Raw genomic sequence first — 71,619 nt, forward strand, 5'->3', positions numbered from 1 at the left:
GGAGGAGGGGGATACTCTGGGGGAGGCGTTGGAGACAATGCTGGTGATACCTGTGGGGGTGGGGGAGGCTCCTACAATGTTGGAATTAATCGGCAAGATGAATGTTGCTATAACACAGCTGGTCACGGCCAGGTGACCATTTCATCATTATAGAACAGATACAGTTCACTTCACTAAACTAAGAGAAAATGAAGAAATGAGTAGATGGAGAACGGACAATCATAATCCTTTGCAGCTCCTCTTCGGAATATCTAGCGGTGTTCCCTTCCATCCCAGTGAGAAAATAAAAAAAGGACGGCTTTGAAGGGGAACGTGACATCCCGGAGAACAACTGCAAAGAACACAAGACCGCCATTATATTGCTGTCTGTCAGCTTTATGTACATCACGAGGCTCGAGGACCAGTGGTCTCCCTCTGTAGACTTTTATTTTCTCTTTATCAAAAATATCAGCAGCAGTAGAAAAATTAAACCCTGGGAAGAAGTTGCATAATGTAGCAATGATTGCATTCTTTCGCGCGACTTTTTGCGATAAAGATTTGCATAAGCACTTGTTAAGGGCAAGCTGTTCGCCATGAGGACATTGTGTGTGGACATTTTTTTACAAATATGTATTTAGTAGCTATAGTTGTGACATACAGCTGGTGGTAAATTTTTTTTCTTTCAATTGAAACGGAATGAAATTAACGGTAAAATGGTCAAAATTTAACCGCTAGGCGTATTCACCATGTTGAGACATTCGCACAGAACGATTTTGTTACAGTTTAGTTGCTAAAGAGCTGTTTGTTTGGCCTATGACCTTCTTTACAAATTTTTCAGTTGGATTCTCAAATGCTTTAGCCACCACTTATCAGAAACAGTGCGGATTCGCCTAGTCTATAAATATTTGGAAGACAGAGCTAATTTCTCCTGAAGAAGATCTTGAAAAGGAGGTCAAGTATGAAGAGAGTATCATGGATTAGCGGCAATGCCGATCTACAAAGTACACAGCGGTCACACGTTTGGGCATGTGCCAACGTTTCAATGAATAAGAGCCGTGCTTTCAGGCGGTCAGAACGATGTTGTCTCACGCGATTAAAAAACAACCACACAACTAGTAAGTCGCAGTGTTGAAAAGTAAGTAACATTTTTGACAAAACTCAAATAAAATGGTAAATCGATAGGGTACTTCCCCTCGCAGAAATGTCTTGTTCAAAAAGTCTCGAGTTTTCCTTTTCCTTCCTTTTATTTCCTTCGACAGATTTCTATGAACGTTTCAGTTGACTTTTATCTATTTTTTTACATCGAAGTTTAACACGGGAAATTGGCGCTCATACGACCAGAATTGATCCCCTCACGCATGCCCAACCTTTGACTGCTGTGTTTTTTGTAGCGTGACATTACTTACATTCATTAGATTAAGTACATGCATTTTTGTATCCTTTAACCGAAGGTTTTTTAAAATTTAAGTACATCTGTAACTACATTCTTGTGTGACCAGTTTCTCACTGATAGACTGATTGCGAGATCATTCATTAACAACTGCGTCGCCGGCCAGAATTAGTTGTCTCGTGCCCGATGCGTTTTTGTGTTGCGTGACATTATCTGCATTCATTAATGAAATAAAAAACGCGCCGAGTGCATTGTTGAGTTATAATAGCACGCGGGAATTTTTAAGAACACGAGAGAAGTGAAGAGAAGCGCTGGCCGAAGGTGAGTGCTTCTAGCACTTCTCGAGTGTTCTTAATAATTTCCAAGTGCTTATAGAAATCAACAACGTTCGAGGAACAAGTTTTTTTATTTCTGTTATCAAATGTATTGTGAATTGCGCGGGCTCGTGCCGATGACGTAAGTTGCGTGTATTATATCTCAACAGTACACTCGTGTGACGTAAGGCGCGTGCTTTATAGAAATACAATGAGCTCGCAATGACCAATCACAGCGCGCGCATTTCTCTGAAAATTTTATAATTTTATCTATTGAGTTTTCTGTATTATCATCCCCTTTTAACCGAAGATATTTTGATTAAGAATATCTGTGAATACATTCAAGTGTAACCAGTTTCTCCAATATATATAACGGGAGGTTGAAATAGAAGAAAACCGTCGTCAGGTTAAATCAGAATTCCGGAGGGGTGGCAACGTCTTCAGTGCTAGCACTCAACAAGAACACCACCACTCTTCGCGAGGGAGTAGAAACGCGAGACTTCTCGCTTGTCTGTGAAGCAAAAAATTTTTAGTAGTCGCTTATCAGTCTCTTTGAGTAAAATGTACAGGTAATTAGTATGACTGTAGTTGTAACTAATTCGATTACGTAATAGAGCAAAAATTTCAAATGAGTGTCGGAAGAATCTGAGACTGCTTTGGTCTTGTTTCATTTCATGATGTGATTGGTCCAGAAAACACGCGCCACTTTCTCAACCAATCAGATTTAAAACTAGAACCAACCTCGATTTGGTCGCCCGCGTTTTCCCGCGCTTCTCACAGTTTGATTGTTTTAATTTCGAGTTCTCATCGGCTCTCTATGATATTTTGCTTGCTATGAGTGGCTGTTGTGAAAAAGTGCTTTGTTTCTTATTGCCATGTCGTAGGTGATACAGGAAACTTAGTTCAAAGTTTTCAGTAAAAAAAGTTCTCCCGTGTAACACTTGTTAATGTCTTGACTGTGTGGGTAGCCAGGTTACAATTAAATTTAGATTATACGGTTAAGAATATATGAAAGTCATATTCATCACTTCACGGGTTTATTCAGAACCACTATCATGACCAGCTCCCAGTTGGCTTGTTAGCTCAGTTGGTAGAGCGCTGCACCGGTATCGCAGAGGTCATGGGTTCAAATCCCGTACAGGACTGAAATTTTTTTCAGGCCTTATTTTCACTACTGCCTAAGTAGTGCACATCACTGCGAGGATCACTTTCATTCATGTCTTTATCCGCAGTTCAAATATATGACTTTCATATATTCTTAACCGTATATTCATCACTTCACGGGTTTATTCAGAACCACTATCATGACCAGCTCCCAGTTGGCTTGTTAGCTCAGTTGGTAGAGCGCTGCACCGGTATCGCAGAGGTCATGGGTTCAAATCCCGTACAGGACTGAAATTTTTTTCAGGCCTTATTTTCACTACTGCCTAAGTAGTGCACATCACTGCGAGGATCACTTTCATTCATGTCTTTATCCGCAGTTCAAATATATGACTTTCATATATTCTTAACCGTATATTCATCACTTCACGGGTTTATTCAGAACCACTATCATGACCAGCTCCCAGTTGGCTTGTTAGCTCAGTTGGTAGAGCGCTGCACCGGTATCGCAGAGGTCATGGGTTCAAATCCCGTACAGGACTGAAATTTTTTTTCAGGCCTTATTTTCACTACTGCCTAAGTAGTGCACATCACTGCGAGGATCACTTTCATTCATGTTCATAAATTAAGATTATTCCTTATGTCCTCAACTTCGATGAATATAAATAATGGCGATAAGTTTCTAAAGAAACTTTGATGCTGCGTCGGTGGGTGGTGTTGCATAATAATTTGGTTTTCAAAATTACTCAGTTGATTTTGGAAATTGGTAAAGGGCCGATATATTTTATCTCATCAGATGATAAAACCAATTGATATTGAATGAAAATGAATTTCGGGCCAATAACTTGATGATTTCCAAGTTTCAAGTGAATACAAACAAATGAGTAAGAAGGAAAAAGAAAAGAATTAAACAGGAAGACGATTAAAAAAAACAAACAAACAAACGAGACAAAATAAAGCATAAAAACAAAACCAAAAACAGAAACAAAACAAAATAAAACAAAACAACAACGCTAATTTAAAATGACAGATTCCAGTGAGGGGACTCCCTTGAATCTGTCATTACAAAATGAGGGAACTCCCTTGAGTAATTTAGAGCAAAAAATGTGGCCGGTCCATCTCTCCCATACCACCCCTCTGAGAAAAAGGTTGGAAGAATTAACGGATATAATCGACTATTTTGGGGGCTGGACTATCTGAGAATAATCTCTTGGTTTCACCTGTTGCTGGCAGGAATAGGAGGGGGAGAGTTCAAGGGGCTCTAAATAGTTGTTATTTACAAATGGAGTATAAGCAGGCTGAGTAGCCTGAGTAGGCATTATGAGACGCTCAAATATCTGACCCTACCCCTCATAAATTAACAAGGTCAGCGGTTGATTTGGGCAAACATCGGAGTACATGACATACATACAGAAAGTACTGTTTCTACGCTTCGATCTCGAAGTCTTGATCGATCGATTAAAATGCCCCTCACAATTAAGATAAAACTCCTCCGTGCTTTGTCTGTGATCCAATGCTGGTTATCTTTGTGGCTGATAGTGCTCGGAATCGTGGAAATTGTGCGAGTAAAATGGAGATTCAGTGGGCTTGGAATGCCCATTTGGACTGGAGTGTTGGTATGCAAACAAATTCGTTTTTTATTGCCTGGCTCACGATATCTTGGCGAATTGTCCTCAAAAGAAACGTTGTGAGGTTTTTCCTGTAATCAAATATTTGAGTTTGTGTTTATTTGATTCCATATAGTATGTTATTGAAGCATAAATTAGATTCCTTTTATATCTTCGAACCTTCCTGAAAGAAAGCGAGATACGATCGATCGATTAAAGATATTTTGACAGGACTACTCGGGGGTGTATAGATATGGGAGATCGTGGAAGAAATACATTTAGATGAACAGTATGTATCCTGAATGAGATTATTATATTTAAACCCAAGTTTCTTTCATAAGAGACCATAACTTTGATGACAGACGACACATAGATTTTAGATATGTTTCTGTGGGTAATTTGGACTTCATGGACGCCAAAATTCACTGAATGTGATCATAGTTTGTCCCTTCTTTTGTGAAATGAGCTTTAATCACCCCCATTGCCTCTCAGTGTAGTGTATGGATGATACAATGGGATCATAGATCCAATAATGCAACATGGATTTTGAATGTACATGTATTTGTCACATAGCCAACCACCCCTGTGTGGGGTAAGTGGGGTAGCTATGGTGGTGCTTGTAAAGGATAAGGTATCCAAGGTGATTCCTCTGAAAAAAAAGTTTTTGACCATTTTTTTTTTAACTTTTCTTACATTTTCTGTTTTAAAAGATTAAATAAAAAAGATAGGTCACTCACCTGCTTGTTTAACCCTGTAACTCCTATGATCTCATTATTAATTCTCCTACTGTCTGCCATACAGTTCTTGATGTTCGTTTGGAGAATTTGGTATTGAATCAGCTTTTAATCCCCTAACTGATATTTTTCTTTATTCTTGTCACTTGTGTGCTTAATATTGTATTGATATTGTAAGGAGAAATTCTGTCTTGGTCACTCATAGGAGTTGAAGGATTAAGAGACAATAATTATGATGCCGGCCTAACTTGTACTGCATTAATCCCATGCATCATTTCATTGATTCATAGTACATTTTGCTGTAGCTAGAGGCTAGGGATTTAAAAGTTACACTTAAGAAAAAAAAAACTTGATGGGTAGAAAGTCTTAAGTGTGCAAAACAATGTCAAATATAATTTTTGGAGAAATCACGCAATTTTAAATGTTCATTGACCTAAAACATTCCTTAAATTGTGGCTTTCAAGGTCAAAATTTGCATCCATGAGTGACAAGCTTCATGCATGCTTTTAGCTTTATCTTTTTTCCCTGTGATTAATGTTTAAAAATTTCTTCAATTTAAGGGTATAATATTCCACCACAATTCTACATTAAAAAGTATAGCTCACTGTGCTTGTTGAAGAGCTACATGTGAAGACCATTGGATGTCTTTACCTGGTTTCACTCATTGAAAACAATACAGTGTTCTTGAAATGCATGGGTGCTTATTCACCTGATAACATGATTTTTATGCACAGTACAAGATGCACAGTGCAATACTGAGGAATCACCTCAAGATTAAGTAGAAGTCAATGTTTTAATATCGCCAGTGAGTAAACAATGGTGTAATTAACTCAGCTAGTGTTAACCCTCTGACCCCCAAGAGAGACCAGCATCTAATTTCTCCTTACAATATCACCCCTGAATCACACATTAAGGTTATGAGAATAAAGGAAATGATCACCAACTAAAGAAGTTCTTGAATGCTAAGAAAGTTTTCCTTGTCAGCACCCTAGAGAACAGTTAAGAAAAAATACATACTGATGTCAGGGTGTAAAGGATTAAAAGTTGAAAATATTTGTTTCCTGCTGATTTTCTGTTTTTGCACTGAAAAAGAGCTGTTACAATGTGATAATTTGTTCCTAACAGTTTATTTCTAATCATCTGCCATAATTTTGAGCAGTTCCATTTTACAGTTTTTGGACAAGATTCAAATTTCTGAATTCTGCACCTCCTATGTTTTCATCTGCAGGTTGCTCTTACTGGTTCATTTGGTGTTTTGATAACTTTTAAATTTCTGCAAAAGTCACAGGGAGTGGTAACTATTCCTCAATATTTAGTAAGTTTAAACTTGATTGTTCATTTTAAACCTGATTTATGCTATTTAATGTGGTTTGACTATACATGTAAGTGTAGAATTCTTCAAAATCTATTTAGACTGCAAACAAGTCTTAAACATTCAATTGGTATTTCATGTTTGCCAGGTACAGTGGTTACAGTTTTGTACCTTGACATTCTTTTACTTTACGATCATTTTTTACTTGATGTACATGTATTCAATATATTGTGGTTGCCAATGGACCTCCTATACATTTTAGTAGTACATGTAAGGTTCATTTTATTCTTTGCCCATGCCATTTATAATGGTAATAGGACTGAGTGGAGGCCAGTTCAGTCTGTAATTATACAAGTGATTACAAAATCGGATTACTGCACAATGGGAGTCCAATTTGTTAATCACAAGTATGATTACAGACAGAAGTGGGTGAAAGAAACTATGGGTACTGGTTAAAGGTTTTCATAAAAGAAAAAACAACTTACACTGAAAAATCCATGACAACAGCACCTGTATGCACATGACATTTACTGCTCACTTACACAAGCATGATATGTTAACTGTCATATTACACCATCCAATTACAAGCATGATACATGCACCATCCTGTTAGTGCTCAAATTGCACTGGTAATAACCAGTCATGTTCAATAATTTTGTTAGAGTTTTGATGAAACTGGTTACTTTAAGATTTATTAACTTTTAGTGAGTGAGAACTTGGTTTTTTATAATTGACCTGTTGTATTCTTTCAATGTGGTTACCATGATAGACTTCTTCAACACTTGGTAACTGTTAATGCTAGTTTCAAATGTTCATTTTGTACTTTGTGCATGCCATCTAAATGGTTACCCAGAGATTCCTTAAACCTTTAACTCCCCAAGATCTGATTGTTAATTCTCCCTTCTAACTGCAACACATTTCCTTGTAAACGAGTTACAAGAATTTAGTGTTGGATCAGGATAACAATTTGTACCTGATAAGTTTGAATATTCTCATTACCTGTTTGCTGGATAATTTTTAGATATTGCAGGGAGAGGTTACATGTTCATCACTTCTGGGAGTTAGAGGGTTAATATCAAGTGTAAACTTAGTTGGTTATTTTGTACTTTGATCAGGGCTGGGTTGTTCAAAGCTTGGTCAAGATACATGTAACTAAAGGTTCTTGTGAAATCTGATTTCAGATCTGAAAGCTTGAAAAGAAACTTTAGTATAATTGTTTTTGTCAAGAACTTGATTATTGGATGCTCTTAAGAAAAAAGAGAAAAAAAAAACTAAAAAAAATGCTGCAAAGGAATTTGGAAAAAAGAAACCCAGATTAAAAGTTAACCTTGGGTTAGCAGTAATGGGTCCTAAAATGTTTGCTACTCTGTAGTGGTTGCCATGGAATTCCTAAATATTTAGAGAGTGTAAACACACAGTACTCAAGTTGTTAAACTTCTACAAACTCCATTTTTATATTTTAAGGCAATGACATTGATGGGTTTCTCCCTGGTGTGTGGTATTCTCTCAAGCATGATCATGTTTAATTATGGGCTGGAATTGGCTGTGGCAGGCCAAAGGTCATTTCTATATTATACCTCTGGCAACCGTGATTTTGATGACAACTCTTTCACTGCTGCTAAAGCACCTCTTGCTGTTGATGCTCGTTACAATGAGGAGCATGCCCTTGTGGGCTCCATCTTTGCATTCACTTTGCTGGAAATGATTGCAGCTTTATGGTCTGCTGCCCTCTGCTTTGTCAATGATCAAAAGCCAATGGACAAGAATGATGATGTAAGTTTCACATTTGAGAGCTCATTGACAAAGATTTTGATACATAGTTAGTATATCAAGTTAAGAGATGATCAATAAGGACAACAAACAACAAAATTTATTTACCTCTGAGTCAGCAATTAAGATGCATATCGCACTATCCCTACCTGCAAAATAGCAAAGCTATTGAAGGCGAGAGGGAAATAAACATTAAAATAAAATCTTCAAGAACAAGTTGAACTGAACTGAAAGGATCCATGCAAGTGAATGGAAATTTTTGGTATATGCAAAAAAGAATCTAGGATAAAATCAGGCTTTGATGAGTTTTGAATCTTTGCCGTCCAGCTTATACATGTATTTGAGTACTACCACAACTGAGCTGTTATTAGCCAATTTTGAGAGGGTTCTCAATCTTCTTCCCTGTGGAGGAATCTGATGGAATTTATTTCATTCAAATTGTTATCAGATAGGTACTGAGTGGGAAAATATTCTAGAGATGCCTCTTGGGGAAAGAAGAACCTTCTTGAAATTTGCCTCTCTTCCATCATGTGGCTTTGTAGCTCAATCATTAAATAGTATCTGGGGGTATGGGTTTGGATCCCACCAAAACCAGAATTTTTTCAGGGTTTTTTTCTCTGCAAGTGCTAAAATTGCAACTCACCTGTGATACTCATTTTTGACTTCATGGAATTGCAATTTAATGACATTCATTATGAAACTGCATAATTATTAATCTAATCAGTCATTATACAGGATGGTCAAGACCAATATTTAATTGCCAATACATCAAACATAAATGAAACATCTAAAATAATCACAGTCCTGTAATTAGGAGTTACAGAAGTGTCATGCATTATCTGAGAGTGGTTGTAAGAAATTAATCACTCATCAAAAATGTGCAACTCATCAATTGACTAGTCATTTTTTCAAGGCTATTGTTACAATGTATTTTGATATGTTATATTATATTTGTAATAATACTGTAATAACAAATATAATAATATGTCAATACACCCCTGTCCATTGAGACATTGAAATAATAACTATAATAATAATAATAATAGTAATATTATTATTATTATTATTATTATTATTATTATTACAGTAATGTATGTTGAGAAGCAATCCAAGTTTTTAACTTTAATATTAATTCTGATTATGACCTCCTTTCACCTGTAGTATGAAGTTGATCCCTTGATGGAGGGCGTTGGACAAAGCCAACAAGCGAGTGGTGCATCATGCTAATTGTGTACATGCAGTTACTTGTATTAATTAATAGATTCCATGTTGCTGTGCACCTTTTCAGTTATAGAGTATAGATGATGTCAAAATGTGGTTAGAATAAAAATTTCGTACAAGTGGTGCACTGAAGTGTGTCACTGATATTCTTACCATGTTTCACTTCATCTGTGATCTGTGGCAACTTGAATATGGTAAAATACCAAAATGCTTTTAATGGTGATGTCATCTATGCATCTGTCTTCCAATATATCTTGAGAACCAATCAAAGTGAAGGTATGATTTGGCATATATAACGATAAGTAGATAACAATTATAGTAATATTGTGACCCATGGGTTTCACAATAAGCACTGTCTCTCATGATAGGAACCTTAAGCAGTTAGGACGGCAAATTGCCAAGGGGACGTATATATTCAAAATTGAATTTATATTTTTAGTTAGAATTTCGCCGTCGTAGTTTGCTAAACGTCCCTGATATGTTGAAATCAACAGCTATATCACAAAAAAAATTGTTCTGAAGTGCTTCATGTTGTTTACAAAACAACCCTTGTTACCAGAGTTTATCATTGTAGAATTTCTCGAAATGTAACGCTAGCAGTAGAGTATGTCACGAAATGCAACGCATGTGTTCTGAAGTGCTTCATGTTGTTCAAAAACAACCCTTGTTACTAGAGTTTACATTGTAGAATTTCTCGAAATGTAACGCTAGCAGTAGAGTATGTCACGAAATGTAACGCATGTGTAATGTCACCGGATCTCGTGATTATCACGTGACGCGTGCTGAATTGTAACCTGTAAAGAAACCTGGTGGTTTTTCGGATGCGTAGTTTTCTTTGATGTTTTGATCTATTCAGTGGAACGTTTTCGACGTAAATTGTGTTAAAGAGTTAAAAATTTGTGTTTGCGCATTATTTTAAAATTATCGTAATTAGACTTATGACGAGGCATCATCTAGATTCTGCTTGGTTTGCTGCTGGGCACAAACCATCGCTTGCTTCTTACACTACAGTGTTCAGTTTCCGGCCTTTCTGAGATCGAGGTTATTTTAATATCTTACCAGTGCACTTGAAAAAATAATTGCCCTCTCCAAGTTTTATATTTTCTTTTTTTAAGTAAAGCTGCTTTTTACAAAACTTGAATATTTTCTTGTGTGTAGCTATCAACATAAAAGAAAGTTCGTTAAAGAAATCAATATGACAGTCTCTAGATGCATCAATAATTTATTCCTTTTCTTTTCCTGATTCGAATAGACATCTGCATGATTCCTTGGGTGTGCAAAACAATTTTGGACCTTTAGCAAACCACGACGGCGGCGGCAACGAGAACGAGGCTAAACAAAGGATCTAATGAGCAGAACATTAGCTCAGCACGTGCGTTTTTAAACTGTGTTCATTTCCTTGCCGTCCTTTGCAAAATGATAACGTGAACTCGTCAACATCTGCGTGGTCTGAGAAAGGAAACCCCGACGATAAATTAGTCAAGTTTCTATATTGAACTCAACGTTTCTCTCATACATTATTCTATGGTTAACTTGCGGAACCGTAAGAGATCGTAAACACATCCAGCCATTCGCGAAGTTCCAACTAAAAATATATATTCATTGGCGTTGCTGTCCTAACTGCTAAAGGTCCCTAATTCGTTATACGGGGAAGGGGGGAGGTGGCTATGGAAGATTGCACAAGGCTCAATACTTAAAGTAGACGTATAACTTATGGCTGGAAACTGGATAAGATACTGTAACACTGTGTGATAAGACGGTTCAAATAATGGCAATTCCTTAACGAAATGGAATTTTAAAACTGTTTATTGTCGGGAAAGGGGGGAGGGGTGAAGGGGGTGTCACCATACCCGTACGGGCCACCATCCAATCTTATGAGAAAGCTACCCTCTCTTATATGACGCCCAAGCATTTTACTTCGAGTTATTTGGGAAAACATTTTCTAAAAATAAGCCTCCCACCTACCCTAATACATAAACAAAAACATTAACAAAGTAAGTACCTACTGCGTTGTTAATTCGAGCTAGTTGTGTTTTGTACAAAATATATTTGTTTGTAAACTTTTATATATATATATTGTTTGTGCGCAATTTGCAGTTTTTTTAACTAGTTATTTGCTAACTGTATTTAATACTCACTGTAACTGGCCAGAAATGAGATATTAAAAGAGTAAGTTACATTTTGATCTTCGAAAAGTTTCCAAGAATCGAAGCGAGAAGCGAGGTTCAATCGTAAAATTTTCAGAATTTTCAACACAAAGCTACAGTAGCCAGTTTCCTTTCCGTGAATTTCATCAGTGTATTACGCAGGTCTCGCACATGCAAGAAATTCGTACGGTTTTCACCGCGAAGCAGGAAAGTTAGAATTTCTTTGAGTAAAGCTTTGGTTTCGAAATATTTCTTTGTCAATTTGCCTTCCCTTTTATTCACGGTTTTTGGGTTAATCTGACTCAATTGTATTAGAACTCGTTTCTCATGCACAAATTTTGTCCGCTCTGTTATAAAAGAATTAGTGCACGCTTTTAGCTGTGCGAATGTCGAGTTATTGACGCACTTGAGAAGCTTGGAGAGCACTAAAGAGGCTAGAGTTGCTCTCGGCTTCGTCTCAGGCAATTGTTATGCTACTTTCGTGATCTCCAAACTTTCCGCGTGCATCAATATGCACACGCTAAGCATTTCACTTTCACTACACCTGTCCTTTTGGCAGAATAAACGTTTATGATATGTTTTTTTTCAATCATCTTCCTTTGGTTTTTAATGATTTCAAATTGTGGGAAAACTTTGCCAGAACCACATGACGGAACACGGTAATGTGCTTCGATTTGGTTCATTGATTTGCATTACGTAAAATTTCCGTTCTTAATTCCAGAAGTCTATTATTTTGACTATCAAATCATTCATCTTACTGGATACCTCTAGAAGTTTCAAATGACGGTTTAACTTCTTTAGGCAGAGTGAATGGAAGGACACAAAACACGTAAATCATTTTTTCAGCTAATAAGACTACGGAGTTGTTTTGACTCCACGCATAGTCTTCTAGGCTCCACGACAAAGCATAAATGAAAGACTAACATTTGACTCTTACTGAGAATTAATAATTGAGTCACCCTCAGGAAAGTTCTTTATTGAAACAATAACAGGAAAATTGAATTGATACGAGGATTACACACCTTCTAGAGTAAATCCAGGTTTTTCTATTCTATTTTTTCATCGTTTTTGTTCTGTTTTTAGCCTTGTTTTGAGGAAATTTCTTAGGGTTAGGCTAGCCCAAAATGTCAAAGAACAGGGGATACATTACCAAACAATTTTAAACCCAAGTGACTTTTGAAGTTAATAAACCGTGACACAAAGAAACTTCTTGAGGAATTTTTTTTTTAAGTGTAGCCTTTCTCTGATTAAGAATCAACCACGATAAAAGCCAATCAGAAAAAAAAAATTATCACGAGAAGCAGTAAAACCAGGCACACTGCTTGAAGCGCGGGAAAACGCGCGTGACCAAGTCGTCTTCGGTTTAAGTTTAGTTTCTGACGGTTGATGGTTTGTATCCCACGCTATTGACAGTTGTGGTCTATCTTTTATTTCTATTTTTTTTTATTAAGCTCCTGCTTCCTTGAGTCTCATCTTACAAAACATTTTCTACACTTTCATCTCCTCCCTGTAGAGATGAATTAAGTGCAGCTGGCGATACGATAAGTTTATTTAATATACACGGTCCAATTAAGATACCAAACTATCTAACTAAATAAAACAACAAAAATTAAAAAAATTCCTCGAAAATAAAAACAGCTTTTCATGGAGGCCGTGTCTCAAAATTTATTTAAACTTACTTCTGATCAGATAAGACCTGTCAATAGCGTGGGATACAAAGCATCGACCGACAGTTACCAATCAGAAACCAAACTTAAACCGAACACGACTAAGTCATGCGCGTTTTCCTGCGCTTCAAACGGTGAAAATAAAAACTGCTTTTCATGGAGACCGTGTCTGAAAATTTAGTTAAACTTGCTTCTGATAAGATCGCTCCTCTTGACACCTCGTCGAAAAAACCTCTCCTTTGTTTTTTGCTTGGGCAAGGTATTGGGATAAATGTTTCAGAATAAATTGCGTCTCCACAAGCCAAAAAATAATAGTGACAAAACCGCCTTAAAGGACTGTGATCGGAAGTTTTGTTCTTTCACACTTTGTAAAAATCGTCGCACTCTGCAACACCTGTCGTATTTTATGATCACACTTGTCGCACATTGCAATAACAGACCATATGGTATAATATAAGCCGAAAAATCTTGAAGAGTTGATTGGTTGACAGCGTCACCAAAATGGATGATATGACAAGGTTACCATGACAACACTGCACACAATGGGTTTTTTTTTTTGCAAAGTACGACAAGTGTTTAACAAAATATGACAAGTCTCTTTACAAAGTATGACGTGCTATTGCAAAGTATGACAAGCATTATAACAAAGTATATGACGTGTTATTACAAAATACGACAAGTGTTATTATAAGGTATGACAAGTGCGCGTCAGCTAACTTTTTTATAAAGTGTGTTGGTCCGTCATATGCGAGAGCTTTTTTAATCAAAAAGTGCGATAAGTGTTTTTACAAAGTGGGATAATTATAACAAAGTGCGAGAAAGGAATTTTTAATTTTCATTAGAAGTTACAAGTTGATTTCAAATAGTTCACAGACATTTCTTGCCCTTGTATGGTAGATTTTAATAAGCACACTTGCATGTACGTGTGACCGAATCCTTCCCTCTTACGAAGGTATATATATATATATATGAAGTTAAAGGTACCGCTTTCATCGAGGAGCTTCATCTGTTTGAAAGAGAGATGATGATTATTTCCATTCGTGCTGATGAACAGATGAGATACTCGCACTTGCTTCCGGTTGGCAGGACGCTGATTTGAATAAGGCAAATATTTTTATAAATAAGGCTCATAAATTAGTTTTTAAAAGGAAAAAAACAAAACAGCGCTTTGCACCTGGTGAAAATAACCTCAATGCCATTGTTCCGTTCATTTAGAAAAAAAAAACTAGTTACTCACGTAAGGAAAGAGCAATCGAGTTTTGAGCTGTCTATAACATTCAATCTCCTGCCAAAGAGAACAACGTTCGTTAAAAATTTGCGGGTGCCATACATGTGCTGCCACCAAGTCTCGAGCCATCATTGGATTACCGACATTTTCTTATGGTAACGCGATAAATTGGGCGATGAGTAAGCTCCAATCCGGCAAAATGTTCACAGACCGGTCTCTACGTCTTTCGCTGAGTAAGTAAAAGCTTTATCACATCTCTTGGTTACGCGAGAAGTGAACGATGAAATAGGGATCTGAGATATTTCAGATAGACGCAAACATCATGAATCCCTTTAGCCAAAACTGAGAAGCATAAAGCCAATTGGCCCTCATGTAGCTCTCTGAAAATTTTCATGATTACTTTCACTACGAAAGCGATGAAAATAATTGAATTGGAGTTTCCAGCCTTTCGCAATGTTTATTCTAAATTCTGATAAGAGGAAAAATAAAATTGGAAAACGATTAGCCAGGAAACAATTGTTCGCATGCAGTTTAAATGATATATTAAGTAAAGCTTTTAATTCATTACTGCTTTGTCTTGACGAGGAACACATGCAAAAGGAAGACACTATTACATTCCGTACAGAAGCGAGCCTGTTAGCAATTCGGAATCTAAAACGCCATTATCTGCCGTTTATCGAGACGAATGTTAATCAGCAGTAGTGGAGAAATTTTACTTCAAGTTTCTTTGCTAAAATTTAGGTCTGAAGCTGAGTGAATGTGCAACGGAAAAGTTTAATACTCCGGTTAGAATAGTAAGTCATAAAATAAATCATCAAAAAATCGAGGGCGAAAATGTTCAAATTGATGATATTCATTGTTTTTGCAATAATGCTGTGTAACTTTAATTGAATTCGAACTATGAACAGCATTTTTCTGCTTTTTGGAAGCGAATTTTGTAATGCATTTTTTGACTGGCATTCTCTAGACCCTATAGGAGTACACATTTTCTTCATATCATTTGCCGTCTACTTTTCCTATCTACTTATTGATGGCTCAGAACAAATTTGCGAAGGCAAAGTCCTCATATAATCAACCTAACTTTAGAGCGTAATATTAAGATTACGATATTTTTCACGCTTAATTTGAAAAATTAAAATATTTCAGGTGTAAAAATACACCGCTCTCGACTAGGAAAAAATGTAGCTTCAAATTTCTGCTGTAAATCTTTTCTTCTGACATGCGAACTTGCGCCTCGCTATAAAATAATAATAATTATAACAATAATAATAATAGTGAAACACCGATTTTATTTTCGAAATACTGTGGCATGATTTTTTCAGATTTACAGAAAAACTGGTGGTTAGAGCATGCCTAAATTTCTTATATGTAATCCCCCACGGGACTTTAGGGAATAAGGTGAGCGTACACACACTAAATCAAAAGAACTAGGTTTAACACGTGAGCTGCGTGTTAGTTACTTGCCTCGTTAACTTCGCAGCCATTGTCTTGCTTCGCATGGTAGAAACAAAGGAACGTGTTAAGATCTTGCCCGAAACTTCGAACAATACGACGCGCCACTTAAAGTTGAAGTTGCTTTCGATTTGTACATAGAGCGATAAGAATTTATAGTTTACAAGGTAAGAATTAAGTTTAAAAAAAGGAATTCATGTCTTCAAACTGAGCTCCTATAGACCTTGTAAAACACGTCGTGCTCATTGAATTCCGTGTGAAAATCCTGAGGGAAAGATTTGCCGTCAATATTACTCTTTTTCTTACAACTTTCGGATAGGACATAAGATCTTCTTTATTTTTGCTTATATTCTGTTAGTAATATACTTCGCAAAAAAACCATTCTCACAATTAAGAAGATGATAAACATAAGTAACAAAGTGAGTTGGGGTGTACAAGATAAGCTGGCGTGGTAAGGAAACAGTGGAACTTAGCTCGCTAAAAAGAAAAAAATCTAGCGTGTTCTAGAAACAAAGCTCTACCGTGCTAGCAAGATATGAACAATGGCTACGAACACGCTTTCCAAGATCAATTGTTTTTATGCGCATAACTGCACGGTAAGCGTGTCATGCCATTGGCGTGCGAGCGTGTTAGAACGTGCCGTGTACTTACGTTCACCTTATTCCCTGAAACCACGTGGACGGTCACATATTAAAATGCTTATGGGTAGGATAGCAAAAGCTAGGCTTATAAGACCTAAAAAATCTTAAGTCGTTCAACTTTTATCGTCTCTAGGTTAGGTAACATGGGACGTGTTCACGTGACATCATCAACTGTCTTATACACACAATCTGCAATAACTGCTAAATTCAGTTAAATAAAAGAAAAATGCTGTCAGTTTAGAGCTAACTGGTATTCCTTCAGCAGCAGCTCGGAAAAGAGAAAGAAAATGGTTAAACCCTTAACTCTCTCTCTGTTTTCTTTTTAGATATCATTGAATTAACACACGTTCCTAACCTATTTTCCCCTCCATCCAGTTTTCTCGCCTTATATCTCTTTTCGAGACATGCTTCTTCTAATAGTCTTATTTTGTTTGGAATAATAGTATTCTAGTTGTAAGCAATGTATATTTTTGTTTTCTCTTATGCAGTTACCCTTACTTTGATGATGCAACTGCAAGGACCAGGTGAAGCAATGTAGATCCAATTTTATTATACACATACTGATGAAATACCAGTATTTTCCTTTCACTAAAAAATCATATCTTCATCGCGTGCAGTGAAGATACTATTTTTATCTTTCATGTTTGAGGATATTGGTGTCGCCATGGTTACAAACATGATCAGCCAATTACAAGAGAGCTTCTAGCTCAGGCGCGCGGCCGGTTCTTTTGAAATTTCATTAGTATAAATTAAATAAACAGATCATTACATGGCCGCTTGAGGATACGAGTTTTATCTTCGTTTTTATCTTCTCACACTCATTCGTGAGAGATACTTTCGGCACGAGAAGATAAAATTCGTATCCCCACGCGGCCATTTAATATCCTCTATTTATCATATATGCACAAGTAGGAATGATTTCTGACTGATTTCTTCAATACCGAAAATTCATGCACAGATTATTATAAGGGATGCTTTTACGTGGAAAGACGTCGTAGATTCATCTGGCAACCTTTATAATGGTATCTCGTGTATATCATTCAAAGACCATTATCTGTAACATTTCTTAAATGTATACTGACATGACACAGTAGGTAAAATCAGAGCACTTTCAAGAAGGGAAAATGCCAAAATAGAGAGAGATGTATTGCATGATATGGATCGATCAAATACTCTATAGATATTAGGAAAAAATATCAAGTTCTATGACACGTGTTCTCGCTAGTTTAGAATCACCTTTGACTATGATCATCATCATTATTACTTTCATCATTAGTATCATTATCGTTATTATTACGATAATTAAGACTATCATTGTCATTAGCAACATCTTTGTCAATGTTATTGTTTATATCATTTTCATTGATATTATTATCATTATTACGCTCATTTGTAGTATGCCCAAATCCTTCTTTTGAAAACCGTTTGTACACATTTTTGGAGAAGGGAGGAACATGGAACAAGAGCAGAGACCATTGTCGAAGCCAAGGAGGAGACCTGGTTTCCATAGAGACAGAAGATGAACGGAATTTTATCAAGAAAGAGATTCAGAAGTCCAGTGATACATTTTATCATATTGGCTTAGAAAAAAAAGCTGGCAATTGGACTTGGGTGAATGGAAGACAACTAAATTTCCAGCAATGGATAAAAAACTTGTCTAACCCTGATGGAGAGGTAGCTTCCATTTCTTGGAAGTCTAATGATGGATTTATGCAAGTCAAATCTGGAGCTAGGGATGCAGATTCTCCTTACATTTGTGAGTTTCATAAAGGTAATTCAAAACTACAACTGTCTTAAAGAGAGTAATTAAGGTACAGGGAATTCCTGAAACGCTAAGACGTTATCACTATGGATCCTGCAGGTTTCACTAATATTAGAAAAGAAGTGGCTTTGTGCTAGAAGCTTTAATGTAAGGCCAATGTGATTGACAATGGGCCCTTCCCTATTACGCTGGCATTTTCTTTGGCCTACTTTGGCTCAAGGAACTATTCGTATGGCACTTTTCCACAAAAAGAAATTGTAGCAAAACGTAACATTTTCCGCCAATTTTATCAACATTTTTGTTGTCAAAAGAATGAATTTCCTTGCTGTTTGTGTTCTTTGTGTTTGTGTGCTCCTTTAAAGAACTTCAGGAAACTGAACTTCTCCAAGCTCTCCACATATATGCTGTCTCTCCATTATAGTTGCGCCTTCGAACGCCTTGCAGGTCAGCGGTTAGTTTGCCTAGGTTGTAGCCAGCCCTTGCTAAAAATCAAACCAAGATGGCTTCAGCAGGCGTTCAGCTTTCTTGGGAGAGTAAAATGCCAGTTTTAACAGCTGCGAACATAATCGGAAAAGGGTTAAAATGATCAGACGAAACGATGAGTAGAAATGCTACTCACTTATGGTATTGTAAGTGAAGTGTAATCATGGTTATGTTAGTGTTATATCAATAAGTTTTGATTTTGCGACATCATTGAAAGCAATGATAATTTAAATAGATTTGGCTATGCAAATAATGTTACTATACAGTATTATTATTGATAGATTATTGTACCTTCACATAAAAACTAGCCGTTTGTTTGTAGCGTTTCCTTTACATTTGATAACAAAATAGGTAAACTTATGTACAGACGCCTTTATCTAAAAGCTTCAGGAAATTCACGCTAATTGACTAAAGGTCTATACCATAACTCTTGATCGATTTAAGTTGCCACTTTATTTTGATCATCTATGAAACTATGAAGCTTCTTACAATCAAGGTGAATTTTTGCTTCCAGTATTATGAATGAAGTTTGGTCGAGAAAAAAATACATCTTAGCCCACCAAATACTCCATTTTAGCCCATAGTGCCCGGAAAAGAGTTAATAACTGTCATAATATACAGGTCTTAGGTTTACCCTCGGGTAAAAACGATTGCAGGTTTATAAGTGATAGTTTGCTCGCCTGCTATCTGTATCAGTAACAGGAGTAACAGTAATTGAAAATACTTCCAGTCATGGGCTTTGCTTTAATCGAAGGTATTATGTTTCTTTTAGAGATTTGGATGGTCGGTCAACATCTATTCCTAAACTTATTTTGTGTTGTAGCTGTTTTATGCGTTCTTTACAACAGAATGTCCTATTTATGCTAAAAAATTCTTTTTTCCCCCCTAAATTTATCAATATCAGTGGTAACATCATCACTTTCACCGTTACCTGCTGCACCCTCTGCACCATTGATGTCGACATGGACACAATCGGCTCTATCACCGCAAGTGTCGTCATCATCGTCACCGAAAAAGTCGCCTTTGGAGTTTTCGTCGCCGTCGCACTCACCCTCACTCACGTCCTCGCCTTCATCCACACCTTCGTCCTCGTTTTTACTCTCTAAATCACCTTGTGCTTCGTTATCACCGTCGTTGTCGCCATCGCCATTGCCATTACCGTCCCCTCCGACTTCAACATCGCCGTTGCCGTCGCCGTCGACGTCGACGTATACGTCGGGAACAATTCAGAAGCTGGTGCGTACTCCATTCAATCAAAGCCCCTGTGCTTGTCTTTGGCCCATAAGTGTAACTGTTACTTTCTCCTTTTTAGGTAAGGGAATATGTTTTTAAACTTGCCAGAATAGATGTCACCAGAAACAATTCTATACAGGTATTTTAGTCTTTTTGGAATTTTCATTAGAGACTCAGATCTATTCTTTGACTTGCACTAATGCCAAGTAATTATCGTCTTATTATTACCTTACCAAAAAGTATTTCATATAACTACAGGAGGCCATAGGAGTTTTCGAGGACTTCTTCACAGGTATTAAAAACATCACGAAACCTGCTATCATTGAAGAGGCTGAAACAAGAAGGAAATCAATTTTCAAGGTGGCAGTCAACTTCGAGAGATATGCTCTCAGTTACAGCAAGCACCACCTGATTAGGATGAGGTCTTTAGAAGTGATCAAAAGCCGCAAAATGGGTGAGTCGGAACACAACCATCTTTTCAGATCAGGGGTGATATAGCACTTGTCTATCTACTGAGTGGGTGAGTGGTTCACAAAATGGATAACTGCTTAGATGATGTGACAGTTTATACACGTGATCTGTTGAGAAACGTCACTATTGGATCAAATTGGTCAATCTATTCCCCGACTTGGACTTTTTGTTTTTCAATTACGATGGTAGAGGAAGGCATTTGAATAAATAAACGCCTCTTAAAACTCTTCTCGTCGATGTTTTTATGATCGTAAAGAACCGTAACTTTTGAGAGGTAAAGAAAAGAAATGCCTTTGTGCGTTCACATGTTATTGTTTAGATCAATATCAGCTGAACCATCTATTATTCTTTCTCCGTCAGTACTGGTTTTTAAAAAAGCCCACCGACAAAGTTCCAATGACTTTTATTTCGGAGAACAAGAATTGCAAGCGAGCATGAAAGTTTCCTCAGCAAATTTTGCGAACAATGGTTTGTGTTGACTACTTTTTTTAACCCTTAATTTGCAATGTAGCTTTGTTTTCCTTCCAAATAGCAATTGGTTTGTCAAGTTGTAAAGAGATCGATATCCTTTTCCTTTTTTTTTCCTTTAGTGTCGCTGGTTGTTGGGATTGTGTACACGGATCTCCATGAAGTACTACTCACAGATCAACCCATCAGGGATAAAACAGGAAAAGAAAGGTGGCGTTATCTCTCTGATTTTTTCAACCAAATACAGCTCTAGTTGCATATAAAAAAGAGAAAATTGCGGGCTCAGCAAAAGTGATGTTGAAAAAATGTCAAAACCCAGCTGGTGTTCTGCTTGTCAATCACCATCAGCCAATCGTCTATGAAGTAACTGCGAATTTGTCATTGATTTGAAAAGGGTCTTAGCTTGCCTTATTCCCAATGATAACCATACTTTCGACCTTTTCTGTTTTCATTAATATTTAATTTTCTTTGTAGGCATTTGGACTCCAGGATAATAGCTGTAGCTATGGATCCAAAACCGGAAACATTGCAAGAAAATGTCATCCTCAAGTTCAGAAACCTCAGGGTAATAGAGATAGTAAAATTAAGACTAGTTAATCTGCGTTGAGTCTATTCTAAAGATTTAAAATGTATTTTTCAAGGCTGATGAAGGAGAGAAGAAATGCGTGTTTTGGAGTGGTTTCAGTAAAAGGTAAGGAAATGGAATATATCTTTTTTCCCCGGCAGTAAATTGTTTCTTGGCGGCAAATCAGGTAGACAGGTTAAGGAGTATTTTGGGTAAATATCAACAATCGAAATCATAAGTCAACAAAAGCGTTTAGGTTCTGAACTCGGTAGGAGAAGGAAATAATTGTTTCTTTTTGTTCCGCTTTTCTTTAATATTTCTTGCATGATTAGGTACCCTTTGTATTTTTTCTGTTTTCTCTTTTTTGCAGCTCAGACGGATATTCAGAGAGAGGATGTCACGTTGTAAAATCGAAAAAACATTTACCAGACACAGTTTGCAGCTGCAATCATTTGACCCATTTTGCCGTTTTAGTCGATTACAACGGTAGCCCTAAGGTAATCGTACCTTTGACATTTTTAATACAATCCCTTTGATTTTGGTAACATTCTTTTTTATTATAATGAAATTTGTGTCACAGCTCACCGAGAAGGACACAACCATACTGGAAATTATCACTTACGTAGGATTAAGCCTTTCCACGACGGGGATACTTTTGACAATTATAGCCTATTATTTCCTCACGTGAGTACTGTAGGTGGACTATTTAAGGATTAATCAAAACTCTAAGAAAATTCTCACGTAATTGGCTATCACCAGCCCAATTTCAGCACTAATAGGACAGTGTGTGCGTCATGCTTGAAATTGGAAGGTATAATAGGATAGTTAAAGGGACAGCTAAGACCCCATGGCTGTGTGAGTGCACAGAATACGTCATGTGAGCGCGTTGTTGTCTCGCATTTTGACAAGTTAACTGTACCTTTTTTTTATGAAAACGTATAACCAATGTCTAGTTTTTTTTTCTAAAAAATTTTGAACCTTGAAGAATTGTCGTAGCAATCCCTATGATAATGATTATATTTGCTATGGATAAGGAAGAATAAAATAAAGATAAAATTTTTCCTCTTCAGTAGCAGTAGTAATTTAATTGCCTCATCTGTTACGACATGAAATAAGTGTTATACGTTATCATAGAATTATTCGTTTTGTTTTGTTTGTTTGTTTGTTTTTATTTTGGTTTTTGTACTAGTGATGTTGATCGACCTCTGTCTCAAATACGTTTGAATCTCTCTGTGGCCATCGGAGCTGGACAAATAATCTTTCTCGCCGGGATAAACTCCACGAGAGACACGGTGAGTCATTTATAAATCCCTCATTTGAAAAAAAATTATTTTAAAGCTCATTAAATTTTGTAAATAGGAGAGTACAAAAAAAACCTAATTTTTTCTCTCGCAGACTGCTTGTGTCGCAGTAGCAGCTCTGACGCAGTATTTCCTAATGGCTGCTTTCTGTTGGATGCTGATCGAGGCAATTTATCTCTATCTGCTTGTTGTGAAAGTTTACAACATCACCGAAAAGATACACATGTTTCACGTCATCTCATGGGGTACGTTGCTTTCTCTGTTGTGAGTTATTGGTACCTTTCTCATTTTGAATCGCTTCTGATTGGATATGTAATTCCGTAAGTTATGTGGACTTCCTCCTATTTATACTCAGGTTTACCCATCATCATGGTCGGTATTTCATTAAGCATCGCTGCTGGAAAAGAGGAAATTCAAAGCTATACCAGTGATAAATAGTAAGAAATTCCCTTTCTACTAGTCTCTTATCCTTCTCCGTCTTTTCCGTCTTTCACATAAACTCATTTTTTTTCGTGTGTGTTTTGACTAATGTTTCGCTTCTAAGGTGTTTTGACACGGGGAGGTTGAAGGAGCTATTTCGTTCAAAATCCATTTTTTTTTTGTCCTCATCTCATTTCAAGCTGCTGGCTGTCCTCCGCTGACAACCTGATCTGGATATTCATCGCATTTGTGGCGTTCATTGAAGGTGTAAGTCGACCAATGATAGATTCTTCATTATTTCTTTAATGTACTAGGAAGAACGCATTTCTATTCTCGACGACCATACTCAAAGTTTGCAATATTTCTAATACTAATCACTCACACGATTTTTATAGTATTTCTGATGTTAGCTGTAGCTGTCTAGTCTCTCTTGGAGAATCGGAGCACGTAACTCGAAGACTCGGATTGGGGATTCACAATTTTCCTTTTTACGACGCTTCTGGCAAGACAGATAATTTTTTTTTCTATTTAACGATATCTTATGATTAAAAGTACCAATTGTTTGTTTCAGCTCAACATTTTGATACTGGTCCGAGTCATAAAGGAGATGACCACACTTGTACAACCTGTAGAAGAAGCCAACCATATTCAGCAAATACGGTAGGATCTAAACTTTAACATTTGACCAAACGATTGTAATGAGTGCGATTAGGTAAAAACAAACACACGAAAACGAATTGTTATAGGAGCGAGCTCTGAGGTATCTGGCCAATTCAGTTGGTTCCCTACTAGTTAATCATAAACAACAAGGCGTTACGACTTCAACTGAAAGATCAACCACGAACGTCTTATTCCACAAGTCACGTATTGTCATTAATCTTCAGACTTGGCGTAAGAACATGCCTAGTGATGTTTCCACTGCTGGGCGTTACGTGGCTATTTGGTCTTTTTTTACCATTACACAAAGCTTTCGCCTACATTTTCACCATCTTCAATTCTACTCAGGTGAGCTTATGAGTAAAACTGTCAATTATCAGTTGTCTGTATGAATACATTAATGTTCATACTACTTATAAGCCAAAACCAGATCCTCTCATATCCATCATATTATATTTTCGTGAAAAAAACCTTGGAAACAAAGAGCATTCAATTAGCCAATCAATAGGAAAAAATTATCCTTTGGTTTATGAGACATGCAACATGCTTTAATAAATTTTTTTCACCCTTTTTAATACGTTTTGTAAGAACACTATACGTGATGATAAACTCACTGCATCAAATATCTCATACGGCCCTTTATCACTGCTCATCAAAATCGACAAATTAAGGCTGATCTTGAAATAATTTTCTGTTTTAGGGTTTCCTGATTTTCGCCCTTCACTGCTTGCGAAACAGCCAGGTGAGTCGGATACGAACCTGAGGATACACACCAAGAACATTGTATTGATTTTGACATAAATCAAGATTTGAGTGCTCAGTAACTTATATTTTGTCGCCTGTACATCAACAGATTAGAGAGCGATTGAAAAGGAAGATGAACACCATTTTCCCAGCTACTGTGGATTATGGAAAGAAAACCTCAAAAATTGATCCAAATGATGCCGGCGATATGTGGGCAGTTGAATTGCAGTCTTTCAATGAGTAGCTCTTTATTTAGAAAAAAGAAACGATTCAATCGACTTTTGGGAATACGCAGTCACTTAGTATGATAGAGCTGACGACGGTAGATCGATGTTCAATCTCGATGCGTTAGTTAAGTTAAGTCGTTCTGGTTCACATCGTTAGTCATTAATTATAATGATGTCATGAAAACTTAAGTCGTCTTTATAGTGCATGGAGGTGTTGAGATAAGTTAACATTTAGAAGAGCAGCGAATGGCACCCGAAAAATCGTGAGTCTTGTACGATCATGAAATCTCGCCTCAAAGTCTCGCGTCTGTTTTTGTGGCCGATAGTCTCTTTGAAAGGTGGCTAGAGCAGCTTGAAGCCAACGCCATAAGCGACAAAAGTCAGTCCGCGGGCCTTAGCTTAAATAGAATCCGACATAATGCTATGAATAATACTACATTAAGTTATAATAAATGAATAATTATGATGTTTGTCTTTCATCTTCAGCACTCGTGAAAAGCATATTTTGGCTAAAAATGAAAAATTTGGATCCACCCATGTGCCTCATCATTTGACATAAACTAACGCATTTTCATTTTTTTTTCCTTTATTTATTTAGTAGTTGGGTGCCAAAGGCTATGTCGTAGATAAATTCAAATTGAATGTGAATCAAAATAATTCATGACCAAAATAATAATGAACAAATAAACAAATATGTAACAGATACGACGTCAATCTGCAGTTCATATCTATTTTAAACTTTATTAATTTGTTAGTATCTTATTGCGTATTTTTCATGCTTCGTGTCAAGAAAGTGGTATATATCTAAGAGTAATAAATGTCAAAAGAAATCTGGATGCATATGAACGGAATACTAACGATAAAAAGTGGTTCGAATTATATTCTGCAATGAATGTCCTGAGTCAGTATATCAGATCCAGCGCATCGTTATGAATGCTGAATATTCTACTGTCCCGTTCATCAGGAAAAATTATTTCTAAGATGAATGATGATAAAAAAAATCGATACAGAAATGACTTAGAGAAATATGTATACATGAATGAAATTAAAGATAATTTGTCTCGCGCCACTTCTTGTTTAGCTTTATGAATTATTACATACATAAATCTTTGGAATAGCAACTTACGTGACATTAGCTCGTTGTGTCTGTCGGGGGAGTATTGCAACTTATCGTCGATATAAAAACCAGGGGTGGGGAGGGAAATATAACAGCAGATGCGTATTTCAGGATCTTAAAAATAATGCTCATGCGGTCTTTCAGAGTTTTCCTTTCCTCTACTTTCGAAGTATTTTGCGGAACAATTTCCGGTCTTGCATGCACACAAGGAAGTTTAAGATTCAAAGTAGCTCTATTTTTAATTTTCTTTTTAGCCACAAGTAATGTGACATTTTCAAGGTGATTTAGTTTTACCAACTGAGTTGATAAAGTAAATTGGCCGTCGTAAGGAGTTAAAAGTCTGACGTTTCGAGCGTTGACCCTTCGTCAGAGCGATTGAAATCCAACTCCGTTGATAATTCTTAATTACCCTGTTCTACTCTCCGACCGACGCAGCACCACAGTTTCTTTAGAAACTTACCCCTTTTAAAATTTTTCATCCGTAAAGAAACTTTGCTAACTAAGGAGCTTTTTATAATGAAGCAAGCCTCCAGTCCTCCCACGTATAGCTGGATTATTATTACCTTTTTCCATTTTATTTATTTTTGGTGGCACTTAGAGACTGAACCTGGACCGTAATCATAGTTTACACAACTGTATTTTAGCAGAATGACATTTAAAATGGTTCAATCGTTTTATGAAAAAAGGTTATTTGCCTTTCTGAGGATTTAATTAAGGTCCTGAAAGCTTCACCTGCGCTTTTGAGCAATCCAATCAATAACTATGAATTAGGCCTTTTTTCTTTTAATAACAGCATCTTCTTATTTCCAGAGATGTGTTCTGTGTCGGGATCTAAACCTATTATCCAAAGTACAGACAAATAATTTTCTTGTCGATCAGTCTGAATTTTACTCCAAAAGATGAACGACGAAATCTTCAAATTAAAAGGCAGAGGTATTTCAACTTTTTCTCATGTTGTTGTTCATCTAGGCTATATGGATAAATGAAGGTTTAATCGTTTATCTTGCGATTAACTGCAACTGATAAATCGACTTTACATCGTGAGACAAAACGATCAACCGTTTAATAATTGTTTCCCGCAAATTATTTTGCTAATTTTTTTAACGAAAACGATTGCACCGTATGAAATAATTTAACTTTGTCATGTTTCTTGAAAAAGATGACCGGTGTAGCTGTCATATCTGGTTACCACGACGACTGTGTTATCTTCTCAATTGTGTGATGTAAATGAAAAAAAGGCGTGTATATTGCATACGTTGAAGAAGTCGTGCCTTTGAAGCAAGACAATTTATATTATTCTAACATCTATATATGTATTTTTGTTGGCGTTTTCTTAATTCTGACTTCAGTAATTATGTATTCGTAGAATAGAAAGGAATTTACAAGTAAAGTAGAAAGCAGATGGTTAAAAACGGCAGCGCGCACATTTTATGCCAGGACTGCGTGAATTGTGACGAGGGCGAATAATTGTGAGACAATTGAGAACTACTCCATTTCTTAATGAACATGGACAACAAATACATCAAAACATCATGTTACCACTTCCTTGAATGCGTTGGTAAGGTTTTAGTGCGGTTGGCTTGAACGAAGGAAAAGTTGGCCGCTGCAAGGATAACATTTCAATTTATGGATAGTTAAAGACTTCTAGAAAAGTGTTTCTAAACATTCATTTAAATTATTTTGCTATTCTAATATTCAAATTCCCTTGATTAAATGACGTTTCAGTTAAAATGCAACATAAACGTCCAGATGTCATTAATTTGCATGAAAATCAATTTTGTGCTTCAAGCCATAAACAAATAACAGCTCTATAAAAGCCTGACTGCAGACGTAAAAACAACAAGGTAAGCTAAATTCATTCTTTTACAGGAGAAAGCTCTTTCAGAATCAGCTAACAGCAATCTTGCACTGATCTCAAAGATATTCATAATATATACGCACAATACGGAAATAATATTTTGGTTGCTTTTAGATAACTCGCTGATCTCAACACATTTATTGGTTCGACTGAAGGCGAAGGGACAACAAGTTAACCTCAAAACAAATGGATGATTTCCATAAATTTACGGCAGTTCTGTTGCTGGTCTCCTCGTTAGGTGAGTGTGGATTCTGTTGTGAAGATTATTACTTTTTCTTTTCGAAAATTTTTTCTCGCCATAGGGATCAAGGACTCTTTTAACTCTCATATTCGTTGTATCTACATATCCTAATAAATTAGACGTAGCAGAACATTTCGGATGAGAATTAATAACTTAAACCATCGGAAAATGCGGCCAAAAGTCGATTGAGTTTTAAATTTTTTTTCAGTGTTTCTTTTCCGAGTTTTTCCCAAATTACTCGCGCATTTATTCAGTTTTTTCAACCATCTGCTCACTGACCTAAGCAAAACTGAAAACGTGTTAAACGCGCTCTGATCGGTTTGAAGAGCGTGAATTTCTTGGGTTATTTTTTGTCGGACGAATTCTTTTATTGAAGACATTCTGATAGATTCTTCCCAAAAAATCACCTTTGATATGGTTTCCCTGAGTCAGGGCATAAATTTTTTTGGGCGAGACAACTCCCGCGCAAAACGGTTGCATCTACCAGACAGACTACTTAATAAACATTTTGCTTTGAAAACCTTAAAGATTGTGCGAGGTAATTTGCGCATGTAAGAGGAACTGTAACGAAGTGCAATGTAGGCAGATACATGTAATTTGGATTGTAAGGGAACAACATGCAATCAGACTTGCAACGTAAATGTAAATTTTTGTTTTTCGAAATGCAGCTCGAGGAAATGTCTCCAAATTTGCAATGCTAAAAATTTTTGATTTGGTGACAATACGTTTGGAGCAAGCGTAACTTCTAATCAGACTTGCAATGACAGAATTGGTACTTGCTGTCAGACATGCAGCGACTAATGTAAACATAATCGCATGTAGGTGTAAACATAATTGCATCCAAAAAGAACCTCTGTGCATTTACCCTTGTCAGAATAACTTTGACCGCTCCAATGCATCCAAAGTGGCACAGCTCTACCTATTAACATCAAAAGGTATTGTATTTCTAGCCACAAATATCAAAGCTACTATGACTCACATATACGGTGAGAAATTTGGTATTCTCATTCTAAAGTTAGCAAATCAAAGATGACTATTTTAAGTCATGCTTTTCAGGTATGTTTAGGAAAACCACATAGCGCAATGGGAGAAAATTTATTAATGCGATAAAGATCCTTTTGATTTGCTTCTCCTTTTTGAAATGATGTGTTGTCACGGTCTATCAAGCTCGAAGCTTCGAAGAAAGCTGACTTTCATCTCCTCCTTGCAACTTGTCTTTTTAAACATCTCATGAAAATGACATTTTCTTGCTGATAACTCCTTCGCTTTTGTTATCGGATAATTGAGCAGCGAATAAAGGGGATAGGTTTCTAAAGAAACTAAGGTGCTGCTTTGGTTGAGAGTACTGCAAGATAGTTTGGTTCTATCAAGTGAGTTGATAATGCAAAGACGATGTCCTCTCTTCTCTAGAGCAAATAGTGTATTGCAGTTTTCTGAAGAAGATACCGGTTGATCACTTCTTGGTTTGAAAGTGTTCCATTGCCTCTCTTCTAAGCAAAGTTCTGACCTTATAACGATACGTAAAGATAAGAATGATTCAAGTCTATGATGAGCTTATTTTCCGGCTATATTTCAAGTACAAACAGCGACTACATCACCACAACTTCCTACAAGATCACAGCAGACTTCAAAAACAGAAGAATTGGTAGGTATTGCTTAAACATACCCTAGTGACATGCACAGAAAGTATCACACTAGTGACTGTAACATGCAATTCATCTTCAAATATGATAATTTTTATAATATGTCGTTTTTAATTTATCATAATGATCATCAAAATCATCGTCATGATCGCTATCTTTTTTATAATTATTATTCTAGTATTTTATTTTTTTCACTATTATTTCTGCTTAGGGATGATTTTGCTCTGTATTATCTGGTTTTCTTTCTGTTTGTTTGTTTTTTTTTCCGTTGGTTTGTTTGGTTCTTGTTTGTTGTTTTGTTTGTTGTTTTATTTGTTTCTTTGCTTGTTTTTTTTCATATTCTTTCAAGAATTTAAAACAGTGAGTTGGATGTGTCGAGATAACTTTAATGGACGAGCATTTAGTATCTGTTTCATACTCTCTCGCACTAATTTGATATGTCATCCTTGCTACAGATAAATAATTTTACCTTGGCATTAAATAAAACAGATATTCAACAAGGTAGCTCTTTGCAGGTATGTTGAAGTTTTGCATTCTATTTATTAAATTTCTTAGAAAAACCTTTTTAATTTTCAACTTTACTTAATCATCATCATTCCTTGTACCTACTGTTGGCTATAATCTATCTGATATTCCTGCTCGCACGCAATAGGTCTAAAGGCGTCACGTAATAGCATATGCCAAAAAAATAGTAATAACAGAAAAGTAATCATCAGCAGTTATCTTAAGGTAATGATAACGAAGAAACACTTTTTTCATTGAATTTCATTCCATCCTTTTGCAGAACGTCGTCGATTTGTTGCGAGATACTCTGGTCAAGTACAAAGATATATCCTTTACAGAAGTTAAAAAAAATGTTATAACCGAGCGGAAACGGATAGAGTTGATATACACAACGGTAGATGCCTTTCAGACCTTTGCTCTGAAGTATGGCTGGTACCACCTCAACGAATCAAAGCCAGTGTTAAGGGGGAAATATGAGAGAATACGTGGTAGGCTTAAGGTTGTTTGTCTGTTTTTTTAATGTTGTTATGTTTTGTAATGGAGAAGAAATTGAACATCCTAAATGACATACGAAAATGAAGTCATAGTGGGACACATAATTTTGATCCTTGATAGCTTGATAGCGTATGATGGAAAACCTCATATGATATACAAAAATGAAGTCATACCAAGATGGAGACTAAGCTTTTTTTTTTTGTTTTTTTCAGCTATTAAAACCTCTTTTAAGTTTTTGGTAACTAATTCGTACCACTATCAGTTTTAAGAGTCTGCTGGTACTACAGACACTCATCATAGGCATAAATAATTGATCTCATAAAAGTAGTGGCGGAATGCATGTGGAAGTTCAGGGATGAACCCTATTACGTATGATAGTTATATCCCAGATTAAATTTAACAAATATTTAATATTATTCTCATTATATTCTATGATATTTCTGTTATGTATTTTAAAACCACACCATTCCTCCATTATAACAGTTGATATTCGGAAGAGTCTACCACGAGATTCGGACGACTTTCACCTCGGTGAATCATTAAATGAAACTGTTAACATCCCATCCAATAACTTTAATAGAAACGGTAGGTATTTGACTTTGATGTGCGAAGAAAAACTTTTACCACGAACTTTAATAAAATAATCTGCATAAATTGGGACGGGGGCAAACTTGACTCTGATCTTGAACTTAGCTAAATGCTTTTGTTTTTGTTGCAGTCGCTATTGTTGTAGTTTTCAAATGAACAGGTTTCTTGAATATTCTATTTAAATCTATGAAGCTTTCCATAGCTTTTTTTTCCATCAGTGAGTGGGGCAGGAGGGAAGCAAAATAGCCCAGAACATAAGTATTTGATCCTTTTACTTGTAAAGTTCAATCACACACTGAAAATAGAACTATATCCCAACAATGTGACGAGTGACATTTTCTAAAGAGTAAATCTTCTCGAAAATTCAAGGAAAATAACGATGGGTTATGTATTGCTGAATGTTTTGGAGCTTTCGAAAAAGTCATCAACATTCTCACGTAATTGTATCTTTTAAAATGTTTTTATTATCTCATCTACCTGGACATGGAGTACGATACACTCGCAGTCCATCTAACTCACGGATACATCTTGAATTGCTTTTCTTTTTTTCCTTTAAGGTTCAGTGATTGTCGGAATCATATTCAAAGGCCTACATGAACTGTTAAGAATGAGAGAATTTAATAATGCAAACTTAAAGAAAAGGAGGTAACATGATCTGTACTTGTATGTTGATTAAGATTAAAAATCATCCATTCAGAAGTCGCGTTTAAAAACTGCCAGATCAGGAATTATATTATGCCTCACATCGTTCTTCTTCATAGTATTCAACGTTTCGTTGTTGCATCTAAGTGACAATTACAATGAAAGAGGCGATGGCGGAAGGAAGAAAAAAGACCCACTGACAATGATTTTCGAGAGATAGTGGTGATGATGATCAGATAAAGAAAATGATAAGTTTTAGCCCTCCATGAATTGCAGCTGAGGAAGACTGGTACTAAACTAACAAAACCGCTCGGGATTGAAAAAGCCGATAAAGGCAACATTCTTTCTTCTGCACTGGCTAGCGTCTACCCTGAGATTTTTTTACAGGTTCATAAGGGATAATCCTATTGATCCGATTGGATTGTTTCTTAAAGCGAGCCCTACTCGATGGTTATGTTTCTTTATCATTCAGGCGTCTTAACAGCTTGGTAATAGCAGTCGCAATGGATCCGAAGCCGACACTTTTGATAAGAAATGCCGTCATGAAGTTTAGAAATCAAAAGGCAAGAAATCTACATAAAATTGAAATTATATGACATGTATGATGAAACATATCAACGACTGAAAAAACGAAAAATGGGTACATGGAAAGAATACTTTACTTTAATATTAATGATTAGATTTACTGAAAGTATTAACTGTTGGGCTGAATGAAACAGTATCTTATTCATTAGTCTCTTGACGCAACCAGGCATTGTGTGTTTTGGAAAGGATTTGATTCCAAACGGTAAGCATGATTATTTTGTGGTAGTCACGCAGTATTTTGTAGTACTAAATTAAAACTTCTGTCCTCGGCAAACGTTTCCATTGTATGACCTAAAACATGTTTAGCGACTGTCCAAAAATATTAAAGTGCCTCAGGCAGTCGATTCACGGCACATCATTTTTCACCTTCATGTGAGAATTTCGTCAATTATATTATCTCACTGTATCTAATTATTTTTGGTTGGTTTTCCCATTTTGTTTCTTTTTTCTTTTTTGGATTATTCTGAAAGACTTTGATATAATGGATGCCTTGGTGGCCATCCTAGATAATGCAATGTTTAGAGTAAGCTATAATACTTAACTTCCTCACCCACTGCCACTACGTTCCTTGGCTCATCTTTCTAATCTTGCATAGTGAATAAGATGCTATCTTTCAAAAGATGGGGGATTTCTAAGGGCTTAGTCGTCGTAAGAACCTAAATGCGCCCCATGATTCTTTCCTTGGTTAAACCCCAGCACATGGGCGACTAAAATGACAGGCTGATGAAATTTGATGACTTCAAGCAGCAGAGCCAAACTTTCAATAAACAGTTAAGGGAAGATGTCATATATTCGTCGCTTCATGTAAAAAGCTAACATGTCGCCTATTTTTAGTATTGATGGGTGGTCAGATGAGGGATGTCACGTATCTAAAAGAAAATCAGAGTACACAGAGTGCAGCTGCAACCATCTGACTCACTTTGCAGTTTTGTTCGACTACACAGCAGAGGTAATGGTGTTTGTCTGTTCATAATCCACAACATTTGTTGCATGATAATCATGGCAAATCACCATGTTACATAACTACCCACTCCTTCCAGATTTGAGGTTAATTTGAATATGTTTGCAGATTTTTCACTGTTATCATATTTATTTAAAGCCGGGAAGAACATTTTTACTAACGGGGCTGTTGTGCTATTTTATATTGTAAGAAAAAAAAAAAATATATATATATACATTTTTTTTAGTATGTCGTCATTAGTTTTATTTTGCTTTCCTTTTGCCTGTTATTACAATGGAAAAATAGACAGAAAAAGATGAGAAGATATTGACGATTCTCACTTACGTGGGACAGATCTTGTCGCTCATTGGAATAATCCTTACTTTAGCTTCTTATGCTCTCCTCACGTAAGTAAAATGTTTTTTCCTTCTGTTATGGAATTATTTTACTACACTTGGTACTCTCCAACTCTGACCTATTTATTTTTATTTTCATTTCTCCTAGTTTAGTTCCTTTCCTTCTCAGTTTTGATAGTATTATACAGTTTCTTACTTGATATAAATGGTATTGATCTATTTTCCTATTTTTGTCTATCAATACAGTCTATGAAGTGAATGAAAGTGATCCTCGCAGTGATGTGCACTACTTAGGCAGTAGTTAAAATAAGGCCTGAAAAAAATTCAGGCCTGTACGGGATTTGAACCCATGACCTCTGCGATACTGGTGCAGCGCTCTACCAACTGAGCCAACAAGCTAACTGAGAGCTGGTCATGATGGTGGTTCTAAATAAACCCGTGAAGTGATGAATAGACGGGTTTATTTAGAACCACCATCATGACCAGCTCCCAGTTGGCTTGTTGGCTCAGTTGGTAGAGAGCTGCACCGATATCGCAGAGGTCATGGGTTCAAATCCCGTACAGGCCTGAATTTTTTTCAGGCCTTATTTTCACTATTGCCTAAGTAGTGCACATCACTGCGAGGATCACTTTCATTCACGTCTTCATCCGCAGTTCAAATATATGACTTTCAGATATTCTTAACCGTCAATACGGTCTATATTTCTCTTCGTTATCACTAGTGATGTGCATCAGCCGCTGTCTCAAGTGAGGTTAAGTCTCGTTGCCTCATTGGGACTTGGCCAGATAATGTTTCTTGCCGGGATAAATGCCACACAGGTTAAGGTAAACGCTTGTTTTTTTTCTTTGTTTTGTTTTTTTTATTGTTTTTGTTTATTGTTTTTTTTTGTTTTTTAAAAAGTACAACTTAAAACAAAGTCAGTAAAATCTTTTTTAGCTATTTGGCCGTGAATTCAAAAGAGGAGTGTTGGCTCTAGTCGCATTTTTGAACAGATTTATGCTTCTTGTGATTATTATTGATCACAGCTGGACAACTATCGGTTTGGACGGAAAGGGGGAGGGAGGGGGCTTGAGAAATTGTCATAAGAAGCAGGTGTTTATGAAGTAACAGATTCATGTTTCATGTTGGCATGATCGAGACTTGATTAATAAAAAATTAACCAGTGGGGAAAATAAAGGCTATATTTGATATAAAATGTCGAAAGCTATTAAAAAAAGCCTTTTAAAAATGAATCCTTCTTGAAAATTTACTCGAAATAGAAATAAAACGGTTACAGTTATAAAAAGCTCAGTCTACTCTTGATTTTCAGGGTATTTGTGTCGCAGTGGCAGCCCTGATGCAGTATTTTCTCATGTCAGCCTTTTGTTGGATGCTTGTCGAAGGAATTTATCTTTACCTGTTTGTTGTCAAAGTTTATAATATAAATGAGAAGATGGCCATGTACCATGCTTTTTCCTGGGGTAGGCTCTTCCACTATTACAGCAATTATTAAAGGCGATATCAAGTTTTCGTTATCAAAATGATATTGATACGTGGTAATCTCATTGTCTTTAAAACTTTCCTTTGCGTTAATTGTAGCTTTTCCAGCTGTTATGGTCAGTATTTCGCTGTTAATTGCTTCAGCGAGGGACGAAATCGGTAGTTTTGTCAGCAAAGAATAGTAAGTATCTGTATGTATCTATTTAAGTTTCATTATTTATTTACTTATTAAGACAATTCAGACCATTTCAGCTTTAGAGCTAGTTTATTTGGGGACTATTTATAAGATAACATGGCCAGATCACCACACCGGGAGCCACGTTCTCTACACTTTGCAACAGTTGTGAGTGAGTTCTGTATCTTTCCCTGCTAACCAGCACTGAGAAAATGCAGGAGACAGGGCCTACGGTTCATCGACCTTATCCTAGAAGACTACAATGTCTAACTATTCGCAGATGTCATAGCAAAGGAAACACATTCTCCTCCCCCTTCTCTCTTCTGTTTCAACTTGTGATGGCTTGATTAAACTTCAAGACTAATATAATTATGTAATTTGTGTCGTGAATAAGCTGCTGGCTCTCCAACGCAAATCATTCTATCTGGATATTTGCTGTTTTTGTGGTGACAGTGGAAGTTGTAAGTAGATCACAATTTTTAAACATAGTTGATAGTCTCATTAAAATTTTCAAAATCCAAAAACTCGCAGCAAGATGTTGTTCATACTTTAACGTTGGGAAGACTTGTATTGATGAAGGATGTATTTGAATTAAAAACAGCGGGACAAAACTGGCCTATAACGGTTCAAAAAGAAAGGCCTGTTTGCTGTGCGGTCTTGGCTAAAAAAAATACACATTCTCTTTATTTGTCTGAATTTAACAGCCGTTGATATCTCAATCATAAATTAGGAAAACGGTAAAGAAAGAAGCACATGAACACAATTGCTTTCCTTGACCGTTGACTGTAAGGGCTTTCGGGAAACAGGCCTATTGACGTGCAGACAACACTCTCCTTGAATCCTACAGTAAAACATCATGCTGCTTACTGGTGAATAAACAATCACTAAATTTTCAAATATAAATATTGCATTCTCTTGTTGTCATTGGTTCACTGAACTCCAGTTATCAGCGCTTATTCCGAGCCACCTTATATGGAAATGCATAAAAACAACTATTCCATTTGCGCTCGTTCGATACCAAATAGGCTGTAGCCTATTACGGGCCAGGCGCCTTGTTGGCTTTCTACCATCTCATATCCAGCGCGTTCATGGAATAATTGTCAAATAACTGGGGCTCAGACTGAGGTCAACAGGTTAGTAGCTGAGTAGTTGTTGGCAATTACATATGAATGTTTAGCCTATTTTAGATATTACTATTTTGTAGCTCAACTTGTTAATTCTGGCCAGAGTTGTAAAAGAAATGTCCGGAACACAGCCAGCTCCAGGAAATCATCAGATAAGGTAAGAGTAAATATGAACGTTAGGAACCGGAAAATGAGAACAATAACATGAACAACAATAAAAACAATAATGACAACAACAAGAACAGCTTGTTTGTTATTTCTTCTTATTTTGTTTTTGTATTGCTATGTTTTTTGTTTTTTATTGTTGTTTGTTTCTTTGTCGTTTCTTTTTTTTTTTTACAGACTCTGCATCAAGACATGCACAGTAATGATTCCCTTGCTGGGTGTCACGTGGTTATTTGGTATCTTTTCGACGTTTCACAAAGCTTTTGCCTATATCTTTACTATCTTCAGCGCAACTCAGGTAAACCATTATTATGTTTTACGAGACACCATTAGGGAGCTTTTTAAATAAGCGAACCTCAAAATCAACAGCCTTATCATTTTTAAGCTGCTCGCATCATAAAGAGGTGCATCTTATTCTTTTTACAGGGATTTCTCATTTTTCTATTGCATTGTGTACGAAACACTCAGGTAAGTACAAGTGGTTTTGTTAAATTAATCTTTTAGCTTGATTTTTATTTCAATTATTGACGATGATTTTATTCAAAGTACAAGTCACAAGAGAGACATGAGGCTCAGTTAAATGAAAAATTAAAATTGACGCTGTAAGACTCGTTATCTTAACACAGTTACCACCTGAAGGTAATGTATATGGAGAAAACCTACGCTGGTTGTTAATGCGATGAAAAGATTAGATGTGAAATTATGGTGCTAAGCACATTTTAAACTCTCAGAGACTACCTTAGCCTTCTTAAGAATTGTCTTCTAATGCGCAAGTCACCCACTGAACCCAAAATTTTCAATCGTCATAAGCAGCCTGGCCGTATAAAGAAGTCGTAACATAGGTCCTTTTTGCCTGAGGGTCCTTTTGTAGTCTAACTTTTAGGTTCAACTTTGGAAGATCATAGCGAGTAATTTTCAGACACCTTATTTCCAGGCTGAGACTAAAAATTTCATGATATCTTTTCCTTTTTGCAGATTAAAGAGCGTTTGAATAGAAAGTTTAACGCCGTATTTCCAGCCAGAAATTGACAGAGATCTGACAATAAATATTCTCAATTTTATAAAGTGATGAACCAAAGGAATGCCTGCATCGCACCATATCTCCCATATATAAACACATCTGTAATCAGCGATGGAAGAGATTGGTAGCAGAAAGTAATGAGGTCAATGGAGTAATCTGCCAGTCCTATAGCTGTTAGGGCCATGTTGTACATGAATACAATTTCATAAAACGTTTTCATAGTTTCAGAACCTTTAATCTGAATTGTGCTTTACAAGAAAGTATGGAGTGAACAAGGACCAATAACTTTATTGCATTCAAGTTAAAATTAAAGGGACGGAATGATGAATTTCAGTCATACATATAGGTTGTCGCTTTAAAGAAACTTTCTCGGCTTTAAAATGTCTTTTTAAAAATCGGGCTCCGCTATAACGCTTTATGCACAAAATAGTTGCTGGAATGCTAGACTAGGAAAACCAGGCTTAAAGGAAATCCGAATAATAACCACATGGCTTCATTGATCGGGTACTTAAGGCGCTAAAGTCGTCAACCAAAATGGGAGCTGGTTGTCATGTAAATTGTACTTATAGAATAGTTATGATGTAGCTACAACTAGTTAAAGCTGACTTACTTTTCTTGTATGTATCTTTGAGAAATTTGCTATACTTAAGATGATAATTCTAAACTTTGAGCAAGTAAACAACTGTACAGATACAAGGACTGATTTGTCTGTCCGCTTGGTTTTTTTACATTCTCTTCTCAGCTTATCGTCATTTTTAACTGATTACAAAAAGAATCGAAATAAGCACAGACAAATAGTCTTTTCCGACCATAAAAGAACGAAAAATGAGCATGCAAATGTTTGCAACCTCTTCTAAGATGACTGCTTGTGACACCTAGCAGCTCCTCAGTCATGAGGTTGTTGCCCACAAGGGGGAGGGGGGGAACTGCCTGATTGTCATGACACACTTATTATTCATAACGAGTAAGGCGGCAAATTTAAAGGCGACCATGCTAAAATTGAAGAAGAATGGGCCAGATTTGCCCTTGCAAACTTTGTGAAACTCGCTCTTCTAAGTTTCAGTGGGCCAAAGGTCCATTTTTTCGCACGGATTTTAAAGTTTGAGGATGAACCTTCGATTTGCTTCAATAAGTAGAATGACAATATATCTGTCAAAAGAAGCAATGTCCACCATGTAAATCCACGCACAATTGCCGCGAATTTTAACACTTTTGATGCATCACCTATCATACCTTGGTTTTTCCAACCGTGTTAATGAGCGATAACGATGGGAGCTCTTCCAAAAGCACTTTGAAACAGTCTGAACGTTCGTAACTTTTTATTTGAGTTCATGAAACATCAATAGAAAAGGTTAGCTACACAAGGGTCTTAACTTGGGTTTGTACATTGATGAGGAACTATCGTGGAGATACCATATTAATCACATTGCAGTATAAGTGTCAAAGATGACAGGTATAATGGCTAAGGAGGGACAATACGCATAGCTTTCAACACTGGATATACCATATAACCTACACATTCCTATTATGAACCTACACATGAAGAAAATACTAAAATCAAAATCAAAGTAAAATATCTGAATTTTTTCCTATTTTCTCCACAGTTTTGTCCCACGTAACCAACTCGTTAAGCCAATGTATCCCTTGTCGGTGAATCCATTAAGGCAGGTCACATTCTGAGGACAGGGATTACTAGAACACGAATTCTGCAGGGATAGATTTATTTCTTGTAGCGTTTTAACATAAAAAAGACCAAAAAAACCAAGAGAATATGCAATCGAGTATTATGAGAATTAACTTCATTCTCATTTCCTCTATTCAGATCCCCATACTTATGTAATCCAGTACATATATTCTTCTTGGGGTTTAAAGTCATCATGATATTGGGTGTGGTCAGAATCACTCAGTTGACAGGCTAATAATCTATGATATGATGGGTTTATTATTATTGTTATTATTATTATCATTATTCTTTGGGGATTGAGAGTGAGGTTGTCGCCATTAATTGAAAGACATTGGTTTGCATTTATTTTCTTCTTTCTATTTTCGAAACATTTAAAAGTTTAAAAAATGAATAGAATAGGAAAGAATCAGAAGGATGCATCCTGCAAGTCTGCGTAAGTTGAAGATAACATGATAGAGTCGATAAAAAAGAAGTCTTTATAATTATTATTTTACAATAAAATACCTTTAAGTTCTTTTAATTGTAAAAAGGTTGCCTAACAATCAATGCAAGACAAATTGTCAGAAGAGGCAAACAGGCCTAGCACACATCCATGTGAACCAAGCAGCGTCAGGCTGGGAATCTATTTAACAAATAGAGAAGCCTTGATTGGGCTCTGTTCTGTTGCAAAATGTATGAGCTCCATGAAATATTTATGAGCCTAAAGAAAATAACTGATCATCAAATCGTCGTTGAACGGTTTTTAGTGATCGTTACAAGTTTTATTTGCAAAAATGTTGTTTGCATGCACCTTGTAAGGCCTACAAAAATCACCAAAGAGCAGAATTTGAATTCATACGCTTTTTTTCTGGTGGATTGGGCTGACAATTTCACAGACTTCTATCTAGCCTTTTTCCGTAGGTGAAATTTCGGAACAAGCGAACCGGAAAGCAACCACAGAAGAACCAAACGAAGGTTTGTTAACATACCAAGCGTCGTAATTTACATTATTATAACGTAAGCAGAGACGAAAGTCCTCACTCGCGCTCTAATCTCTTCCTTCTTGCGTTGCAGTAGAACAGAGCCCACTAAAGGCTTCTCTATTTGTTAAATAGATACCGAGCCTCGCGCTGTTTGGATCACATGAATGTGTGCTATGCCTTGTAGCCTCTTGTGATAATTTGCCTTGCAATGATCGTCAGGAAAAATTTTTACTTTTAAGAAGGAATTTTATTGCAAGAGAGTTATTCAAAGACTTCTTTTGTTATCAACTCAACCATCGGTTTCTTCAACGTGCGCAGATTTACAGGATGCATCCTTTATTTCTTTTTTACTTCATTCATTTTTTGAACTTTTAAATGTTACGTTTATAAAGAAGAAAATTAATGCAAACGAATGTTTTTCAATTGGTTGCGACAATGACTCTCAATCCCCAAATAATAATAATAATAATAATAATAATAATAATAATAATAAACCATCATATCATGGCGTACCAAGGGTACACGGTTGGGCATTACGCGAGGGCTTCAAGTGGGCTAGTAGATGTGAAGCTGCGTAAGCAAATAATTTACATTTCACGTTTTGAGCAGGAAATCAAACTGGTGAGGTTGTGGTTAAACAGTTATTCTCAGTATTTTGCATTTTCTAACCAACTCGCAACAATACCGGCAGAGTTAACGCTTTGTCAACCGGAGGAAATTGTTATAATTCCAGTTCGTGAAGAAAGGGTTTTGAGTGAAAATTGGCTGGAACGAAAGAGACAGAGCGACCAAAGAAAGCAAGAGGTTAAAGGCGTAAAGCGAGTCAAGAAATACGCGCTAGAAAGTTGGAAAGGATGCCGAAAAAAGGCAGAATACGGCGAGAAGAACGCGAAAGAGAACAAGAGAAGCTAAGGCATACGTAAAAAGGGGAATATCTAGCGAAAAGCAACGCGAGAAGGAAATACAAAGAGCTCCAGAAAATAGACTGATAAGAGGTCATCAACAAAGAGAAGCGAACCACAAAGGATCCGAGGAAGAAATGGGGGTAAGTCGTTTCTTATGTAGGTTTACTCTTACGCTAAGATTAAAACCGTTTTTCACCAATTGTCGTTGAGTTCTAGCTTCGGTTTATAATTCAAATCACGTTTCGGTAAAACCTTCCGCCGGCTCATCGCTTTAATAAAATTTCAAAGTGTTCGTATTCTTTAAGTTATTTCTTGTCCCATTGTTTAGAATGTTTAATACACTCGTGGTCCTCGTGGTGTTAAGGGAAAAGAATTTAGCTTAAGGATTATGTTTTCAAATGATAGCGAACGGCGTGAACAAGTTTCTATCGCTCTCTCGTCTGTTAACTATCGCAAGGTTTACTCTAGTCATTTAAAAAAATCGCACTTCATCGAAGATGTGTTCTTTTACCTTAAAAACGAAGTAATGGCCTCTCCCAAAATTGAAATAACATGAGAATGAGTCAGCGATGTTTATGTTTACATTAAGTCTTACGCGGTAAGAAAATTTGAACACCTTGTAAGGAATAGTATGGGGACCAAAATATGGTCGATTTACAACGACAAATATTTCGAAATATGAAAATTTTAAACGTATAATAAATAAAACTTACACATATCCTGTGTCTTCCATCGTAGTTTCTGGCGATTTCTGCCGTTTTAAGCTTGCTATACCATCGCTGTCAGTCAGTGATGGTAAAATGTGTAAAATATTCATATTTCGAAATATTTACCGCTGCAAATCAACCAAATTTTCCAACGGTTCCTCTCGTAACTTAACACCGAGTCACACAACACGTGACGCTTTCATGAATTAATCGTTGGCTTTTTCTCGAGATGTGAGCTTGGGCCACATGTGGTCAAGCATCTGAGAATTGAATTACAGACCGCAAATGTATAGTGCAAACAAACTCACAGGTAAAGTGGAGTTACTCCTACCGCAGGAAGGAGAGTTGTTAGAGTTCTCGTTTTTCGGTGTTCGGTCTTCGTTTTTCGGTCTTTGGTCTTCGGTCTTCGTTTTGCAGACACCCAGTCATTACATTTTGCAAGAAGGATCTGAGGTGTGATCGTGTAATGAAACGGGTTTCTGGCAGTTTGAGCTCAAAAGCACGCTGGTAATTCTTGCTTAAGTTTTTCGAATTCAAGAGCAGTTTTTGAGAGTCCGTTTCTGTAACCTTCCTGCATATTTTCTGTTGAACTTCTCAAGTTACAATCTTGGAATTTCATGAGGGATTATGAACGATAAATTCGTATCGGTACCACGATCTCGGGAAGTTTGTTAACACATCATCAGTTTACAATTCGTGAGCCATTTTTACAACCTGCTTGGATGTTTTCTTTTGAATTAATTGAGTCACACCTTCAGAATTTAATCGGTAATTACGAACGATAAATCCGTATATGTAGAATATGAATGTTTGGGAGAAGTTGTGGTGGTAACAGACCCTGTTTTTTCTAGAATGCGTAGGGTTGATGATTGTAATGTGTATCTTTTAGCTTTCAAACTTTTAACTTTGTATCAATTGCAACTGTTTACCATATCTATTTCTCTGTACCCTAAGCCCTCAGAAGTTGAAGCAGGTTAGTCCATGACCTGACTTCCTTTGTTCGGTATTGTGTGATTATATAATTTTGCTGTGTAAGTAACCACATTGTAATATTAAATGTTATTATTAAGGTTGCTTGAAACACTCTTTCTTGTGTTTTCAATAGTGTATGGTGTTTCTTACCAATGCTCATAACCAAATTAAACATTTATGTAGGGAATTGGTTACAGGGTATGTGACCGTGTAATGCACAAAGCAAAAATATAAGTGCCTTGGCTAATTTTCCCTCTTTGGGCACTATTGTGCAAAGGGATTAATTGCCTGACGCCACGCGACACACCTTTGTCTATTCTTTATTGTTTACAGTGTTAGGTTTCAGTTTTGTTACAGCTCTCGTGGCGTGAACAGTGTTTTGTCAAGTGGCGTTGTTTTTTGTACGTTTATTGATTTCAATGGGTCGAACCAAGCGTTGTCCAGGTTGTAAAATTCCCCAAGCCGAGCACAAGTTCGGGAAATTTGATAAACAGTGTCCCGGGCTGGTGCCAGATGATGAAGAAGAGTTAGCAGATGAAGACGACACCGCCCACCAAGCACAGGACGCTTCTCTGAACGATTCAACCATTCAAGCTACTTTGAATTCTTTGCTCGGTGCGGTTCAGTCGTTAACTACTGGTTTAGCAGAGGTTCAAGCAGATAATAAGAAGCTACGAGCCTTGGTGGAGAAGAAAAAGGCGATGGATGGTCACAACGCGTCCACGCCCCGGCTTTCTGATGGCCATGATGTTGCTCCAGCATCACAACCTGTTTCTGCCGTTACTTTGCCCGAATTACGGGCTATGTCCCGCCTCTCCCGAAAAGCTGATCAACAAGTCGCCCAGCTTGGGTTAGCTGACTCCAGTGCGTCGACGAGTGATTCTGATGGTGACGACAGCGATATGCAAAGTCCTGTTAGTACGAAGGCCAAGATAGCACACGCGCACGGCGGTAAGTCTCTCAAGTCTGGGAAAGAAGCCAAGATAACAAGCACCGTCTTTTATCCCCAGTCATGGCCACATTGTTATCTCAGCATTACTCACGGTCGCCACGAAGTCAAATACGAGGAGCTTAAACTCGAAGAATTCGTTGCCGGTTATGGCCAGATCCTCTTGTCCCCAGATTTATCTGAGGTGGAACGTTCTTCCCGTCTTAAACATCTGGTTTCGCTAATGTATTTTTCCCAGCTTTACGAATGGCAGGCTGTTTTGAGTTTTCACGGCGCAGTTCTGTTAGAGATCGAACGTGGATTGCTCCAATGGGGAGATTCGTTTCCACCTTTAGAAAGCCGTACTTTGTACGGTCATCTCAAGGCAACCAAGCCGTCCGCGAGCGCTTCTTCTTCCGCGAACGTTCCGATTCTGTTTGTCGAGATTACCAAAGACAGACGTACACGTTTGAACAAGATCACTACGGTTTGCTCCTCGGCGAGAGGAAATGGCTCCGTCTCATTTGTGCCAACTGTTGGGTCAAAGGAAGTACACAAGCTTTGCACCCGGAGGGATCGAAGGAGTGCCCTCTTTCCACTAACGGGGCAAAAAACTAGGTTCATTGAGCACCTTCGTTCATCCTACAAATTTTCTTGATGAAGGTGCTCTCTGCAGTGATTATTTCGTTTCTGAGGTTTTTGAACATGACGTTTTAGGTACGAGACTAGATCAATTTCATTATGATAGTGCGAGACTTCATGTTTCTCCTTTCGTTGATGATTCAAGACTTTCGGGTTTTTCGTGTCAGTTTCCGGGAGCACGTTTCTGCCCTTCAAGTTCTTCGTTGAGGCTCAGTTCTCCCTTTCCCAATTTTCTCGACGTGCATCGCTACGTGGCTCTGACTGGTGAGCCGAATTATCGCGTGGCACGGATTCCGGTTTTCTCTGCGTTAAATATCGCTAAGTGGCGTGAACTCCTTCAGCATTATCCGGATAATGTTATTTGCGACTTTCTTGAATACGGCTGGCCTATCGGTTACATGTCTGATACTTTGCCCATTTTTGATCTTCGCACACATCGGGGCGCGTTGACCTTTCCAGACCAAGTTAATGCGTACCTGTCTAAAGAAGTCCAACTTGGCCGCATTGCAGGGCCTTTTGACAAGGCTCCGTTCATGCAGGGGTTTGTGCTCTCCCCTCTCAACACCGTGGAAAAGCGGGATTCCGAGGAGAGAAGGGTTATCGTGGATTTAAGTTGGCCGTCCGGTCATTCAGTAAATGATGGCATTCCTGGTGACTCGTATTTGGGGGCACCACTTTCATTACGCTATCCTACAATCGATGACATTGTGGATGCCGTTGTTACTTTTGGCCGTGGTTGTTAATTGTACAAGTGTGACCTTCGCAAGGCGTACCGCCAGTTCCCAGTGGACCCCAAAGATTATCCTTTTCTGGGATACACTTGGAACAAACAGTTTTATTTCGACACCGTTCTCACGATGGGATTGCGCTCTGCCGCTATGGCGTGCCAACGCTCTACTGCTGCTGTTGCCTGGGTCGCATCACAACAAGGACTCGTGGTGTTTACCTATTTAGACGATTTCATCGGCGTGTCTCCGGCCTTTAACGCACAAACGGATTTTCAGGCCCTTAGCGGTTTATTGTCTTCCCTCGGGTTACAAGAATCTTCAGAAAAAGCATGGCCGCCCTATCCAGTTATGATTTGTTTAGGTGTCGAGTTGAACAGAGACGCATTAACTCTTTCGGTGAGCCCTGGGCGACTCTGCGAACTTGAACAATTGCTTGAGCAATGGATTCACAAACGAACAGCAACGAAGACTGCCCTTCAATCTCTAGTGGGAAAACTGATCTTTATTTCCAAGTGTGTGCGCTAGAGTCGCATTTTTATAGCCCGCATTCTCATTCTTCTACGTAAGGTTCTATTCAATCATCATCAAGTCAACTTGACCGCGGAATTTCGCAAGGATATCGCGTCGTGGCGCCGTTTTCTCAGAGCTTATAATGGCGTCTCAATGATTTCTACAGCACAATGGTCCTCTCCGGGCGAAGTGTTTACTACCGACGCATGTTTGACGGGCTGCGGAGGACTCTGTGGCGACCAATATTTTCATGCAGCTTTTCCGTCGTTCGTTGTTCAACAAACTCTTGACATTAATTGCCTTGAAATGTTGACCATCATTGTCGCCTTGAAATTATGGGGTTTGCGGTGGTCCGGTTTACGTTTAACAGTACGTTGCAATGACGAGGTGGCCGTGACTGTACTCAATACTGCGACGGTGTCGGAACTCTTTCCTAAACTCATGTTTGCGCGAACTTTGTTATCTTGCCGCTATTCACGAATTCGAAATTCGTGCTGTTCACGTTCCTGGTGTCTCAAATTGCTATACAGACATTCTTTCGCGCTGGGACTCGAACAACCTTGCGGGAAGAACTGAATTTTTAGCCCACGCGCAACACGTCAATTTACAAGCTGTACCTGTCCCTGATGATATGTTTCAATTTGACAATGATTTCTTAAAAAGCCTTTTATCGTTTTAGGCTATCCAGAACTTAGGAGGCTTCGACGGGATCTTAAACATTCTCAGCGAGCTTTCCACACACCGCGTCGTGCACCGCCGGTTTCTCCCTCTCTTTTTCTTCGGCTTTCATCGTTTCTTTTGTTGAACGGTAATCCACGCTCGGCTACTTTATTATGCGCCTTTTCGTTTGCCTTTTTCCTTATGGCTCGTCTAGCTAATATCGTGCCGCCATCACTCAGGCAATTTGATCCCCGCCGTCACCTGACTCGGGGTGATGTGGTTTTTACCGCCCATGGGCTTTTTGTTACATTTCGGTGCACAAAACAATTCAATTTGGTGAACGATTGCTTCATATTCCTTTACTTAGTATTCCTGGCAGTCCATTATGTCCTGTCAGCGCATATCGCCGTATGATTGAGTTGATTCCCGCTCACCGCTCCTGCCCGGTTTTTCTTTTACCGGGTCCCTCGGGTGTAGTGCCGCTTACTAAGCGCAGTTTTGTTTCACAGTTTCGTACGTGTCTCTCTCACATCGCTATTCCACATGCCGACCATTACCGCGGTCACTCCTTTCGACGTGGAGCGGCCTCTTGGGCTTTTAGTTGCGGCGTATCCGGCGAGTTATTACAATTGTATGGCGATTGGTCCAGTGACTCTTATAAGCTATATTTAGAGTTTAGCCTTAAATCCAAGCTCGCTCTCGCGACTCAATTACGTTCTGCCATTGTTTCTTTGCCGCTGTAATTTCTTGCACTCGTTCTAGTTATCGTTTTTTCAGTTTGTTTTTGGCCTATTTTGGTGGCAGAGAGGTTTATTTCGCTTCCTTGTTTGCTACTGTTTGGTCCTATTTCATTATTCTAGGATCTAGCTGAATAAACTTCTCTCTTGGCCAAAAACAGATTGTGTTGTTGTTGTGTTGTTGGCGGGGGGAATTGGTTAAAAAATTAGAATAACAGAGTTCTGCAGGCCATATATTACTTTTTATCCTCTTCTGGATATTTACTCAACTGACATAGTCACTATCAATTTCATTCACTCTCACTGTCAACTGAGCTTGTGGAGAGATAATAAGGTCAGTATTTCTTTTATATGAAGAAAGGAAAGTCTGTCCTTTTACCACAGAAAGTTATTTTTGCAGGAACAGATTTCTATTTTCATCTGCATGTGCGTGTGTTTTCATCATTAAAACCAGGATTATGACTACTTTGAATAGATTGACTACGCGCCAAACGGATACAGGCAGTTTTTGTAAAAAAGTTTGCCTAGCTTTTTCATTAGAACACTTTCTTTCTTCTGAATCTTGTTTATCCGGCCTATGCCGAATTCTAGCTTTTTAACCATATTTTCTATTCTTTTGAATATTCTCCTGGTATCAGTTTATATTCATGTAATTAAAACAATTACATGAAATCTTGCAGATGTATGACGCACCATTTTTCCCTCTGATCCTCCTAACATTTTATCATGTGTAGGGATTGGTATTGGCTATTAAATTGTAGTCAAATTAAAGTCTTGTGCACAGCCCATGCATCTAGTGTATGCAATAAAATATTGCTTCCTTCTTAAAACTAGTTGATTAGAATAAAAATGAACTACCAGGCAAACTTATTGCTTTTGACGACGATACTTTCCAGGTTTAAAAAGTCACTTTGCCAGCTAAAATCCTCAGTTCCTTTCCTCTGACAGCCCTACCTCATCAAAACATTGGCAACAGGAGCGATTAGCTAATTAATGGTACAAAGAAGTGAGCCTATTCCCACATACAACCTCCTCAATCCTGTGAGCTTATTCTGGACGTGACGTTTCAAACATGGTGTACATGCCACACATTTTCCAATTCCCTGACTAATCATTTCGTCATAGTGCTTACTAGTTGTGGAAAATGGTTGGGTTGAAATATAATTTAGACTTCCCAGTAGATAGTCAAATGGAAACTTTTTACATATCAATAAAATTTATCGTTGTGTTTCACGTTTACATGTTGCAACAACTCCACCTCCCTGTAAATTCAATTATTCCCAAACATGAGAGAAACCAGTTGAAACTTTTCAACCTCTTTAATATAGCCAATAACATTATCAAATCAACTTCTAAACTAAAGAAAAAACTTGATTGATATTTGGAATTAATTTCTGTGATGTACAAGTGAAATCCAGGTATTATCTCAAGTTTTTTATAAATGCCTGCATGATTGAATCCTAAGTCTTCCTTTAAATCAAACTTTCGCAGCGCAAGAAACATGTCGGGCAAATTTCATATTTTAGTTGCTAAGATTATAGACAGTTGGCTTAAAGACGCCTTTATTATATGCAGTTACCGAATTGAGTAAATGAAAAAATCTAAAAGAAGACAATGTGTACCTCCAGCCAGAGGAAAACAAGAATAGCCAAAAGAAAAAATACGAAAAAATAATAGGTTTAAACACGAGTTGAAAATGACTTGTCTTTTTAATTTTCTACGCTTATTAGAGGTGGTCGAAAAGTTAGGGAAAAACAGTGGAGAGAGCAGTCATACCTGACAACTTTAAAAGAAGATATACTTGTGAAAGATGCCCATACGATTCTGGCGTATCGTTTCACTGACTCACTTTTCTCACCAGTGAGGTCTTAACTCGAAGTAGTTTATCATCATTTCTTTCAATTTTGGCTCATTTTCCTAAACCGAAATTATCAGTCGCGCTCAATAGAATGTAATATCAGCTGATGCTGACATCATACACGACATCTGAGAAAAAAACATTCCTTATCTTCGAAAATTTGATCAAAACATCAGGGACAATAACGAAGGTCCTCAGCTGTTTAAATGAACTACTGACTAACATGCGTGTTGATTGCTTTGCAAGTTGTAAAGAGTCCCTCAGTTCCAGACTCCCTTCCCCCCACCCCCCACCCCCCACCACCCTCGACTGGTCACTAAGCCCCTTGAAGAAACTCTTCGACAGCCGGTGCTGAAGAGTTTTATCACAGTTTTTATTACAATGAAATAAACTAACAAGAGCTCCACTTTTTGGCTTGGCCAAAATCTATAAATTATAACATAATGGATATAGGTATATGTAAAATTGAGTCACAGAACGACATTGTGGCCTCACTATAATATAAAATAATAGATATGTGTAAAACTGAGTTACGAACGACATTGTCTTCTCTCTATAACATATTGTTTTCCATTCTATTATCATTATAAGGAATGTTTAGGTTTGCTTTCTAAATGTCCATAAAGTTTACAAACCTAAAGTCTACGTAGTTCATTTATGGCTTAAGAGAAAATGAGAAGATCAAGATGAAGCTTTGAGATATGCTAGTTGTTCTGATGCTATAATGAAATAGTCTCTTAGGTAGAAGTCTGTTTTCAACACTTCCCTGTGAAGATCAACCTCGACTTAATGGCCAAGTTAAAGAAATATAACGTCCAACGCCCTGATTCACACTCTCAGTCTACTGATTTTTTTTTTTAGTTTGGTAGCTTACGGTTAGTTTACTCTACTGTAACGTTATCGTCACCTGACCATGACCTGCAGAGTTGTAACAACAATCATTCTTTTGGTTGTTTCCAGCATTGAATGATCCACCCCCACCCCCACAGGAATCACTCACGTCTTTACCGCTTCCTCCCCCAGAGTACCCTCCCCCTCCTCCTCCGCCCCCTGACCATCCCCAAGCCCCACCTCCTCCCCCAAACCCACCAGTGGTATCGTTGTGACGGGGTCTCCCACCCACCCCTCCTTGAAGAAATCCCTTACCACCTTCTGCACCCTCTCCAACGGTTCCATGAAAATACGCTCCACTTCTTCCGCTTGAACAAAAGCCGCCACCACCTCCACCTGAGGAAAAAAAATGTTAAATGGAAATTGATTTAAGGATACGGTAGACCTTCGAGGGCCATCTTTTTGGAATTTCCTTTTTTTTTTTTGAAAACTTTGTTATCTGACATATAGTTTCCAAGAAAGATTTACTTAAAATATTTAGAAACACGGGAATTATTTACAAAAATATCTTTGAACTGAATTCGTCAGCGGGCCAAATTCTGAATAGCCAATTATAACATGTCAACATAAACTACTCCCGAAGGGTTTCTAAGGACAAAACATCTTGATCCTCGAATTTCGATCACGTAAACATCTCCCGATTTCGGTTACCCGTTAAGACCTTTGATATACGTCTGCATTTAAGACTAGAATGGGAATAGAGATAGACGAAAAGGAGAAGATTCCTTAGATGAAAGTAAAAAGAGGTCTGGCTGTCTTCATAAGAATTCAAGAAATTCGACGCGGAATGTCGAAACGGATAAAGGCTTGGGGTTTAAGCAATCCTCGCTGTTCGCAATCGATTAGCGACCATTAAGTTTTTCCACGGAGGGCTAAGGCAACTTTTAAGATAAAAATTAAAAATGAAAAGATTTGAAATAGAAATTGCCGTTCAGCTGAATTGAATTATTACTAGTCTTGCATAGAAACCAGAAACGTGTGACTCGATTAAGTTGCTGCCAAAGCCACGAATAGTAAGGAAACACGACAATATATTTTTACCTGAATGAGAGCTATTATCAGCAGTCCGTGCACCATTTCCATTGCTTCCCCCTGCCCATGACTGGTATCCAGGATTCCCTGTTGTTTGTGTGCTGGCGTCACATCCTCCATGTCTTGACTCAACACTTTGTACGCCTCCCCCGCCTCCAGCTACCATCAAAGGTGTATTGGCTCCTCTCACTACAAATGTACCTCCACCACCTCCTGAAGACCACCTCAGCTTGTTTATTCCTCCTTCTTGACCAACAATTATTTTTATGACTTCACCCTTGTTTAGGCGAAATGTTCCGATCATAATTGCTCCTTTTCCTCGGTACTGAGCACTGCTTGGAAATGGATCGTACCCTCCTGCTGCTCCGATCGCTTCTATTCTGTAGTCACCAGTGGACGGCACATTCCATTGTTGAATACCGTTGGACAGTGTAACTTGTCCATCATGATCCTGACCTGTGTAGTGGCTACCCAACATCGTTGGACCATATCTTCCAGTGGCATTTAGATTTGTAAAAACGGCTTGAAATGCTGAAGGATAAAAAAGTCTACTTGAACCATTTTTTCATATCACGCGTTTTTTCATTAAATTGAGAAAGATAAGAATCTCGATGTAATCTATCGCTATTTTTTTTGTTTGTTTGCCTGTTCCTTTTTTATTATTATTATTATTATTATTACTATTATTATTATTATTATTTTTTTAACTCTGAAACTCTTTGAGAACGTAGTAGTAGAAGTAATCAAAAACATGACAGAATCTGTACATTTGGAAATTTGGTTCAACATATTCATGAAAATCTGGCTTTTTCCAAAAGGATACCATGATACAAGCTATTTCAAATTATGGTTTGATCAACTTATACACGAATTGTTGGTTATGAACCTGTGGTGTTGGTTGATGAGAATCCCATCAGTTTCCATATAATTACTGTATAGATGTTGCACTGATTAACAATCAAAACATCTGTCATACTAACTGCAACTAAATCCTGGCTTGCATTGGCATGTGTATGAACCAAATGTGTTGTTGCAACTTGCATTATAATGACAACCGTGGGTGTCACTGATGCACTCGTTTATATCTGAAAAAAGAACAAAATAGTAGGTGATATTAAACTATAATTATCTTCGAATGAAAGAAAACGCTCAAGTAGAAATAACTCTCTTGAATTCCAAAGGGTTTACTACTGAATTAAGCATCACTCAGAGGAATGGCTAACAACTCACATTACCATAGAGGGCCAGGTATAGAAACTGATTAATAGGGAAAGACACAAAGTCCAGCCCATTCCACGGTTACGAGATTTTCGTACTTCAGTCCAATGCTTTCCTGGGCCTTACAAAGAAAATTCCAGAAGAAAACGAAGGCATCCATGGAGTAAGAGGGTTTTTTTCTTTGTTTTGTTTTTTTAAACTATTTTAATTTTTTAAAAAACATTATATAGTAAAAGCTTCCTTTAAAGAAAACCATTCATGGAGCACTGGAGCTGTTACAAAAATGAAACACACTCATTTTACACACGTTATAGAAGTTATTGCAAAAAAAATAATAATAATGAAGAAATAAATACATATAAACAAATTTAGGGAAAGAGAGTTCTCCTAAAGAAACTGATCGTGTGAATTAATTGATTTTTATTCCCAACTGAACGTACACAAGAGGAGAGGACCAAAAAAAATCAGAATAAACTTAAATACCGAAAGCAAAGTTCTTTTTTTACCTTGTTCACATCTTTCTCCCATGAAACCAACTTTACACATTGAGCAAATGTATCCCTTGTCAGTAAACCCATTAATGCAGGTCATATTTTGAGGACAGGGCTTGCTGGAGCACGCATTCTAAAAGGTCAGATTTATTTTCAGGAATATTTTTAGTATCAAAAATTGGTAAATAAACATCATCGGGTAAAATCCATTTTTTCCCGTACCTTTGAAGCCCAATACAAATATCCTTCTCGGGGATTAAGGTCATCAGGATGTTGGGTGTGATCAGAATCACTCAGTTGACAGACCCTTAGGCCGTTCTTGTCGGGTGGACCGATGTTCACTGACACACAGGAATTTTCCATGAGGCATCTATTTTTGCAGTCGCTATAGGGCTTAATTCCCATGGTTAAATAAATTTCTTTAAAAACGTGGCGTTGCAAAGCATGTCCTCCAAAGGATTTCAGAAACATAAGACTTCGGCAACCATGGTCTGCAAGGGATTTGCAAAATAAATGATGACAAGCGTCACTTACTTTTTTTAACAGGAATTTCTTTAAAATTGATGGCATAAACTTCGAGCATATATCACCAAAGCGTCCAAATTACAGACGAAATTAAAAGAATCTGAATGGTCCATAACGATCCTTATACTTGAATAACTAGAATGATTTCTTTGTTAGCCATAAACTGAGACGATTTGTCTTTCTCGATGAGCATAAAAAATGTATGCAGGAAGAGGGAGTTTTTGACAAAAGTAAACAAGCTACTTAATTAACCAAATACAAAATACTCTGTAGAATAGACCCCTAAGTGATTAAAAATTCATTTGAATAAGTGAAGTAAATATCGCTTTTTGGCTGGCATCAATTTTTCTGTAAAAGCTAACAAAATATTCACAATCTCTCTAACAAAGAAAACTAGACTGACAAGAGCTTAATGAAAATATTAATATATATTTTAATAAAATATTTGGATTTCAAGGCTGGCAGAGTAAGATTAGCATTGAAATAAAAGTGAAACACAGACATGAATGTTCAAAAGGTAAGTAGTCTTTCCCCTTAAAGAAATGTGATGTAATATTTCTTTAAACATGCCAAGAAGATCATCTAGTGCAATTCTGAATCAAAGTTGGCTCTTACCTTTGTTTCCTTCCATGAAGCAGTGAGGCCACGCTCCTAACGGAGCACTTAATAACAACAGAGATAAAAATGAAAAACTGTACCCTTCCATCGGTCGCTTAGTGACGCATTATCAAAGTTTGCAAACTCTTAAAAATATCCAGCACTGAAAAATCGGACTTCCAGGCCGTTGGCCGAATGTTTTCGCCTTTTTTTTTTTACCAGAGAATGATAAAGTTAATTTTTAGACTGCGACAGAGCCGTAAAGACGATCAGCGGAGCCAAGCCTTGAGTGGGAAAACCATCAACAACACGTGCCATGTATTCAGACACTTGCTTAGTGTTTAATTTCATCTAAATAATTAATTCGACTGATAACAAAACCTAAAACTTGTCATAACACGTACAAGCGAAAATTCAAATAGTTTGAAGAAACTTTGCAAATGTTGAAAGGCTTAGGTATTCCGTACAAACAGAAAGACACGAAATACCAACAAAAATCTGAGTTTTAAACTGAAGTTTTTGATAGAGATTATAGTTTGGAGAAAAATTATTGCCAATTCTCCTGTAATGAATGCTGAGCTGCGATACAATCATACATTTTTTATTTACCTTCTCATGGTGTTAAATATTTTGCGCGCAGATTCTTTTAAGTTCATCGTTCCTTAAGTATTACATAAGAAGTACTCCAGGTAGATGATTGGCATACAATCGTTTTCAACAAATGCAAACCTTCCGCGGAGAAATCTCAAAAAACCATGGCGTTCTTCCACTATATCCGTTTCAGGTGTCCCGTGGCTTCGGCACTTTAAAATCTCTATGAATGGAATCCCGTCAGGTTTAATTGAAATCTTTGTGTGTTTCCTTGAAACACCTGCTACACAGGAACACAGATATTCCGTGCACAGTCATACAAACATTTGGGATGAAGTAAGAGTCTTTCGTATGTATTCGCTAAAGCTATTGTGGATTTATACTGGGTTTGGATCTTCGCTTTTCTTAGCTTGAAATAATTTCAACTTTAAAGATTTTTTGCGTCTTATACATTTTTAAATGTGTGTTGTTACTATCAGTGTCATTATTCAGTTTTTCTTTTATTGGAAAGCTCTAAAGTAATCCAATCCCAACTAAAAAACATAGGCATGCGTAGCATGCAAGAGTTTATATGTGGCTGGGTGGGTTTGTGTACTAATGTTTTCATTTTTGTCACCGAAAAGAGCATAACTTTCAATCTATCTCTATTGTCTAAATACTTCAAGTTCTGATGAAATGCATTTCTGCCACGCTTACTGTTGTCTCCCCTCTATTTCCCGTTTAAAAGAGAGCGCGTTGCGTGACGAGACCCAATAAAGGTTGCAAACGAGACTATGCTTATCGCCGTTCCTTTAACAGAGAGAAAATCAAAATTTTACGTTTACAGTTCGTAAACTCAAAAACATATTTCTGCGTAATTTTACTACGAAAAGCAAACTGAAACTTTGTTGTACCTCTAATAAACCCTAACCAAAGATATATTGCGATCTCGAATGAGTGAAGATACATTGAATAAGAGGAAAGGATAATATTTCGAAGAGGGCTCCTTGATTGGTTGTTGCCTATCTGGACTCTGTGTGTGAAATGCGTGATAAACTGCAGGTTCTTTTACAATTGAGTTAAGTCCAAGGTAGCTTAAAGGTTAACTGACGCCAAATTTTTCTCCTTTTTTTTTCTGTCCCTATACATTCTTCTTAGGTTGAAGAATCCTAAATGAGCAAATTAACGGTATATTATTTTCTAACAATTTTTTTTGACGCTTAATCGACGGTCATTCTGAAAACGGTCCGATTCAGGTCACGTGATGTGATACGTCACACGTGTGTAAGGCGGTGAAAAGCGTCATGTTAAGGCCTGAAAGTAACAACTTCGTCCCGGCTGTTCAGCTGCTGTCGAAATTTACGAGCGGAAAAAAAATTAAAGTTGTTCCATTCTGTTCTAGGCCATCATTTAGAGACTATGAAATACGAAGGGAGAAATAAAATGACGAAGGCTGAATAATCGAGATGTTACAGATTGCAGGTCTGTATTCAGAGCCACAGCTAATTTACACGCCACGTTTTTTAGTCTATGCCGAAAAGTATTTGACTTTAGAGTTTGTCACTGTCTCCTCAGGCCCATCAATTCAGGAGCGAGCGTGACTAAACGCAAAGTTTTGTCGCGTATCATGGGAGGTCGTCATCTGGTTTCGTAACAGAAACTCTTCTTCCACATTCCAGAATGTACAAGATTTATCCTTTTTTTTATTTTCTTTTAGCGGAGGCTAGTGAGCAGCACAAAGGAAGACTTCCTATTGTTGAAACTTTTTGTTTATTTCTTTCGATGCGTTTCGTCTCTTGCTGAGAGTTCTCCAGGAAATAAATATATACACATATATACATTAACATTGAGCAGCATATATCGCACATTCGTGTGCCTAAGTTTAATTAACTTCCGATGGAATTGAACAATAGCAGAAACATGCTGCAAAAGTGATGTTAAGAGAAACGCCTTGTTATGAGTGCCACACTCAAGCGTTGTTTCTCATTTGCGACCGGAAACATGATGAAATTAATCCTGTCCGAAAGGTTACTCGTTCCAAAAATGTACAAATGTCAGCTGAGTGAACTGTAAACTACTCGCACTGGTTTATCGTAAAATAAGCCGATTAAAAGTACATGTCACGGGAATACCTTGCACCCACCGTTTAAAACGCAGTGCTTTGGTGAAAAAAAAAAAAAAAGAGTCCGCGACAAACTCGTGCTACGGAAATAACAGGCATGTAATGTTTCTCAAATTACGATCTGAACTTAAAAAAAAAAAGAAAGAAAAAAAATATATAAATATGTATGTTTACGCTCAAGTTATCCAAAACTGTACTTCTCTCAATAGAGAGAACAACTTGTATGATTGGTTTCACCAAAAGGAACAGTTATCAGCTCTGTAACTGTCACAAACGGGAGAGAAAACTCAAACTTTAGGCTATTTTACTTTATTTACAATTCTATATGTGCGAATGCTATTTTTTGCTGCATCGTGTTTTAAAGTAAAAGCCGAGAAATCTTCAATCGTTCGCCAAATTCAACACAGGAAAACTTAAAACTGATTCAATCGCGTGTGAACGTGTATAATCCATCCAAATAACCTCCACAAGTGTGTATGTTTATATTTTCAGTCAGTGAAATCTTAGCTTCGGAAGCTGCGTGCACGTAGCATAAAAACACTACGCTCCCATGGTATTCAAGAGTCTGCACATTTGGTTTTCTCTACTTGATCACTCCTACATTTAATAAGCGACTGATTTTCAGTTACTTTATTTACAATCGTAAATGCACTCACCATTCTCGCTTTCTTGATTGAGGCGGCCACGGTGCAAGGGCTCCTGATTCTCTTCTGACTCTTGCGCTCTATTTTAGGTTACCTTCATCCTGGCGGTTCAAATTGCCAGGGCTTACTTTCACAAACTGATTCATAAACCTTTTCATTATGTTCATCTTCCATCGAGGCCTCAAAATCCGAATAATCAGACCCCGAAATAGAACTGCTTTCACTCAAAGTACTATCCGCCATACTTACTTTGGATAGTGTACACACGTGTGTAAGGTTACATGCTATTAAAAAATCGATGCGTTTTCGGCGATGACCCACGAAGCTGCATTTCGGGACAGTTTTCCCGGCGAAAAAAGGCACTAAGAGGCATAGAAAGCACCTTGTATCTGTTTAACGGTGTTACCCAAGGCATTTAGACGGTATTCCGAAAAAGAGACCTGTTAGCCGTCTGTTACCCTTTAAGGCGACTTTAAATCGTATAAAAAAGTCAACGCGGGAGGATATTGCGTGGAAAACTCAATATCACAAGCATCTAGTTCCACGCATCGCGCAGAATTGTGTGGCACATCTGGGATATTTACGGATGCATTGACTCTAAATTTAAAAGACTGAGACGACAAATAGCATGACAGGATAAAGAAAAATGGCTGTAGTAGGCAGAGGTCCCCTTGCGTTTATTTTTTCGCAGTGGAACTATATCAAATATCGAAAGGGTTGCATGGCTCGGCTTTTAAAGAAAAGATTTTCATAATAAAATAACAACCATTTTTGACTCGGTACCATCTTTTTAACCTTTATCAATTTTGCGCTCAACTTACCTACTTGGGGTAAATTTCACTATGGGAAATAGCTTTATGCTAACTTTCAGGACGAATTTCTTCTAAATGAAGATATCAACGCGTTGGGTTGCATATGGATATGTTTTCTTAAAAAGTATCAAGGGCTCATGCAACATATGAAGGGAATCCGATGAATAGAAACAGTATCAAATCCAGCATTTCTGGAACATGCATTTCTCTTTTTGATTCCTCGCCGTCCCAAGGGCCTTTGGGAGTTGAACCGATTCAGTTTGAACCTCGCGCGTGCATATTAATGACTCTAAGCTCCGCCTTTATGAACAAAAGTAATGTTTCGCCTCATTTATTTATTTCTTAAGCACGAAATCAGTAATGGGTGGCGGTCAATTTTTGAAATTTAAAACATGCATGATAATAAGTTTTATATAAAATTAAGAGCAAAAGGACAACGCAAAAAATACGTACGCACGCATGCAAAAAGCACGGGCTAAACGACCAAAGAAAGTTAACGAACGATGAAATTTATCGTTCGCTTACTTAGCGTAATAGAGACTGCGATAAACGAAGGCTAAAATTTTATGGTGCAGTGATTTTTGTTTTAAAAGTATTTAATTGAAAGTAATAAGCGGCGTCATTGCTTGTATAAATTTCGCAACTGTATCTATTGCGTTGAGACCAGTTAACTTAACCTTCTTCATTTACAAAGCATTCGAAAGAAGTTCACCAACAGTCTCTTCGCTGCTAAGTAAATCAAATATGTTCCGCTCAAGAATTGCAGCGAGTTGATCGGGAGCCCTTTCCAGAGCTCATAGTAGCCCCAATCAACCCTGCATTCTTCCGCAAGAATTTTTTGAGTGGGACTGGACAATGCAGTTATAATACATGGTAACATGCAAGTTGTTTTCAGGAAAATGACACTTGATAGAGCAAAATCCAATGTGCAAAATGGAATTCAATTGGTGAAATATTATTCAAGCACACGAAAAATTGCCTAATGTTCATTTAGTGCAATGATTGGATATGTTCTGATTGGACTTTACTTTCTTGGTACGTGGTGAAATGTAAGTTGTTTGTCGTGTGAATTGTAAGTAAAGAGGCGGAAAAAAACATTTGTTGACTTAAAAAATGCATATCCCGATAAATCTCGACCTTAATCGACGAGGCTCTCGCGAAGGCCACCTAACATTAAACTTATCAAATGAGCCCAAAGTTTCTGGTTAATGTCATTCTTTGTGCACAGACCCGTTATCCATGACATCATTTACAAGAAAACAACTCCCAATCGTTGGGATTGGTGCAAGATAGTCAAATGCCATGATATGATTGGTGCAAGATACATAACCTAGTGCGGCGATCTGATTGGTGCGAGCAACATACCATACGCTAACATGGAGGTTTTTTTTTTTCTCGTACAAAAAAAAAAAACAAAAACTTAAAAATGTTGACGAATAAACAGCATCTAGATCGCATTTTGCATTAATTGGCGATAACCTCACAATTAATAACGGAGGCATTGGTTGAAAGAGAGTTCCCTATCAGTGTTTAAGGTTACTTCCCACCTTCAGAGGCCGAGAAAATAGATTTTTCTTATATTTGACGAAATTGAATTCAAACATTCAACCTAACGTTTCGACAAAAAAAAAATTGAAATTTTTAAAAGTACCCGAGTTATTTAGAAAAACTTATTTTAAAATAAAAGTTAATAAATCAGGAAGGTGTCATAATCTCAGACCTGAGCGAATCCCTTGGGGAAATTTTGGCGGTAAACGCTCATGGTGGGGCTCAATTTTCTTGTGATTTCCATATTTTGTTTATATCGCGCACTTTACAAAATTCACACGTGGAAACTCTTAACTTATGAAAATATCTTTGCTCATGTAAAAAAATCAATAGCGGAAGAAATTCCTCGGTGAAAAAATAAGAAAAAATACAGGCCCAAAGAAGAAGAAAGAGTACCATTCTGTCAAGAAAAGAGAAAAAATTCTTTGTTGAAGCGACTGATACTGGTAGAGCTCCACGCTGGCGTCCAGATTTCGAACATAGAATTAGCCGTCAAATCAAAATTGCTAAACATGCTGAGGCGAATCCAGGATTTCGAAAAGGGGGGTTCGAACAAATGGGCTGCCAAAGGCGGACCCATCTGAGGGTGGTCTGGGGGCATGCTCCCCTTGGAAATTTTGAAATTTAAGTCATCGGAAATGCGATTTCCAGCGCTCTGAGGGATGATGGTGGACGATTTAAGAACAAGTCTCTGTAAGAATCAAACATCTTGGGAAATAAAAATTTTCAACCCCCCTTAGAATTTTGCATGTAGTTAGGCAGTCAGGGGGATGCACAAAAATGCCCTTTTTAAAGGTCGCAGCACTCTTGTTGCCATGGTAACAACGGCTGCTTGTTCGAGGCCTGGGGCCTCATTTTCATACAAAAACGTCGCAAAAAAAGAGTGAAATGTTTATTTCTCAATCCCAAGCTGAATACAACATTACAAATTGGCACTTGTACCATGCATAGTGACATCATTCATCTTCACTTTGATCTATTCAATTTTCCCTGGGAGTGAATGTGAACACACCAATAGATTATTCATCTCGGTACAGTCTCGGTCATTTTTGTTGTCGAACAAAACTGAATTTCTCCAAAAGTACACCGACTCTGGAACTGAAACTACCCACCTGGCTGGTCATAATACTCTAGTTTTTAAATATGTACAAATCTCTGCGGGCCTGCCTCCACTCTTTATGGGGGCAATTCGCGGAAAAAGCTTAAAATCAGATATTACATAATTTGGCGATGTTTACATCTAATGGTCTCAACAACAAATGTTTCAGAAAAATGAAACATGCACGATTTTGGAAGAATGACATCTTATGAGCAATATCCCGGAAGAGAAATCTCGCCTCTGGTTATCGAAATGGCTCGTTATCAGCTGATGTTGCTGGAATTGTACATACAATTCGCAACAACAGGTGGATGTTCGGAAAGATGTCGGAATCACAACCCTATTGATAGACAGAAAGTGTAATCCATAAAGTCGTCATTTGTTTACCTAAGGGGAATTTGAACCAAGACAAATTGAACTACTTCGATCTTGTGAGGCAGGTTGAAGCGCTCTGGTTTGTTCGTCTCGGATTGCCATTTTCTCATCCAACGATCATATTCAATTTCGAGAGGTTGTGGACTTGAGAGATCTGACATACACATCTTAGAGACTTCAGCTTTGTCTACATTTGTGTTCGCTATTAATGGCGCTTAGCACAAGATCAAGCAACTGTCCGGCAGTCTTCTGAGTGAAAAAAATTCCCTGTGATGATTAAGCCTGTTTTTTCAATCGTTCATTATATCTGTAAATATTTAAGGTTAACTAAATAGTCGAGGGTTTGATAATTTATATAGATTACCTTGAAGATATTTCTTGTGTGATATAGTCAAGGAATGGAATGAACAGATTGCGGCAGCAATATTCTTTAGGTGTGTCATGGGGTGCATTTACCCTACAATGTTGTCTTGACGCCGTTCTTGGAGCACTTGGTTCCTTTCCCACCTCTGAACTGATCTCCACACTAAATTCGCGACTGGCATGCTTACCTTCCTAAAGACGTATAACAAGGCAGTGGACTGAAAAAGCGATTACTTTCCTGTTGCTTCCCCCTTTTGGACATAACTCGACCACTTCAAATAGATTAATGACTCCTTTGGGAAAAGTAATTCTCAATTGAGGGGGCAGTCGTACAACCACTTCTTAACTAGAAAGTATTCTTTAATACTCTAACTCTTGCAGTTTCAAGAAAGATTTATTGCAACAATTCTCTCACCTAAAGAGTAAATCTTACGCAACATTATCTACTCAGAATAACTCGTAAAAATATAGTGTTGTTCTGTACATAAATAACTTGTACAAATGATATTGTACAGTAATTTACGCAATAGGGCTCGTGTATCTCGACGTTACAATTACTTATAGATATATAATTATTAACTAATCATAGATTATTGCACGCTGAAAAGCCCACTGACAAATGAAGACCGGACCCTAATTTAGTAGTTTCCGAAAATGACCACTTTGGGCACAAGTAGAGTGAATAACGAAGCTGTTATTTTACCAAGTTGACAAATGAAAAAGAAAGCGCTTATATAAAACGAATTTTAGACTAGCACTTTTCTCGAGATCGCAGTTTATCTTCTATCGAATACTTACGAAAGACTCTTACTTCATTTTAAATGTTTGTAAGCCTGTGCACGGAATATCTGTGTTCCCGTGTAGCAGGTGTTTTAAGGAAACACACAAAGATATAAATTAAGCCTGACCGGATTCCATCCATAGAGATCTAACATGCCGAAGCTGCGGAACACCTAAAACGGATATGGTGGGAGAACGCCATGGTTTTTTCAGTTTTCTCCACGGAAGGTTTGTATTGGTTTAAAACGACTGTATGCCAATCGTCTACCCGGAGTACTTCTGAAGGGATACTTAGAGGGAGATGAATTTGAAAGAATGTGCGCGCAAAATATTTAACGCCATGAGAAGGTTAATTAAAAATATATGATTATATTGCAGCTTAGCATTCATTACAGGTGCAATTAGCAGTAATTTCTCCAAACTATAACCTCTATCAAAAACTTAAGCTGAAACTAAGATTTTTGTTGGTATTTCGTGTCTTTCTATTTAGACGGAATACCTCAGCCTTTCAACATTTGCAAAGTTTCATCAAACTATTTGAATTTTCGCGTGTACGTGTCATGACAAGTTTTAGGAGACGTTTTGTTATTGGTCGAATTAATTAATCAGGTGAAATTAAACACTAAGTAGGTGTCTGAATGCATGGCACGCATCATATTCTTCTTGACAGTTTTTCCACTCAGCGCTTAGCTCCGCTGATAGTCTTACGGCTCTGACGCAGGTTAAAAATTAACGTCATCGTTATCTGGCTAAACAAAACGGCGAAAACATTCGGTCGACGGCCGGGAAGTCCAACTTTTCAGCGCTGGATATTTCTAAGACTTCGCAAACGTTGATAATGCGAAAAATTTTCGTGTTTACCTTTGGATGTGAGATCCAAAACTTGTGACTAAGCGACAAATGAAGGGTACAGTTCTTTATTTTTATCTCTGTTGTTGTTATGTGCTCTGTTAGAAGCATGGCTTCACTGCTTCGTGGAAGGAAACAAAGGTAGAGAGTTATACTTTCTTCTCTTCCTTAAAGCTCGGCCAACTTTAATTCAGAATTGCACTAAATAATCTTAGCACAGGGCAGAAATAAATTTCTTATATGTTGAAAGAAATATTATATCAGATTTCTTTAAGGGAAAAGACTACGTACCTTTTGAACATTCCTACCTGTGTTTGACTTTTATTTCAATGCTAACCTTACTCTACCAGCTCTGAAATCCAAATTAACTTGGAATTTTTCCGTAGTTTCTGTTTTTAAAAATTCTAATCGTATCGTTTATAATGTTGCCTGCAATTGAGTCACACCTAAAAGAAGCAGGAATATTAATAAAATTTCACGCCAGTCAATGATTTGGGACAAGTTGCGAAAATTGATCAATTTTCAGCTGTTCCTAAGAAGGTATTATGTTTTCATTTAGCTCTTGTTCCAGTTTTCTTTGTCAGAGAGATATTGAATATTTGTTACTTTTTAAAGAAAAATTGATGCCAACCAAAGAGCCATATTTACTTCACTTTTTGAAACGAATTTTCAATCACTTAGGGGTCTATTCTGCAGATATATTTTGCATTTAGTTATTAGAAATAAGTACCTTGTTTTGCTTAATTCAAGAACTCCCTCTTCTTGTGTACAGTTTTTATACTCATCGAGGAAGACAAATCGTCTCAATTCTTGGCTAACAAAGAAATCATTCTCGCTACTCAAGTATCAGGACCGTTATGTACCATTCGGACTCTTTTAATTTCTTCTGTTATTTGGGCGCTTTGGTAATATATGCTCGAAGTTTATGCCATTAATTTTAAAGAACTTCCTGTTACAAAAAGTCAGGGACACTTTCCATCGTTCATCTTGCAAAATCTGGCAAACTATGGTTGCCAAAGTCTTATGTTTCTGAAATCCATTGTCTTATATAAATGTATTTCGTATTCTGTCGGTTTTCATCGTATATTTATTGTTTTGTAACTCACAGATATGCCACAAAAGTAGCAGACAAAGAATCTCTTGAGTTTTTGTGGCCAACAAAAAGCAATCCCCTACATAAAGTTTCTTTTGATAATAACGTAACCTTTTCCTGGTGTTCAGCGAGTAAACCGGAGCGAAATAGTAGCGCAGAGCAAAAGTAGAGGATAATAAGTATACAAAAGTATCTATAGGCATACAAGAGTCTGCGTGAGGATACAACGGTATCTACACATAGGAGTATCGATTAATCCTTTTCACCCAGTATGCATGTTCTCCATACTGTTTTCTATAAATTTACTAAGGTGCTTACAAGGAGATTTTGCTTAATAATCAAGAGCTTTTGTACTTGCTGATCATTTCCATTATTATGATAACCTCAATACTTGATTCAGGAGTGATATTGTAAGGAGAAAGTCGATGCTAGTCACTCTCAGGGGTTAGAGGGTTAAATTACTAGAATTACCGGGATATCTTTGAGAACACCAGGGTTTACATTACGATACAAGTGAATCTCTTTATTCTTTTCTTTGAATGTCTTTAGTTTGGCATGTTAAACCACTTTATTTCTTGTCAAAAGCTTTGCAAGAAATTTCCAAAAAAATGAAGCTAAGAAAAAACTTATTTTCAAGTTAAAAGTCTCTTGAATTGATTGACTAATCACCTTTGGAAAAGGATTAAATTTTTTCTTTCCTTGACAGACTAATCGGGGTCGAAGTTAAGCCTTGGTCTAAGTTCCTAGGTCTCCATAGCTTGTTGCTTCTCCATCCCTGTCACCAATTTCTTTTTGGATTGCGAGTGCTTTCTCCTGATATTCTCGGGCCTTGTTATATTGACCGATTGATTGTAACACAGTTCCTAGTGATTCGTAACCTGCTGCTTCTGCATCCCTGTCACCAATTTCTATTGTGATAACAAGTGCTTTCTCCTGATATTCTCGTGCCTTGTCGTAATGACCGAGTGACTGAAACACAATTCCTCGGTTTTGGTAGCTTATTACTTCTCCTTCCCTGTCACCAATTTCTGTCCTGATAGCAAGTGCTTTCTCCTGATTTTCTCGGGCTTTTTCATGTTGACCGAGTCATTGGAATAAAGTTCCTAGGTCTCCATAGCTTTTTTCTTCTCCATCCCTATCACCAATTTCTTTTTTGATGGCGAGTGCATTCTTCTGATATTCTCGGGCCTTGTCATATTGACCGAGTGATTGGAAAACCGTTCCTTGAGATCCGTAGCCCGCTGCTTCTGCATCCCTGTCACCAATTTCTGTTGTGATAGCGAGTGCTTTCTCCTGATATTCTCGGGCCTTTTCACATTGACTGAGTGATTGACACACAGTTCCAAGGTTTTAGTAGCTTTTTTCTTCTCCATCCCTGTCACCAATTTCTTTTGTGATCGCAAGTGCTTTCTCCTGATATTCTCGGGCCTTGTCATATTGACTGAGTGATTGAAACACAGTTCCTAGGTTTCAGTAGCTTGTTGCTTCTCTATCCCTGTCGCGAATTTCTATTCTGACGGCGAGTGCTTTCTCCTGATATTCTCGGGCCTTGTCATATTGACCGAGTTATTGGAAAACCGTTCCTAGAGATCCGTAGCCTGCTGCTTCTGCATCCCTTTTACCAATTTCTGTTGGGATAGCGAGTGCTTTCTCCTGATACTCTCGGGCCCTTTTTGTCATATTGACCGAGTAATTGAAACACTGTTCCTAGGTTTTGGTAGCTGTTGCTTCTCCATCCCTGACACCAACTTCTGTTTTGATAGCGAGTGCTTTCTCTTGATATTCTCGGGCCCTGTCATATTGACCGAGTGATTGGAACACAGTTCCTAAGTTTCCGTAGCTTTTTGCTTCTCCTTTCCTGTCACCAATTTCTTTTTTGATAGCGAGTGCTTTTTCCTGATATTTTCTGCTTTTGTCATATTCAGCAAGTGATTGGAACAAAGTTCCTAGGTTTCCGTAGATTGCTGCTTCTCCATACTTGTCACTGATTTCTATTGTGATAGCGAGTGCTTTTTCCTGATATTCTTGGGCCTTGTTATATTGACCGAGTGAATGGAACACAGTTCCAAGGTTCCCGTAGATTGCTGCCTCTTCATCCCTGCCACCAATTTCTTTTTTGATAGCGAGTGCTTTCTCCTGATATTCTCGGGCCTTGTAATATTGACCAAGCGATTGGAACATTACTCCCAGCTTTGCGTAACATAGTGCCTGGCCATGTGTGTTACCCATCATTTTCATGACTTTGATTGCTGATTCGTAAAATTCCGAGGCCTCCGTAAATTTACTTTGTGCGTGAAGTATGTCTGCCAGGTTTAAATTTAGCCATCCTTCTTCAGTGGTGTCATTTGAGTCTATGTATAGGAGGAGTTTCCTGAGGTATTTTTCTGTACTTGTGTAATCCTTTATATAAACGTAAGCACTGATTATTTTCATGTAGATGACTCGGAACGTAACGTTTGCCAAAGAATTATCGATAGCCTGCCCCTGACTGTTTAATATGATCAAACATTCCTTGTATATCTCGATGGCTTGCAACACAGGACCAGTTTTGCTAAGGAACTCGGCGACTACTATACCAATGTAGATAGCCGATATAGGTTCTTTTATGCTGTCCATCTTGACCCTGTTTCTTCTCAGTTTGAAAAACTAAGGAGAAAGTAACAAAAAGTTAAAAACGGATTGTTTGTAGAAAGTCTTTTTAATTTTAAATTGCAAATTTTATCTTACCCTCCCCGCCTTGTAGTCATTTTGTATTCACGCTCGGAGCACGTGATTTCACATTTAGCAAATCACGTCAATGAATTGAAAAACTAAAGTGGAAGTTTCTCGCTTACTTTTGTTGTTTGTCCTAACGGAAATTAGCTCATTGTTTTTGAGCTTGCGTTCGCGCAATTTCTCTAACTCTTTGTTTTTAATTTTTGGAAGATTTAGAGTTTTTATTTTAGCCAAATGTTGTGGTTCATTTAACGAGTTTAACACGTATTTTCTACGGAGTTTGGACTTTAGCTTAGCTTCTTTTCAAAGCGGGGGGGAAGGAGTGAGATTTCTAAATGCTATTAATGTTTTTATTCTTATGATAATTTCTTTTGAAGCTTTCATAACGATATTAGTGTTGTTTCGGTTTCTAAAACAGTCAGCATTGATACAAATTACCTTTTGAAGTTAGAAACGTTCCTTATCCATTTTGATTTTGGCAAAGGGACTCGTATAAGATCTTTCGAAGGAGTTCAACTCTTTCAGGGGAAAAAGAAGAAAAAAAATTCATGATGAAATGTCAGGAATTTATCAAAAATAATATTTTTTGTTTTTTGTCACGCCATCAAACAGAAAGTAAACGTACTGAATCGGCTTAAAGCCAAGAGCCATCGAAAAAAATTATACCAATCGAGCTAAGTCTTTCTCTCGGTATCAATTATTTTCCACTGAATAGGCAATCGCCCGAATTTGGGACAAAAGTTGATTGGGTTCTATTTGAGAGGGCCAATTTTGTACCCTTTCATAGACTGCAAATGTAATGGCCGTAAAGTAAAAAAAAAATTGTTTCCGTTCGCCATGAAAATGATATGTTACTCGTTGCGTTCTGACAAATAATTATTTGATGACTCAGAAGAACAACAATCACTCGATACCAACATTTATATACATTCATGATATCTTCCTAAGAAAGCCATTTTAACATTTAGGAATAGCATTGGAGGTTATGTTGATGACTAGCGAAAAGTTTATCTTCGAGAACTAAGGTTATCGCCCGGCACAATCTTCCGTTAAGTGTTAGAGACAAATTTAATTTTCAAATCGTTTCCAGTTCTGCTGTATTCGTATTAACGGTCTATACATCACGGATCAGTTTAGAATACAAAACCCAATTCCTTAAAATATTATCTGATAGTTTATAAGTTCCTGTTTTCATTGTTTTTGTTAAATATCTTTGATCACAGTTCTCATTTTCCTTTAAGTTATCAAAAATTGGTAACAATAGCTTCACCAACTCAGTCTACACAGGGGGCAACCAAAAGGATCTTAGGTTGCTTGTAACCAGCTCTCCCAGCAGTAATGCTCAGGAAACATTATGGTTTGCTCCTAACTCCTTGTTAGATGCAGCTATAAAACTCTTCTCCGCCCCCTCCTCCAATAAAAAAATAAACCCACCCAAATTATCTATTACTGATGATGAGACTTCCGGCAAATTCCAAGTAATCAGAAATACCTGACATCACAAGGAAAAACCGCTTGTTCTTTGAGGGAAGTTCCGATGCGATTCAGGAAAAAAATCTGTGGAAAAAAGCTATTACTGTTGAAAAAGAATTTTCAAATTCTTGAAAAGCAACAAGCTACGGAAACCTGGGAACTTTGTTCCGATCACTTGGTCGATGTGACAAGGCCCGAGAATATCAGGAGAAAACACTTGATATCAGAATAGAAATTGGCGACAGGGATGGAGAAGCAACAAGCTACGGAAACTTAGGAACTTTGTTCTATTCACTTGGTAAATAAGACAAGGCCCGAGACTCAGGAGAAACAGAATTTTCAACTTTTTGATAATTCGGCTTATCGCCCGTTGTACTACTTTTCAAGTTTAAATCGCTTGCCCGTGTAAAGAGAAGATATAAACTTAAATAGTTGACAGATATTGTACATTCTTAGGAAAATTCCTCTTCGTATAGAGTGATTCAGGTTCATTATTGCCTTTTCCCTCCCCTCCCCAAAGGGGGTATCTTTTCTCACTTATATAAAGCGAGATCCTCTCGATCATGACATCACGTGATTGTTACAATAATTCCGTCGTGTTTAGATTAACACCCTTTAGAGATAAACACAGATAGTAATTTGTTGTCTTTTAAGGGTAAAACACTTATTAACCCATCCGTTCCTCTTATTTTCCAACTTTGTCTTCGATGACGCAAATCACAGTAACTGGAAAATGAACAGCTCATAAAGAGGAAGTCATCGAGCACAAATCGCTTACAGTTTCTAGACAGCCGCTCTAATTCAGTACCGTAAGAAGTCTTGATTGTAATTCTGGGTTAAAAATCCAACGGTTTTTTCAAAGCAATGTATATGAGACCGAGTGTTACCGGCAATTAAAGTGAATTGTTTCATTTTTGCATGCTCGCATCCGTCATCGGTAAAAAAGTTAGATGTACAAAACCGAAATATATATTTTCATTAGATGGCGTCACTTTAAAAGTAGGATAACAAATATCCGTCTCTCCTTATCTTTTCTTCATTAAAAGGAACATAATGAATTTCACTTAAGCTTTTATAATCGACATTCGGAATTCATATTTTTCACATGACGATTGGAATTCTGCGCGAAGTTGGTGCGTTAGTACAAAAAATCCAGGGTGAAATGTCAGAATTTATCAAATTTATTTTACTTTTCATCTCTTGTCACGCCATCAGACTGAAAGTAAACAGACTGAATCGGCCTAAAGCCAAGTCTCATCGAGAAAGATTAGACCAGTCTGGCAAAGTTTTCCAAAGTCTTCCAGAGTTAATTACTTTCACTGAATAGGCGAACGCACAAATTTCGGACAAAAATTGATGGGGTGTAATTTGAGGAGGCTAATTTTTATTCCTAGAGTCAGTCTCATAGACTGCAAATATAATGAGCGTAAAGTGAATAAATATTGTTTCTTTTCGCCATGAAAATGATAACGTACCCATTGCGCTCTGGCAACGGGTTCTTATACCCACCCCACGGGTCTTACACCCACCCCAATTATCCATTACTATTGGAAAGTGGAACTTCCGGTATAAATTCCGAGTAGTCATAAATACCTAACATCAGAAGGAAAAATCACTCGTTCTTTGAAGCAAGTTCCGACGAGATTCAGGAAAACGATCTGTGGAAAAAACCTGACCTATGCAGGAAAGAGCTTTTTCAAGAATTCGAAAATTCTTTTCACTACTTTTCAAGTTTAAATCGGTTGCCCGAATAAAGAGAATATGTAAACTCAAATAGATTACCAATGTTGTACGAGACAGGAGTTCCAATTCATTACCGTAACAAGTCTAGATTGTAATTTAGGGTTAAAAATCCAACGGTAAAAAGTAAGATAACAAATTTTCCTTCTTTGGAAGGAACAAATGAAGAAATGTAAAATGGTTTCCGTATTTACATAGCCTGATGTAAACATGCGGAAGGTTGGGAGAACACGAGATAAGCGTAAGAAACCACGACGCGAAGCGGAGTGGTTTCCAGCTTATCGAGTTCTTTTATAAAATAACTAATGAAAGAGCCTCTTCTGGCAACGAAGGAAAGCGACGTGCTTGTTGTTGTTGTTCATTTGGCTTTCCGGCAAAAAAATTACTATTTGAATTATTTTATAAATGAATTTCACTTAAGCTTTTATAATGGACATTCGGAATTCATATTTTTCCCCATAAAGGTTAGAATTCTGCTTGAGGCTGGAGCGTTAGTAGAATGCCCTTCGGCTAACTCGGAGGATGTCGGAATTTAATATTCTTCCAGTGTCGGCTAAAATACCAGTTAATTCGTCGAATTTAGTCAATGTTTTGTAGGTCTAGGTGGGTTTAAAAACGTTAAACCGACTTTGCCGTTTATGAATTTCTTTCAATTTCTATCGCACATATTAGAATTATCTTCCCCCAAGTCATTTATCACATCATATATAACTGAATGACGTTTGAAGCAGTTTTTAAAACCGATGCTCCAAGCGAAAACGATTTCCTTGGTCCAGGTCAAGGAAAATTAATGGAAGTCAATAATTGCCTTTATAGACAGTACTTACCACAACCTTTAGCCTTCAGTGCTCGGCTTTGAAAATAATTTTGATCATCTCTTTTCCATTTCTGTTTTACTGTCGGTTCCGAAGTCATTCTCTTCTCCAAGCCCGTTGAACGGCCAAACTTAAGCGCCAGTCGAAAGGTTCTTTAAGTATTGTCAATTACTTATTAATTTTGCCCACTTGTGGTGGGCCGATTCACATAGGATCTCTAGTAGACCAAATGCAGGGCAATATTTCATTTGTGGAGCGTTATTCCAATGTATGCACCGAGAGCTTATGAGCCAAGTGAAGAAAACGAATAAACTCGCTCCAAGGACAACTGGAGAAGAATCAAGAAAGTAAATAAATTTGTTTTTTCTCATGTTAATTGTCTTGCAGTAATTTGTCAGGGGAGGAAGCTCTCTCTTCTCTTCTCCTGTAGACAGTCTCCCAGCCTCCGGGTGCTTTTCGAGTGAGCAGTAGCAGAGACCAGAAAATCGGGGTTTTGTTCAACTAACGAGCTCAAAAAGGTTTGATGGTGGATTTTATTAGACCAATACCTCCTGAGTAAGGCTCGCTACGTCGTACAGTCGAAAAGTGATAAACGATCCGAGAAAAACGGGTTTTGCTACGCTACCCCTTCGTCAGCGTGAAAACGAGGTTGTAGAGCGCATGACATTTGTTTATTCCTTTTTTTACACCTCTATCAACATTTGCGGTCCAAATACCGAGTTAGTTCAAAATACTTTCTTCATCGG

At 37.4% G+C, this 71,619-nt stretch overlaps 5 protein-coding genes across 5 annotated transcripts in view; 4 read left to right on the forward strand and 1 right to left on the reverse strand.

Moving 5' to 3' along the window:
- LOC113686168 (uncharacterized) overlaps positions 1-1,782 on the forward strand; it is a 10,036-nt gene extending 8,254 nt beyond the window's left edge. Inside the window, exon 7 of the mRNA XM_089201016.1 lies at positions 1-1,782. This exon is cut by the window's left edge and continues 200 nt beyond it. Coding sequence (XP_089057142.1) covers positions 1-153 — 153 coding nt within the window. The 3' untranslated portion in view covers positions 154-1,782.
- Positions 1,783-4,148: 2,366 nt separating this feature from the next.
- On the forward strand, positions 4,149-10,324 carry LOC113686180 (uncharacterized). Its single transcript, XM_027203773.2, has 4 exons — positions 4,149-4,400; positions 6,354-6,440; positions 7,902-8,210; positions 9,369-10,324. The coding sequence occupies exons 1-4, from the start codon at positions 4,248-4,250 to the stop codon at positions 9,432-9,434; spliced, it is 615 nt and encodes a 204-aa protein (XP_027059574.2). The 5' UTR covers positions 4,149-4,247; the 3' UTR covers positions 9,435-10,324.
- Positions 10,325-14,234: 3,910 nt separating this feature from the next.
- LOC113686179 (adhesion G protein-coupled receptor L1) lies at positions 14,235-25,960 on the forward strand. The gene is made up of 20 exons (XM_027203772.2): positions 14,235-14,703; positions 17,052-17,087; positions 17,960-18,334; positions 19,713-20,044; positions 20,121-20,180; positions 20,300-20,495; positions 20,873-20,980; positions 21,103-21,190; positions 21,455-21,545; positions 21,622-21,671; positions 21,916-22,042; positions 22,126-22,229; positions 22,735-22,837; positions 22,941-23,091; positions 23,202-23,283; positions 23,467-23,533; positions 23,838-23,926; positions 24,151-24,271; positions 24,624-24,665; positions 24,777-25,960. The coding sequence occupies exons 1-20, from the start codon at positions 14,646-14,648 to the stop codon at positions 24,909-24,911; spliced, it is 2,415 nt and encodes an 804-aa protein (XP_027059573.2). The 5' UTR covers positions 14,235-14,645; the 3' UTR covers positions 24,912-25,960.
- A 1,847-nt stretch (positions 25,961-27,807) lies between these two features.
- On the forward strand, positions 27,808-38,527 carry LOC113686184 (adhesion G protein-coupled receptor L4). Its single transcript, XM_089200860.1, has 19 exons — positions 27,808-27,855; positions 27,984-28,107; positions 29,688-29,755; positions 30,209-30,268; positions 30,538-30,745; positions 31,236-31,337; positions 31,898-31,985; positions 32,455-32,545; positions 32,717-32,769; positions 33,402-33,516; positions 33,814-33,914; positions 34,586-34,688; positions 35,174-35,324; positions 35,443-35,524; positions 35,913-35,979; positions 36,723-36,799; positions 36,985-37,105; positions 37,234-37,275; positions 37,783-38,527. Exons 2-19 carry the CDS (start codon positions 28,056-28,058, stop codon positions 37,834-37,836), a joined length of 1,635 nt encoding a protein of 544 aa, XP_089056986.1. The 5' UTR covers positions 27,808-27,855; positions 27,984-28,055; the 3' UTR covers positions 37,837-38,527.
- Positions 38,528-49,471: 10,944 nt separating this feature from the next.
- LOC149051955 (uncharacterized) lies at positions 49,472-54,144 on the reverse strand. The gene is made up of 6 exons (XM_089201527.1): positions 53,894-54,144; positions 52,976-53,244; positions 52,769-52,886; positions 52,025-52,129; positions 51,054-51,575; positions 49,472-50,348 (listed from the first exon to the last, which is right to left on the reverse strand). Exons 1-6 carry the CDS (start codon positions 53,982-53,984, stop codon positions 50,008-50,010), a joined length of 1,446 nt encoding a protein of 481 aa, XP_089057653.1. The 5' UTR covers positions 53,985-54,144; the 3' UTR covers positions 49,472-50,007.
- Positions 54,145-71,619: the final 17,475 nt, after the last annotated feature.

Source organism: Pocillopora damicornis, chromosome 1 (genome assembly GCF_964200805.1).
Source record: "Pocillopora damicornis chromosome 1, jaPocDami1.2, whole genome shotgun sequence".
Taxonomy (NCBI): Eukaryota; Metazoa; Cnidaria; class Anthozoa; order Scleractinia; family Pocilloporidae; genus Pocillopora; species Pocillopora damicornis.

Coding starts and splice junctions, on each gene's coding strand:
- LOC113686184 (XM_089200860.1), top strand. CDS start 28,056: ATGGATGATTTCCATAAATTTACGGCAGTTCTGTTGCTGGTCTCCTCG. Junction 28,108..29,687: donor GTTGCTGGTCTCCTCGTTAG/GTGAGTGTGGAT, acceptor CTATATTTCAAG/TACAAACAGCGACTACATCA. Junction 29,756..30,208: donor CTTCAAAAACAGAAGAATTG/GTAGGTATTGCT, acceptor TCCTTGCTACAG/ATAAATAATTTTACCTTGGC.
- LOC113686180 (XM_027203773.2), top strand. CDS start 4,248: ATGCCCCTCACAATTAAGATAAAACTCCTCCGTGCTTTGTCTGTGATC. Junction 4,401..6,353: donor CCATTTGGACTGGAGTGTTG/GTATGCAAACAA, acceptor TTTCATCTGCAG/GTTGCTCTTACTGGTTCATT. Junction 8,211..9,368: donor CAATGGACAAGAATGATGAT/GTAAGTTTCACA, acceptor TTTCACCTGTAG/TATGAAGTTGATCCCTTGAT.
- LOC149051955 (XM_089201527.1), bottom strand. CDS start 53,984: ATGGAAGGGTACAGTTTTTCATTTTTATCTCTGTTGTTATTAAGTGCT. Junction 52,887..52,975: donor ATTTGTATTGGGCTTCAAAG/GTACGGGAAAAA, acceptor CTGACCTTTTAG/AATGCGTGCTCCAGCAAGCC. Junction 52,130..52,768: donor GGGAGAAAGATGTGAACAAG/GTAAAAAAAGAA, acceptor TTCTTTTTTCAG/ATATAAACGAGTGCATCAGT.
- LOC113686179 (XM_027203772.2), top strand. CDS start 14,646: ATGAGTAAGCTCCAATCCGGCAAAATGTTCACAGACCGGTCTCTACGT. Junction 21,672..21,915: donor TGGAGTGGTTTCAGTAAAAG/GTAAGGAAATGG, acceptor TCTTTTTTGCAG/CTCAGACGGATATTCAGAGA. Junction 22,838..22,940: donor TAAACTCCACGAGAGACACG/GTGAGTCATTTA, acceptor TTTCTCTCGCAG/ACTGCTTGTGTCGCAGTAGC.